The 52,403-nt window shown below is 43.8% G+C and overlaps 2 protein-coding genes across 3 annotated transcripts; both read left to right on the forward strand.

The window, feature by feature from the left end:
• Nucleotides 1–613: 613 nt before the first annotated feature.
• On the forward strand, nt 614–38,389 carry SMARCAL1 (SWI/SNF related, matrix associated, actin dependent regulator of chromatin, subfamily a like 1). Of its 2 annotated transcripts, none has more exons than XM_062004963.1 (17): nt 614–654; nt 1,645–2,596; nt 3,272–3,322; nt 5,973–6,233; nt 7,479–7,529; nt 11,597–11,777; nt 12,738–12,888; nt 15,577–15,735; nt 17,505–17,570; nt 25,054–25,194; nt 30,126–30,344; nt 31,136–31,206; nt 33,413–33,515; nt 34,574–34,756; nt 35,268–35,368; nt 36,858–36,954; nt 37,347–38,389. In XM_062004963.1, exons 2-17 carry the CDS (start codon nt 1,735–1,737, stop codon nt 37,557–37,559), a joined length of 2,910 nt encoding a protein of 969 aa, XP_061860947.1. In that variant the 5' UTR covers nt 614–654; nt 1,645–1,734; the 3' UTR covers nt 37,560–38,389. The 2 variants fall into 2 exon arrangements, with proteins under 2 accessions (XP_061860947.1, XP_061860946.1); XM_062004962.1 differs by having other exon boundaries at nt 618–654; nt 1,712–2,596.
• Nucleotides 38,390–42,662: 4,273 nt separating this feature from the next.
• RPL37A (ribosomal protein L37a) lies at nt 42,663–47,218 on the forward strand. Its single transcript, XM_062005171.1, has 4 exons — nt 42,663–42,731; nt 43,808–43,936; nt 45,798–45,880; nt 47,069–47,218. Exons 1-4 carry the CDS (start codon nt 42,729–42,731, stop codon nt 47,130–47,132), a joined length of 279 nt encoding a protein of 92 aa, XP_061861155.1. The 5' UTR covers nt 42,663–42,728; the 3' UTR covers nt 47,133–47,218.
• The last annotated feature ends 5,185 nt before the right edge of the window (nt 47,219–52,403 follow it).

A 52,403-nucleotide genomic window follows, 5' to 3' on the forward strand; every position in this document is an offset into this window, starting at 1 on the left:
CGTGAAATCTGTATGACTTGCCTTTGGGAAATCGGTGCTGGCTTTTCCCAATAACCCGTATGAGTTCCTAGAAAGATGTGCTCAGGGACTGGATTAAGACAATTGGGCCCGTGTTTCCTGGGTCCTCTTTTGGGCCCTTCTTGTAGATAACTCTGACATTTCCCCTCTTTCAGTCACTGGGGTCACCTTCTCGTCTCCACCACTTTTGAAAGACTGTGGCCTTGCACCCACATGAGTCTCTACACTCAACACCCTGTCACAGATTCCCCCCTCATTGCTCACAACGGCGCTTCCACACTCTCTCACACCTTTATCTCTCAATCCTTTATTCCCCACTCCCAGTCACACATTTAAAGCCACATGCTTTGGCGTGCCAGACTCTGGGCACAAAGGGCTGCCGGCGGGACGCTGGCGGAGGCGGCCACCAACCCCTCAAACGCCCGCAGATACCCCGCGCAGCCCCCGCGTCTCTAAGATGGCGCCGTGAGGGGAAGACGACATTTCCCATCGTGCCGAGCGCGCTGCGCGCCATTATGTAGTTCCCGGCATGGCGCGCGCTGGCCGGTGCTGTCTCGCGGGAGAGCGAGGGCTGCTGGGAGTTGTAGTTCGTGCGGCCGCGGGCCCTGTGACGGCGGACCTGGCGGCAGCCGGCCGGTGGGTGTGCGGGCCCGCGGACCCGCGGCGGAGGAAGCGACTGGGCCGGTGCTGGGCCCGGGGCGGGCTGCAGCGGAGCCCTTGCGAGCGGGAAGGGCCCGGGGCGGGCTGCGGCGTGGTCCCCGGGCCCCAGAGGGATGCGGTGGTGCTGGGCCCCTGTAGGGTGGGGGGTGGTCGCTGCGGACGGCAGGGCACTCTAACCTGGGGACGTGGAGAGGTCCCAGACCTCAGTAGTGTTTGGGACAGGGGAGCCTGGTGCCTGGGGCGGGAGCAGGGCAAGGACAGAGCCTCACTTCCTACAGGACAGTGAGCAAAGTAGATCTCGGGGTACTCCGCAAGGAGTAGATGGAGTGAGGCCGTCTCCTGGGAGATGTGGTAGGAGCCAGGTCCTCGGTTTTTATCAGAAAGCCATTGACCTGTAAGCGACCCTCTCTTAAAGCAGAAGCTGACTCTGCCCTTTGGGGTTCAGGATGTATCTGCTACGCACTGTGAGATGGCATGAACTGTAGGGTGTTCAGGAAATAACGGTGTCTCATCCCATCTTTGCTGTTAGGTACCAGACATATGAAACATTTCCACATACAACTGTGTAGAAATGTATTACTTTGCCTTCATTAGCCTTTGTAGGGCTGTCCCTGCCATGCAGGGTGTCTCAGTGCTTGTGTATTTTATCGGTTCTGCTGGGATTTGTAGGGAAGACTGCTTAAAACTGTAGTGGAATAGGAGTTTTCTCCTTTTTCCATATGTTTTATCTCCGTGGGACTGGCATGCAAAGCCCCAGCAGCAGTTGTCATCTGCTTGTTGATAGTACCTCAGCATTGGTCTAACAGCTTTGCTGTGCTACTAGGTTTTTGTGTAGCATCACTTACAGTAATAGTCACTAATTATACTGAGCTATAGGTATGCTAAACATTTTTGGAGGAAATGGTTGAAACTTTCTCTTTTTTGCTGTTGTATTGTTTCTCTTTTTTTGAGGGTTGTTTTTTGTAGGCTGGCCTCCTTTCCTATAAAGAAACAGGTGCTTCTGTGATTAATTCTCAATGTAGTTTCTATTCAGATTTATTGGTTGAATTGCTGAAGATGTCATCAGGTCTTACAGAGGAACAAAAGAGGAGAATTGAAGAGAACCGCCAGAAGGCTTTGGCTAGGAGAGCAGAGAGGCTAGCAGTCCAGAGAAGTGGGCAGGTGGGGATCACTGGACCTCAAGTGAAAGAACAGAGTCCAGGAAGTTGGGGAATCTTGAAAGAAGAAAACAATCATGTCAGGTTTGTTAGCCAGCACCAACAGAATCCAAACAGCCCTGTAGAGCAGAGGGGCTGTCTTCAGAAAGATAATCATTGCACTGCAAACCAACAGCTGGCTGGTTTGTGTGGAGAGCAACGAAAGAAGTGTTCAAAGGACTTGGAACATGCAAGTGGCATTAAGCAGTCCCCTGCAACCATCCCGAATTCTCTGAGTTATTCTCATAAACGTTGCCTGGATGCTGATGGTCAAGAACACGGTCAACAAACTTTAAATGATCTTGGAGTATCCCAGCAGCCCAAATGCTACCCAGCTTTCAAATACCCTTCAGAACTATCTCATCCTAGATTAACTGATAATGGGCACCCTGATGGTAGTAAAGATTTGCAAAACTGGGACAGGTCTGCCATAAAATGTGTTTCTGCACCAAGCAGTGCCAGCGACTTGGAAACACTGAGAAACACAAGCAGACCGTCAGAACGAGAGTGGGGATGTGGTGCCTCTCACGCCAGCGGTAGGATGCAAAAGCTGACCAGCTCTGCTGCTTCAGGCTCTACCTTTGAAGCTGCCCCTTGCAAGAAAGCCAATAATGTTACCAAAGGAAAATGTGTTAAATATGGGGAAGACCGATTCCAGGTCGACGTGGGATATAACACCGAACTCGTTGCTGTGTTTAAGAAGATACCAAGCAGAAGCTACGGTAAGAAGAAATTGTTTGCTTCCATCTTTGTTTTACGTTGGATAGAAGTTTCAGTGTGTGCTGGAACTGTAGTTGCTATATGCTCTTAGCAGTGCACCTGTTACTGGGGTGGAATATCTGGTGTTAATAGGGAATTGGACAAGTAAAGACAGCTGAAATTGGAAAGAAACTCTGGGCTTCAGCTTGGATTTAGCCAAGAAATCAGAAGTTCTGGGTTATGAACGGTGCTGTGAGAAGTTTAGTGTCAGCAGGTGGTCAGAGTGTTTTGGGAGTGAAAGAAGTGAAGTTATTCATAAATCAATATGGGAAAATGGGTCACTTCAGCTGTAGTTCAGAGTTGATGAGCTGATTCCATTAACTGGGTTACTGAGAGCACTGGAGTCTCCACCTTTTTGCTTGCTTCTGATCTTTTCTCTCTGCCTTTATTTGTTACAGTTTACTCTTGTTTCCCTCCCTGTTTTGCTACTCACTTTGAATGGCTGCTGCATTATTATCATCTGAGTACTGACATGTCCTGTGGCTATTTTGGCGTCACAGAGCTTGGACATACTCTGTTTTTCAGACCTGTGCCAAAAAGTTTGCATGAGTAGATTGAAGTCTCTCCTAGCTTGCATGAACATTTCATACCACCACTGTTTTTCTACCCCAAATGATTAATATTCCGCATGATTTTAGATCCTGCTATGAAAAAATGGAACTTCAGCCTGGAAGATTACAGCAGTTTCAGTAAGTAAATGGGTTGTTGAATGATAAAAAATACGAATCTTGACCTTCTTCCCTTGCTGTCCATAATTATTACTTAGCTTTGTTATGGTCTGGAGTGATAAAAGTAGTGGTGCTCAAACATAACACCCATCTTTTACAGATGTAGCTCATAATCTTTTTTTCTGACGCTTTGTAGTTGATCAGAAATAATTTTTCACGTAATCTAAGTATCAAGCATAAGTTTAACTTTTTCTGCTGTTGCTAAATTTTTCAGCAACCAAGAAGCCCGATCATAGTAAAAATACCTGCTGTGCAGGTACTTCATTTGAACTGAGTGTATTCCACTGGCTAATTCTTAATTTCTAGGTCTATTGAGATATTTTCTTTTTAAATTGATATTTTTGTTTTTTCCTAGCTTTTTTTTTCCTGTTAATTTTGTGTGCCAAAGGAAAAAAAGGTAATTCTCTAAGGCTTTGAGCAAGACTGAGAATGGATTTTTCCTTTTTTTTTTTTTTTTGGCATAACAAGAACAGTTCTATCTTTTTTTTTCCCCTCTCCTATCATTTTGTTCTGTAAAGATTGAGAGATGATAGAAGCAAACACTTCAGGTAAGCTTTTCAAAAGCACATTGTATTGAAGCAGGTGATAAATCACTATTGATTTCAGTGGGAACTGAATTAGGCTTGTGTTGAGCACTTTGAAAAACCCACAGCTGAGTGCTGGTATTTTAGCTTCCCATGTGGGTTGCCACACATTCATCATTTAAATGCTGCTGGTTTGCTTGAAATGTATCAAGTACAGATGAGTGTGGAGTCTCTGCACCAAGGAACTTGCAAATGAAGAGGATGGTTTATAGAAATGAGGCTTTTTTTCCTTAGAGCTATCAAATTAAGAGTTCTCTGTGGAAAGTTGCTGTTGACAAGTGAAGACAATATGTGATCAACATTGGGCAATGACAGCAGGGGAAAAAATACCCTGAGAAAAAGGAACTGACTTAAAAGGGCCTTGGTTTGAAGTTTTGGAAGTGTAAAAAAATTTAGTGTAAAACTTCTCACTGTTAATTTTGTTCTTCTGAATAACGTTGTCCTGTATTACATTTCTTTCTTTGTACTATAAATTAAACAGGCAATGAAGCCTAGAAACAGATGTTGAAATAAAAGAATAAAATATGGTGTTTTATCAGTTTCTCTCAGGAGAGTTGTAGGGGTGAGATCTATGCTATGCTGAAACAAGTAGCATCTCAGGTCTTTTGCGTGGCGCACTGGGAGGAGAAAGCCTAAATTGATGGTTTCCTAGACCTCTACTTGAGAAATTATTTTCACTTGATGCTCTTAAATGATTTCTTTTTTTTAACCTGAAATCTCAAACACTTGGATTAACTCTGGAAGTCACTTTATTTTGGATGAAATCCAGATGATTTCTTTAGCTAGGAAAAAAGAGTATGACTTTCTTTTTCCCTCTCTTCTTCCTTTTTCAAATCTTAACAACTGAACTTAAATTTTGTATGTTTTTATTGCATTATCAGTAAGCTAGACTATATAAAAAGAGCAGAGTTGATTATGATGTGCAATTCAATGCCGAAAGGACTGAATTCACTTAGATTTACTGTAAACAGCTATTGGATAGAAGAGCTTGCATCTCTACAAATGCACAAAGGCAGAATAAGCTTAGAGATCCCCTGCTTTCGAGTCTAATGGACTCTGGAGGTGTTCATGAATCTTTTTGTTACTGAGGTACCTGTGAGTTGGAGTCTCAGGGACAAACTTCACTTTACATGCTGTAAAAATACCAGAAAAAAAGTTATTCTTGTTCCTTAACCATCATACTTAAGCTAATAAAGACAACATATGGGTGTAGACTGGCAGAGAGACACAGGGAAAAGTGGAAAGTTTATTAGTGTGAATAGTTGTGATCTGAGGCTAACAGCTGTAAAATGCTGTGTCCCTTCTCTCCCCATGACCTGGCATCATGACAGAGTGCAGGTGGCTGTGGAGGAAATACAAGTCTAACTGTAAGATAAGGTTGATGGACTTAAGTTGTCACAAGGGGGATTTAAGGGTTTGAACTAGTTTCCTTCCTACAGTATTGGGTATCTACATCATTCCTCCTAGGTGAGATTGCATATCAGACTTTGATATGAGGCAGGAGGCAGATATTTTTATCTCTTTCTCCTTTGCTGTTTGCAGAAGCACTTTCCCATCTTTTCAGGCACATACTATTGATTACCATGCCCCTGTCCCTGCAGCTTTAAGTGAAAACACTGTATGGCTGTGTGCGATTTATTGCTGAATGTTATTCTGCACATTGTTTGCCCTGACCTAGTGAAACATGCTTTGAGATTGCTGACAGGGAGGGAGCCTAATGCAGTAAGAGTACTGGACAGGCCCTTATTCACATTCTGTCAGATGATTCTTCTGCCCCTGCTGTATTCTCTGTGGTAAATCCCACCAATTTGCTCATCCAGGCCATCGCTGTCTTTCCTATGTGTGAAAGCAGGGAGTCATCGTTGCTTTTAAACTTGAAGATGTATGATTTGTCATCCTCTTTTCCCTTCTCTTCCCAAAGTATCCTTTTATCTTTATATCCTTTATCTTTTACTTTGTGCATCTTTAGTATACCTGTGTTCTTTGATAGTCATTGTTTTCTCTGTATCTCATGATTTGCTCCCCAGTGGAAGCAGCAAATCAACTTTCGTCGGTAATTCTGGCACCATTGGAAGGAGAAAATGCAGTTGGTTTGGCATCAGGCTCTCGTTTTGTTGGCAGCACGGTTGATGTGAAGTCCCTCCTGATGATGTGTAAGAACTGGAAGAAGCCCTCTGCCCTTGTCAAAGGGAAGTGCGTGCTGATCTCTCGCTTGCGGTTTGAGGTGGATATTGGCTATTCTGCAGAAGTGATTGGAGTGTTCAGACAGATGGATTCCAGGAATTATGGTGAGTCTTTAGTTGTTTCTTCTTTATTCTTACAATGTTGTTGAGGCTGCTCTTAAAGTGCCATGAGTGCTTCAGAGGAGAGAGATTGTGACAGTACATCCCTCTGAAAGGCTATAAGAGGATGTGCTTTGGTGGAGATGTGGAGAGCTCCTGTAGTTCTGGCATAGTGCTGTGTCTGTGTTTGGCACTTCACACCATTCTAGAACATGTCCTCATCTGGGTCCATTAGCCAAGGTGTTATTTAAGGATTTGGCATGATTACATTTTACTGTTAAGGTGGGATGTGCTGATAATTTGCCAGCACTTAAGATGGCATTCAAATTTAAATGGTAAATATCAGTTTTCCCCACTTGTAATATGGAAAATGGGACACAGTGATGAGGTGACCTGCATGGTGTCACAGGTCAGTGACAGCATGGGGAAGAAATTTTGGAGCCCTTGTTCTTTGGTCAGGGCCCTACCTGGCTCACTGTGTCCTCAGCTGACTCTGAATTCACTCTACCTTCCCTGAAAGTTGTATAAGCATGTACTACCCAGGGATAAACCTGCCAGACAAGTCTAGCATTCCTACATTTTGATTATTGACAAATTGAGTTTCCTCTGTACCATTCTGAGCATATCATATGTAGAATACAGTTGTGGTAGTTTGACCCTGGCTGGATGCCAGGTGCCCACCACACCACTCTATCACCCACCTCCTCAGCAAGCCAGGGAAGGGGAGAAAATAAGATGAGAGTCTCGTGGGCTGAGATAAAAGCAGTTTAATGAAGAAGCAGCAAAGCCACGCACGCAGGAAGCGAAGCAAAAGCAGATAAAGCTGTTACTCTCTACTTCCCGTCAGCAGCGATGAACAGTGATGGTGTTACCGACTGAAGTCAGAGCTTCTTGGTTAAAAAGCAAGAACTTTCCTACATATTTTCATCAGTGCTTGCAGTGAAGAGAAAGTGGTTGCCAAAATCTTTGGGCAAGTGGGTTCATTAGGGGGGTTGACCTTGGTATGCTCTGGTGATAATGTCACTTTTAGTGTGCTCGTACTTTTAAGCCTTCTTCAAACCGTTTGCTTAACGTGAAAGCAAACAGAGGAAAATTGATTGCTGGACAAGGTAAGAATTCTCTTAAAGCAGTTCTGTCTGAAGTGCAGAGGATATGGATGGGTAGCTATGTTCTTGTATGGCTTACATGGTCAGGGAATTCATTCTTTTTAAGAAAGGGAACTTATGACAGTGTTTGTTATAACTATTGCAGATATGAACACCAGAAAGTGGAATTTCCTCCTGGGGGACTATCCCAAACTGAGTGAGTAACTGTTTTTCTGGCTGGGGTTATTTTCTGGGGAGGCAAATGAATTCTAACTTCATTTATTTGGCTGAACCTTTTCACTCTGAGGAGGTAAGTTGGTAATGAACCATGAAGCAGATGTTTTCCTGCCCTGTCAGATATTTGCACTCTTCCCAGGCCCCAAACTTGATAAATTTGTGTTATTCAAGGCAGCTCTTTAGACGATCTATCATGAGGATGGCTCAGGTTTGGGATTTTTTTTTTTTTAGTTTCTGCACTGAATTTCTGTACTGTTTCGTAGAGCACATGGATGTATTTACTATCACAAAGTTATTTTTATTGCTTACAAGTACAAATGCTCTACTTGAACTAAGGAGTTGGAGGAGAATGGATTCCGCTGTTCCCACTTGCCAAATTTGAAGAAGTTGGCATGGTGACTGCCAAGCCTTTCTGTCCTTACAGAAACTGTCTCACTGACTCTTTTTGACTGTTCTCCCCTTATCCTCAATGACAGCCCACTGTGGCACCTTTTGTATGTATATCAATTCATAAACTGGCACAGCCACTACTTGCTTAGAAAACAAACATATACCAGACTGTTTTACTCCCTTTTCTTTAAGTAGTGTTGTGCATTTCACACTCAGCAAATTTTGTTTTTCAGGTCAGGACACTGGGTTTTCAAGCTACCTGATGTTTTCTGTAACAACCAGTTTATCCACAGTTACAGTTTAGGTGCTGTCTGGATTATTTTGTTCAGCCTTATATGTTGCTACTGGTAATAATGGCTTTGCAGGCAGTGCACAACTGTTTTTTAATTGATATATGAGGCAGGTTAGAATTCAGGTTGCTTCCCTAGCTGAGTTAATTTTGAAGATAACAAGAAGAGGTGCTTGTTTCTTTTGCAGAAATGTGCATATCTGCTTGAAGCCAGAGGCATTCTTGAAGCAGAATTTCATACTCTACTGAAATGCTTCAGTGCTGGTTCATGGAAGCTTAAAAGAAAGCTTAGAACAAAAATCTTTCAAAGAGAGCATAAAATTTTCTCTTACAACTGGAATCTAAGCACAAAGTGTTGCTGTAATCATTTATTGGTAGAAGGTGACCAGTAGCCCCCTGCCTTTATACATCTGTGTAGTGCTGGAGAAGCTGTGACTCACTGAACTGAAATGTAGAGCTGTGGTTTGTTGTGTTTTGGGTGTTGTTTCTTTTTTTTTAAAGTGAGTACCACTTTGTAGAAGAATCCAGTCCCAGCAGCATCCTCCCAACACATCTGCTTTATAGGGTTTTATATTTAGTTAAGTTTTATAGAGTGCTTTGAGATGAACAGCATTACACAAGACCTGGGTATCACAATTTAACATCCCGGTTGGCCTGCTGTGTTTGCCTTGGTACTTCTATGAGGATATGTGGCTGTGGAATTTGATTGGGCTAAGCTTCAGACAGATACGCAGGTACTTTGCACTCAGAAAGCACGACTGAGTATTTGGAGATGTAATGCTGTTGCTCAGAGTAGTCTTTTATCAGTGTGATCTCCTGCTTCCATGGGATATCAAAACACATTTTATAATTGAGTATCTGCATGCTGCTAGGATGCATGTCTTATTAACAGTTGTAATGGTGAAAGCCATGTGGTGAGGCCTTGTAGGAATGCCGAATTTTGAAAATGAGTGTCTCTTGGTGGAAACTGTTATGAAACTCCAGGATTAGAGTGTTGACAGGCGTCGATTTCAGTGCAAGCTGATGAGCTGCTGGCAGTCTGTGGTGCAGATGTTGGCGTGAGGCAGGAGCAGGGAGCAGCAGGTCAGGGTAGTGTGTCCCAGTGCACCCAGAAAGCCTTAAAAAGAGCAGGAGAAGTAATTTGTTTCATAAGGGAGGTGGTGGACTCCCTATCCCTGGAGATCTTGAAAAGCTGGGTAGATGGGGTGCTGAGGGACATGGATTAGTGCTGGGCTTGGCAGTGTGAGGTGAGTTGTTGGACTCAGAGGTCTTTTCTGACCAAAATGATTCTGTGATCTCTCAACATTTGCTGAAAGGGCCTTTTGTATGTTTAAAGGTTCTGATTCTATAGCACCTGCCAGGCAGTCTGGGCAAACTCATCATCTCCCAGGCTGTCAGTCTCTCGACTGTGCTGTCTGGCAGTTGTATACCTTGCATGGAGTCTTCAGAAATCCCACAGATTTGAGGAAAGCAAATGAAACGTCCCTAAATCTTCTTGCAGGCTGTAATTTGTGAGGGCATTTAAGGCTTCTAGCACATGTCTTTTTGAGGAATAGCGTTTGCTTTGTGCCTCTTCATTTACCTACGTCAAAATCAAAAAAAGAAAAGAATTTTGAAAGGCTGGTTGCCATTTCAAGCAGAGATATCTGTTAGCTGGAAACTGTTTGTAGAGGTTAATGTCTCTTTGCCTAGTTGCTCAGTCATCTTTATATAAAGGTCACTTCAGTAAAAAATGTCTATTGGATGAATCATGCTAGTGGCAGATATATCTTAATCACTCTTCCAGCTCATGTACAGAACAATAGCAACAGAATTATCAGTGAGCAAATTGTAGCAATTATGCTAACACATAGCTCAGTCTCTGAGTGTAATAACAAGCTTGTGCTGTACTTAGGATGGAGAGGGTTCCTGCTACTGAAGGAGTATAAATTAAACTGGAGAGTTTAAAAAGTTTGGTCATTGCCCAACCACAAATGGAAATCTTTTCATATGTATATTTGTTGGAATTGCTTTCCCCCTTCATATGGCAGGAGTCCATCCTGCTGCTTTCCTCTTAGAGAGAACTGAAATAAAAATACCAAACTGAATTGTAGAGGTGCAGTCACTGCTGGTAGAGTGAGTTCTTAATTCAGTTATTTTTGCAGAGTTGTTTTGTGTCTTCCTGACTTCGTATACAAACAAACCCCTAAATAAATAAAAGAAGCTGCATCCTGCAATAAAGGATCTTTGCACATGCATTTGTGCTCCTAGTGTAGAGGTGTCTTTTGTTTCTCAGTGGTGTTTGCTTATTGAACATATTTTCCTGGTCTCAGCTCATTGCATGTTTTAAACTGGTATTTGTTTTCATAGAAATTTACTCTTGGATTAAAAATAAATGCTTTTCTCTTTTGGGGATGGGATAGACAGGCTGCTGCTGGGGACTTAAATAAGGTTGTCTGGGAAGAGAGTTGCCCTGATGCTTTGCTTCTGATGCATGGGTTGAAAAGTCCCAGAGGTCTTTCCATAATGGAGGCTGGGGATCCCTTTAGTTTGACTAGGAAGGTTTTACACTGCAGATAAAGTTGAGAAGCTTGATGATTGAAACAACAGTAGTGGTGAGGGACCCAAGTGGCCACCTCTGGGCTGGTTCTGTCCTGCAAGCTGCTTATGTCTAGGAGAACAGCTGTGGGCTCCAGCTGCGCAGAGAGTTCCTGTTGGTACTGTGTCTCTGAAGGATGTCTGTCAGAGTGCTACTGATGTTGGTGAAAGAGCAGTTTCTCTAAGTCTTGGTATCGTTCCTGTTTTCTCACCCAGACCTGGTAAATGAGGAGTGATGGAGACAGAGCCAAACCTGTGTGAATTTGGGGAATAAGGAGAAGAGAGCTTCCAAAGCTGAACATGTATGATATTCTTTGTGTGATGGTGTCTAAGGTCACTCCTCGTCACTTAGGGATGATGGAGACTTCAGCAGCATTTAATGCAGAATCCCAAAGTCAAGATAAAGATGCCTCTGAATTCTAGACTTCTGGAACTCTTCTGTTCAAATCCATACTTTTTTTTCTGAGTAAACTGTGCCCTAAGATGCCCTCAGTGTGAATAATCCAGCTCCAGCTGTATTAGTAACAATCATCTCTGAATGGTGGCATCAGACTTTCGTTTTTTTATAACCAAGTCTAAATTTGAGAGGAGGAGATGTGATTCATCATGTGGTTCTGAAATAGACTTCAGGGAATAGGCCAGGCCAACACCTGTGCATGATGCAGTGCTTTCTTGAGCTGTTTCGGGGTAGGAAATAATATTGTTGATGAGGTCAAGGGTTGTGCCCTGACATTCATAATTTAAGTTGTGTGTATGTTGCCCCTTTTAACAAACTGCTCTGTTCTTTGCAGTGGGAGTCTTGCAGGGCCTCGTGACAGTAGAAGTGGAGCCACTGCCAGAAGCAGTAATACAAACCTTTGCTGCTCAAATAAAGCGATCTACACCACAGACAGACGTTCCTGATGCTGACCTTTCAGTAGTGGACTCCAAAATTGTGACGAGCCTCATGCCCTTTCAGCGGGAAGGTGTGAAGTATGTTCTCTTTTTTTTTGCATGCTGTTAAAAGCTAGTCCTTGCCTAGAATTGTGTACTTCATGTTGATGTCCAGGCTGCATTCTCTTCCATGGAGAGCTTCATGTTTCTCCAGAGTCTTGAGCTGTTACACTCTGGCACTCTGTGCCTTTGGTTGTTTGGTATGGTTTGGTTTGTTTTATTGAGGTTCTTTTCAGTAGATTTTTTTTTTTAGTGACATATTTAGTTTGTTTCTAGCTAGAACTCTTCATCATGAGTCAGGAAGAAAGTAGCATTTTGCTAGTCTCAGAAAATTATTCAAATGATACATCTTTGATCTCCTTGTGATTCAGAATGTGCCTAATTGTCATATGATTTTTGTAAGGTCATCTTTCCCCCTCCAAGTGCATCTCTTTTGTTGTTGTTGTTTTAAATATTAAGTACATGTGGCAAAGTACCAAAAAATGAGACCCAGGCCCTGAAAGATTTTAAATTGATAGTTCTATGTAGAGATGAACTTATAAATATTCCTGTCCACATCATCTGTGGTCATTAGTTGTTGACTTCAAGGTGCAGTCCAGGAAAGTCTGTCCTTACTGGTGTTTAAAGTGGCAGTTATGAGTAATATTCTCTCAGCTCAACAGGGATGAACTTGGGGACAGAATGTGAGTAACGTCATGGAAAGAATAATGAAGTGCTTTAAGTGTTTTAAATAATTGTAAGATCTTTAGAGTACTTCTCATATGAAATCAAAGCCTCTAAGGACTTGGCTGAACCACTCCATTCAGGAGCTTCCAAGCTTTAAGAGATTTGTGAGAGTTGCTCACTAAGGGAGAAGACTCAGATTTACTGAAGAACCCAATTTGCTTCCAATTGATCCACGTTGTAGGCTTCGTGATGAGTCGTGCTCATCTCTGCTCCCAAGGCAGACAGTAACCTATTTCTTGCCTCCTCTTTATTTCCCTTCTCTATCTTCCCCAGTTTTGCAATTTTCAGAAATGGCCGTTTGCTTCTGGCGGATGACATGGGCTTGGGCAAGACCATCCAGGCCATCTGCATCGCTGCCTACTACCGGAAGGAATGGCCCTTGCTGGTGGTGACTCCGTCTTCTGTGAGGTTTACGTGGGCAGAGGTACTGTGAGCTTGGGTGTGTGCAGGTTGTCAGTTGAGGGCGTGTGTGTAATGGTTCTGCTGTGGTTCACTCTGCACAAGTTCAAATTTTTAAAATATGTATATTAAGGGAAAGGAAATAAAAATGGTACTCGTTTAGAAACTTGAGGGGGGAAATTACTTGGCAATGCTTGTATGGTATATGCCTGTATTCTTTTATTGGCCAGTTTCCTTTTTGTGGTCCAACCGATCTGTTGGAAAGAGGGAGATGTAGAGAAAGTATCTGCTCTGACCCTCTGTTAACTTTGTTCTTGCAAGTCAGCTGTCTCCAAGGGGGTGTTTTACTCATCAATGTCAAAGACAATAGTTGCATTCAAGCAATTATCTGTTGTATTCAAGCCCTTGGTAGCAGTACTTGCCAGTCCCTTGGCTGGAATAGAAGCCCAGATGCTGTGATTCTCCACTCTGTTCAAGAGGCCCCGTTATCGTCGTCATTATGTCTGTCATAATACATCTTTTGGCCTGTCCACTGTATGCTGCTGACTCGCCTGAGTTGTTTATTAATGTTGATCAGAAGCCCAAGAAAGCTTGTATAGTTGGGAAATGTATCTTCAAATGAGTCACTGTCTGTTGGGTTGCCATAGGCTAGAGAAATGTTCATTGTGGGAGAAAAAGGTGAGCCAAAGGTTTTAGGCCAGTGATTTCATGCCTGAGCAGGAGTGGGTGGGAGTTTATCTTTACCTGGAATGTTGCATTGATGAGAAGTGTATTAATTGGAATTTGCTGGTTTTGTGCTGTAACCAGGTTGTTAGAGCATCTTGATGCGACTTCACGTCTAGTAGTGCAACAAAATTGTTGGGTGACAAGAAAATTGTTTACTGAGCAAGGAAATGATGCTCTTTTTGTTTGATATTTCAAAGGCCTGTAGACCTCTGGGTCAACACCTAACCTGGATCCATTACTTCTCTGGGATGCCTACTGGGACCAATTGGGGGCCTGGTTTCCTGGGGTTTTGTTTTGTTCTGGGTTTTTGTTTTCTTTGTTTGATTTCTTCTTCCTTCTTCTAGGAAGGTTGTTGTGGGAGATGTTTTGTTAGGACATTTGCTTTAAAATTATCTGTTACTTAGTGGGTATGTGAAAGATGCAGGTCTAAGAAAAGTGTGTCACAGAAAATAGAAGAAGGGGGAGTTTATTTTTGTCTGTAATCTACTCAATTCATTCTTTCACAGATGTGTTTTACTGTAATGGTAGAAGCTTTTGTGATGTCTCTGGAGTTGAATTGCCAGAAATTATCTTCTCAGAGTTGTTGGTGCTTTATTTTGGCTTTCTGGGCTCAGGCCACTGAGTGCTTTTATGTTCAAGATGCCATAGGAAGCTAGCAGGAAGATGTGTGGTGCTCTTGGGTCAGAAATACTGCAGCCATGTGCATCTGGAGTTCAGCATTGAAACTTAAATAATTAATGGTCAGGGCAATTTTAAAGCATTTCTTGTGGAAAAAGTTCAGCATTAAGTGAGAAATAGAGGATTACTGTTACGGCATGAATTAGTCACATACTCTTTATAAAAGGAGAGGGCAGCATAGCTAGGAGCTTCCACATATTTTCTTGTTGTTGCCACCTTTGTCTAAGCTTTGGCTTAGTGTCAGCCACATATTTGTTTGGCATGTAATCTTGCCTGCATGTGGCCTGTTTTGGTTGTGTGTACAGTAACTGCTGAAGGATTGCTAATTTTTGGTTTCTCATGTACTGAGAAATGTGAGAAACTCTCATTTAACTCCTCTGGCTGCTGCAAGTGGTTGCTGAACAGAGGGCAGGAGTTGAGGGATTTCCACAAGTGAAGGGCCTAGACAGAGATGCCATTTCTCCTCACCGCTTAGATATGTTTGTGTAGGGACCAAATCCTGATTGCTAAAGCCCCAGCCAGCTCTCTGCAGAGCAGCATCAGCAGAACACAAATGTTGCAGAAGGGTTGGTGTCACTGGGGACACAATTACAAGGGAAATGGTGGGTGCTCAGGAGCTAACAGATGGGTTTGGGGGAGGATATCTTGCTCTGGTGTGTGGAGCATTTCAAGATGTTCACTTGAATGACTATTACCACATGTATTTCAGCTGCTGTCATAGAGCAGCTGGTGTGTTGTCAACTTGATCTTTTCATTTTGTTTGTTTGGGGTTTTTTTGGTAGACATTTAAGGAGAGCTAGTGGAAGAGTTTTTGTTGATCTGTATGAATTGTACTTCATCCTCACCGTGGAGTAAACACCGCTATAGTGAGAGATGTTTATGCTTGGGAGTCTATTTCATAACCTGAGGTTTCTTGTTGAGTGAGACAACTAAATTTCTCTATTGGCAGTGGTCACTGGCATTCTATGGCTCTGAGCTTAGGAGGTAACACCCTCAGGAGGTTATGCACATTTCTACTACAGATTTTTTTTTTTCAGTAAGTAGCAAGAATAGAGCATGTTTTGAGCCTGCCTAGCAGTGGAAGGTAGATGTGGCCTTATAACCTGAGTTCTGTTCTTGATCTTCCTATTACTAGGGTTGTTGCCTTGGGAAGGCTGCTTACCCTTGCTGTGTTCCCAGATGATGTCTAATGGTGGGTGGGGTGGCTCCATGTTCTAAGCATTTGTGAGGATGCTCTGTGAAGTGCTTTGGGATCCCAACAGAGGACATAACCACCATAACACAATTAGTTGCTTTTCTCTTCCTCCAGGCATTTCACAGGTGGCTTCCATCCTTGAGTCCAGGTAGCACCAATGTCATAGTGACTGGGAAGGACAGCATGACAGCAAGCTTGATCAACATCATCAGCTTTGACCTTCTTAGCAAGATGGACAAGCAACTCAAGAGCACTTTCCAAGTAGTTATTATTGTAAGTAGTACACTACAATTTTGAAGTTAATTGTATGCTGCCAATGGGGTAACCTTTGTGTTGTACACCAGAAAGTCATGAAGTAGGTTTTATTTAGGCCTGAAGCTATTTTGTAATTTTGGCAGTGATCACAGCTCTCTTCATGAGTAGAAGCATGAGGTTTCTCTGAAACATTTTGGGATAACTAGTAAGGTTTAATTCCTCTTTGATTCCTGAGGACCTGTGTTATCTTTTACTGGTTATGGTGCCTCTCTGATTACGTTGTGGTTGGGCATGTCCTCTGCTGGAGAGAAGAAAGGTGTTTAATGTGGTGTGTCTGTACAGTAGTCTTGGAATTGTATCTTTCTAATGGGATTGAATTCTGGGGTGGTGATAGTGTTTATCCAGTAAAACAGACAACCTTTCAGCATGAAGTGTGTGGATAAAGCATCAAAAAGTCTCCATTTGCTTGTGTTTCGCTGACAATCTGCATTAAGCCTTCTTTGATCACCTGTATCATTTCTTGTCAATTACTTTGAAATCCGTTTTTTAACCTTTTACAAAGCCATAGCAAAAAGGCATTTTTCTAGATTTTGAAACATCTAGTGTTTCAAATCCAGCTTGGATTAATAGATACCAAAAGTATATGTGTAGCTTACCATGAGTGTTTGATGTTCTCAGTCTAGTTTTCAGCACACACATGCACCTGTCACTAAGATCAGGACAATTGGAACGTAATGATCTGTTTGTTTCTCAGCATTGGATAGGAATATGGAAATAGATGGAGTTCTTTGGAGACCAAACTACACATAGGGGAATTGATTATTTTTTTTCATTTTTATTGTTTTTTTTCCCTGACCAATTTCTGTCAGGGTGGAAATGCAGATTGTTACTTTCATGTGCTGATGCTTGGAGTAAAGGGACATGGGTTCCAGTGCTACTGCCCTGGAACCTTTTACCAGCCCTGAGCTGGCAGATGTTCTTTCTGTGTCTTTATATATTAAAATCTGGGCCCTGCATATGTTTTTACGGATGAGAATAGTCCTGCTGAGTGCTGAGCTTCTCTGCTTGTCCTTCCAGTCTTCTTTCAATGGCTGGTAACATTAGTGTAGCTTATTTGTTAATCAGAAGGGAGAAGGCTGTGCCTGAGAGGCTAAGCAGTTGGATTGTCTGTGCATGCATGGTTGCTTGCTCATCCACACGTGGAAAGATGAGAATGTACCCTTGGAGAGCGACGATTACTTTTTCTGTCTTAAGTTCTACCTTGCTACAGCACTAGAAATGAAGCCTGTTTGGGAGTGATGTCTCAAGTAGGAGTCTATTATCCACCTGTTGAGCTCTATCAGCAGAACAGTTGGATCCTAATTAGATTTCTTTTTTCCGTATTGTTTTCATTAACCCCTTATTTAGGGAAGAGGCACGATATAGACCTCCTGTGTTTGCTGCATTTAAAGGACACAGAGACAAATGAATGGTGGTGGAAATAATGTTCCTCTTCACCTCTCCAGCTCCCTCTGCTCACTTGTTTGTGGTCATTTGAGATTTTATGGCTTTAAGGTTTGATTTGTGTTTGATTTGCTTGCAGTTGCAGGTTTGAATGTAGGTAGCCTGCTACTGTCCATGCTGTCTTTTAATTTAAAATTTGATGTGACTATCCCAGTGCTTGAAATATCCTCGGGGGTGATAGGCTTGTAATAGTAGGTAACTGAGAATAGTGGGAATTTGTTCTGTAGTCTGCAGTTGAACTGTGGATCAGAAGCATCTTCACTTTCATGCTTGTTTTGTTTCAGGATGAATCTCATTTCCTAAAGAACGTGAAAACTGCACGGTGCCGAGCTGCCATGCCTCTACTCAGGGTGGGTATGCTTTGTGCTGAACCTCCAGCAGGTAACATCAGACTCCCAAAACAGTGTTGCTCCATTTACCAGGTTTAGAAGCCAGCAGCTAAATTCTGTTGTGCCAACAAAGTCCAGGTCATGTTGTAGATCCAAGAGCAAAATCTATCTCTGACTTGGGCACTTGTTTCCATACAAATGTTATATGTTAAGACCCAACAAAAGTACTTCAGAAGCTCCCTTGATCTAAATGTGGTACTGCCACTGATGACTTTTATGGTGGGGAACAAGGCAATGTCAAAACTCAATGTATTCAGGGAGAGTAGAAAGAATACACTAGTGTAAACATATTTTCTTTAATGGAAATAATAATTGTCGGTTATTTCTTGGAACACAAATCACTGCTCTGTATCAAAATGACATTACCTAGGTCCTTTTCTTGGCTTAGGTTTTGGTCTCTACTCTGTTCCTGCAAGCTTCCAATGTATTTGTGCAGCTAGAGTTCAGCTCTCCTGCTGGGTAAACGTACAGAACTAGTAGGAAATGGCAGACTGTGAGGTTGGCAGGACAAGTGGCCCACAGAAGGGAAGTGATATTCAATTATGCGGTAACAAGAGAAATGTAGATTTTAATGCCTGTCTGTTTTCCTGAGATCAAAGAATCAAACTCTCCCTGGTAGCCTCTAGCAGATTAAAGTTATGAGTACCTTCTAGACACTGCAGAGTCTGTACATTAGAACAAGGTAAATGCAGTTGCTCTTCAGCAATTATCAGCAAGTGTGTATAAAGAGAAGATTTGATCTGTGATGGCTTTATAGCAACCAACTTTTGTATGCAGCATTCTTAATGGCAAGCCGAAGGTGGCTGTCCTTGAATAACTTCATTGTTCTCTTTAAAGGCCTGACTCTTGTCTTCTCCTGACTTTCAAATCACTTCAGGCTTTTAATGTTTGGAAACTAAGTAGGAGGTCCAGTTTTATGAGCAGTCTGAAGTACAATAATTAGGATGTATGTCTAAAAATTGTGGAAAATAACAAATTTACCTCATTGCAAAATGCTCAGAAAGCTATCTCTTCCTTTCCTACTTGTGGCTTTGTAAGGATCAGCTGGTTGAAATTACTTGCAGGCTGCAAGATACGAGAGTGAAAAAGATGGTAGCTGTTAAGCAGACGTTAATTGCCTGTATGCAATATACAGGTTTAAGCTGTCACGTCACTGGTCTTAGAGAAATGAAAATTGATGCTCCTGAAACAGAATTCCATTCTTCTGAAAGCATGAAGAACTTCATATTTATATCATACATTATCTCACCTGCAAATAGCTTACAGTACTGGATGTTTTGTGTTAGATATTTGGGTAAATTTTGTCCTTCTGCTTACTGACTATAACTTCCTAAATGAGTATTTGCTGTAATACCCGCTCTCCTGCCCTCCTTGCTTTCTAACATATGGGTTTTGCTCTAAAACTAGCCCTTCTGGCAGCTTTATCTTCAACTACTAGTAAGTGATGGCTATGTTCACTACTGGCACAGCACATCCCAGCAATGCTTTGCTATGTAAAAGAACTGCCAAAATGTGAGCGGTTTTCATCACTTGAATACTGGCTTAGACAACTATACTGGGTCATCTTTATAGTAAACAGTCAATGGGGTAAAAATGGGATTATTTTCATTTTTTTACATGATACTTTGAGATTACTGAATAAGAGACATTGATAAACATGCTGTCTTCGAAGCATTGCCACTTCTTACTGTTAGTATTATACTACTTTAAGCCTTTAGAAATTAAGAGAGAAAAAAAGCACTTAAAAATGTGAACCTTGGTCTATACATGTGACAGAGATTGAGTTCAAAATGACAGGGGACAGATCTATGTTACTTTTTACCTGAACCTGGAATATTTCTATCACTTCCATATGTACTTAGTGGCTTCTTTTTATCTTGATAAAGTCTGCTCCTGTGAATAATGAGTAAAATATAAAGTCTTGTGTACAGATAAAACTGAACAATAATCAGATGAAATCAAGACATTAAAAATAACGATGACTTACCTTGGATATTAATTATGATCTATTTTGTTAGACAGCCAAACTGAATCTCCACCTCTGGAATATTTAACCCATGGTTACAGCAATTAAAGCCTCATTTTAGTTTTAATATCTGGCATTGACTGGTTTTCAAAATGAAGTGGTATTTTTATCTACTCAGCAATAATTCATCCTTTCCTGCTCCTGTGTGTATCTTGCAGAACAAGTGTGATGTGGACTTATCAAGCAGAACCATGTATTAAACATGTCAGTTGGGAACTTCTAGACATTTTCTAACATTAAAAAAACCCCCACAAACTACGTGTGTGTGCAGTATTTTGGTGTGTGTAGTATTCAGTATTCATCTTTTGTGACATACTTATTTGCTACCCTGACAGATTTAGGAGAGTTTTTGCTTGGGACAGTGCTTAGTGTGATCAGAAAGACTCTTGAGTACACTTTTATAATGGCTGAATGTGTGCAATGACCATACTTGCACCAGGTAGCTTGCCCCAGGTTGTTACTAGCTTAGTGACATGTTGTGTCCTATTTATTGTTATTGGACAAAACTTTGAGAGAAGCTTATAATTAACACAAACAGTAAGATAAGGTGAGCTTAAATAGCAACAACAAAATGTTTAGGCCAGATTTCTCACTCCCTTCACATTCCCAGTTGGATGTGCAAAGTTGTGGGTGTGCAGACTTGTACATGGGAGGAATGCTTCATCCACCTACATGGAAGCAGGTGGCAGAGTTTGCAGGGCTACACACAGACTGTGTACAGAATTATGGAGGCGGATGGTTTGAAAGCCAAAATAAGAGACAATCCTTTGATGTTTTGGCATTTGGCAGAAGTCCTGCTTTCAAGCTCAGACAGCTTTCACACTGGCCAGTCTGTGGCAGCAGCTGTGTGAGATCTGTCCCCAGCTTCATCATCTTTCATGGTACTCAAGAGGGCTAGAAGTTCCTGTGTTCAAAGTGGCCCTTCAGTCTTGTTTTTGTTCATATCAAAGTGAGAAAAACCTCTTGGGCTTTGATTGAGTCACCAAAAGACCTGATCAGGCCTGGATTGTCCCTGCCCCTAACCTAGCGCTGTGGCAATCAGTAATAGGACCTACTGGTCACCTTGCTGTTTTCTTTATTCTCATGACTGGGACTAAGTTCTCCCGGGTCTTGCTGACAGTACTGGTTGTTCCCTTCGCTTCTGACCTGCATCTGCCTCCTTCTCAGAGACAGAAAGTGTCATGGTGGTGTGCATTTTGTAAGCATTTTGGTTTCACCTTCCAAGATTAGTCTGTCTCAGAGACATGAACATAGGAGAGGAAGCGTACATGGTACCAGTATCCATAAACAGCAAAGCCCTAGTCGTGTAGATGAAGAAATAGCAACAAAACACAAGTTTTTAACTCATTTGTGGTGATATCTCTTTGGTGAGAAGGTTTCTCCATGTTTGAACCAGCCAAGTGCAGCTTTGTCTTTCTGTGATTTTTTGTGGAGTACCACAAGGCAGCGGAAACTGGAGAAGGTCCCAAGGGACTATGGATGAGTTTTTTGGAAGCATGACAGTAAGTTTTCAGTGAAGAACTGGGTTAGAAACTGAGAAATAAAAGAAGATATCTAATCAAAGATTCCAGTGGTGTAAAATGGTCTTATTCCTGTGGTGTTCCCTGTGGGCTTTGTTCTACAGTGTTTGGGTAATATTAATAATGTGACTGTTCCTGTTGAGCTGCTGTTCAGGTTAATAGCATGGTGCACATTGTGATGTTTGTAGGGTTAAAGGTCTTTTGTTTCTATTATGGAAGTCCCAAATACATTGTGTGGCTGGAATCTAATACTCTTTGTGCTTGTTTTATTAAATAGATGCTTAAAAGTAATGGAGGGAAATAGGTCAATGCTGAGGGTAGAAGGTGAGGAGAAAACACAAAAATCTCCTTTTCCAATGGGAAATAAATAGCAGCTATCTTTGGGCATTACAAATCCATAGGGACTGGATAAATAAGCCGTTGCTTGTTGTCACCTGCTGAGAAGGAACTTAGTCTTGAAATTGGAGAAGCTGTGGGCCCACAAGGCTGCATCTTCAGATCCGCTCTTATCTTCCAGTTTCCCTTCCTTCTCAAAACTGGGAGGAAGTGTAATTTGCTTCTGTCACAGCTGATTGTTGTCATTTGATAGGCATTCTCCACCTAGATGTCACTTAAGAATAGGGAAAGGCATTTATAGCTTTTGTAATAACTCACTGTCTTGTGAGATGCAGAGCTCTTACCCTTGTACAGAAAGACTCCTCAAAGCAGCTGCAACCCTTTCGCTTTACCAAGTCTTTTATTTCATCACGTGATTATCTCTATTATATTATGGCCACGCTCAAATTTTTCATTTCACAGGATAAGGTATTCTTATGCTAAACAGCTCAAAATGAGAGTAAGCAAAAACTGGGGACAGGAGTAATTGTACAGCCAGAACCAGCTACCCTTACTTAAAGTACATAAGTCTGTTAGTGTATGGTAGAGCTTATGCTGTGAAATGCATTTAACACAAAGTCATTGTGTGTTAATGAGGCTATTCCCATATGCAGTTATTTGTTTGTGGCATAACCTCTCCTCACCTACTCCCCTTCAAATCAGCTTGCTGCTGGGTTTTCACCTCTAAGGTAGGTGCCATCAGGGGTTATTTCATAAATTATTCTTTGTCTTTCAAAAGTGACTTTTGTAAATGTGCTCACAGCTGCGGAATTAATTCTTGCTGGTGTTGTGTGAGTGCAAGTGTAATGCTACAGAGGCACAATTGCCTTATTTAATTACTTAGTAAATGAAGGCTACAGACCAGGTCTCCACTAGTCAAGTCACTGTCAGAATTCCCTCATAGCTACTTAAGAAATTGCTTAAGAGCAATCACCAGGACTCATGAGAGAGGAATGCTTCTGGGGAAGATTAACCTTCATGCGTAAATACTAATGAGCACCTAATATTAGTTCTCCTACATGGAAATACGTATCAATTTGTTACAGATCTGCTTTTGCTAGAAAGTCCTGCAGATCTGGTCCCTGCCATCTTGTTTTCTGTGCTGTTGTTCCACATTATTCTTACAGACCTCAGAAGAAAGAGGGTGAGTTCTCACTCTTGACAGCACAGAAGGTTCAACAGGAAACATGAATTAAGCAGTGATCAGCAGAGCCTCTCTGCAGGAGCAAATCTTTACTGGCATATATTCAAAATGAGTTGCCACTAGGAAAAAAAAAAGAACTGAATCAAAGCCACTTCTTTCATCCAGAATTTAAGCAAGCCTTCAACACTCGGAAACTTGTCTTCCTAGGATTTTTTTAATCTTCTCTTGGGCTCCTTCTGTCATGGATTTTAAAACTGAAAGCAACCCTTGAGATATAATAACTTAGACTACCTAGGTTCCACACAATTTTCTGGAACAAATTTCAAGTTTTTCACAGCTCTTGTAGAGCTATTGTCTTTTGTGGGATTTTTTGTGGCTTTTTCGGTTGTTTTTTGTTGTTACTGTGTTTTACTTCTTGATTTTTTTCAAATGGTTAATTATAGAAGATGTATCACAGCCCTTGGTAAGTATTTGTTGTGGTTAGATACCTTATCTTTTCAGAAGTAAATTGCTCACAGCAAGGCAGTAGCTGGACATGTTTAGAATTCAAATAACCTGTAACTTTATCATTCTCTGTGTTGATACCCCTTTAGGGATTGGGGAAGGAGCCTGACTAATTGTTCTGCCTACTGAGGAACTAGTGTTGCCACTTCATCTCTTGTAACTCCTGGGGAACACCCTCCAAAGAGGAGGAACCTTAACAATGGCATAAAACCTTGAGTTTGTGTTGCATTTAATATGTACCTGTTCTGAGTGAACTTTTATTGCTGTAGCTTGATCTAGAGTTACTTGATGAATTGTCTGTAATTGGATGACACTTTTTCCCTAGCAGTGGCCTTCTGTTAGTTCAGGAAGAGTTAATTTGGAGGCTTCTTGCACATGTGGGACTGCCTTGTCTTGTGTTTCAGTGGATTTCAGGATGCTATCAGGCTTCTGCAAAGCATCAGATAATGTCTGGGTTCAGTTGTCCTCTGCTGTTACCTTGATTGTAAAACCTGACCCAATTTCTGCTTTATCGCTTTGTTTCCTCATGGGATCTGATATCTCTGGTCTCTGTGACCTCTCCCTCTTCTGAGTGGCACAGACACCTCTTGTGTTGTGAGAACTAACTCATCCTTTCCCACATGTCCAAAGGCTTGACCTTTCCTGTTACTTAGTTCAGTAAATGTCTTGCTTTTTAAATGTTTATGAGAATTGTCTAATCTTGGTGGTGATCACGTTTCCTTCACATCTTTTTAATAGGGATGGAGGGAGAAGGCAAGTCCTGCCTAGATTAGAACCTATGTATAAGTATCTGATAAAGAAACCTGAATTTAATTTCCTGTAGCTGATCTGTGAACTCTTTTTTCACCAGATTTGTTTGGTGAGTGGATGAATCATCTGAATAGATTTGGGTGACTGGTAGATCTCAGTGAAATGATAAAAGAATTTCATTTTCTTTTTCATTTAAATGTGAATGAGCTGTTGGTACAGGTGTCACTCAAGAATCTCTTTGTTATTTTAATGAACTTGCATTAAACCATGCAGGAAATTACAGGGCATGTGTAATTCAACTACTATATGTGAATTTACAGCAGTAGAAATTCATAACTCTCATCTAATAAAAAAATTAGATAATAATGGAGGCATGAGGGTAGAAATGCATCTTGGAGTCTTTTATGTCTAGAGTGTAATTTTTCTTTCCCCACTTTTTGGGAACACCTACTTGAGATACATGTTTCCCACCTCCTTCCTGTCTACCCTACAGCACATGCTTTACGTGGTTTGAATTTATGAGCTCATGTTTTAGCATTCAGCCAGCTGTGCCTAGACTCACCAGGGCTGTCAGATGGGCATCTTCTGGTCCTGCTTCAGGCAGCTTTGCCTTTCTCTCTTGGATAAGAATTTAAAAAAAGACAAATGAACAAAAAGTAAGGGGAAAAAAAATCCTACTTCCCTGGATTTCTGCTTTTGTGAGGATGTCTGTTTATGGCTTGCTGTGGCAGGTTTATTACAGGAAAATGTTTTTGAGGTGAGGATGTACCTGAGAGGGTGTGTCATTTTTCTGTGAAATGCTGACATAAGATATTGGCTTTTCTAGTGGGTAAATGCCAATTCAGAAAGTAGTCATAAAAATTGGTGTCCCCTTCCCTTGCAGCATGTTTATGATGAATAAGAAACAATATGGCTTGTCCTGCTTCCTAGAAGTCCTAAAACACTGTCCTTGAGTGTCTTTGGGCAGTGAAGTCTGAAAATATCTGTGGAAGGTGAAGTACTCTTGCAGTTAGAGTGCTTGAGCAATGGCTCTGTGATTTTCTTTTGGGACTAGGGATGACCTCTTAGCAGGTTCTGCTTATATTGTCAGCTGTACGATAACAATGCTCTCTTTTGTTCTGCCAGGCTGCCAAGAGAGTGATATTGCTGTCGGGAACACCTGCCATGTCGCGGCCCGCAGAGCTGTACACGCAGATTGCGGCTGTGCAGCCAGCCTTCTTCCCACAGTTCCACTCCTTTGGGCTACGCTACTGTGATGCCAGGAAGGTACCTAAGGGGGAAAGTGGCAGCCTGGGACTCTATGAAATGCAGCTGATTTTGGTTTGTTCCCTAAATGTGGATGCTTTTCCTTTCCTTCCTTCTGTCTGATGTTGCATCTTTGTTTTTGAGAAGGTCTTGCTGCAGAGTAACATTTGAAAATCTCTCAACCTGAGAATCTCTAGGTGCTGCAGTGGTGGGCCTGAGACATGGGGACAGTGATGCTGCTTGTCAAAATCTGCCCTGAAAGCCAGGGAGGTAAAAAAAAACCCATAAAAATTAAAATTGGCCAAAGCTGGGGGAAGGAGCCTATTTCAATAAGAACTTACCCTTTAAAATGAGGAGAGTAACTATGAGGCCTTTAAGCAGCTCCACGTTTGGGCTAATTGATTGAAAAAAACAAAAAAAGCCCACCCAGTTGCACAAAGTATGGGCTCTGTTGCTTGAGATTTTGGATTTTATACCTCCAGGTAGGTAAATGATTAAGGCTTATAGTCCATCTTTATATTCTACCCTCTTCTAATTCAGGAAATAGATGTGATCCTCGGCATATCTTGAAAATGAATTAACTCTGCTTATCTCTGTCGGCTGCTCAGCAGTGATTTCAGCAGAGTCATTGAGACCAGCCACTGCAAGATCTTGGTTTTGCAGGAAGCCAGCATTTGCAGTTATGATGACAAGTGTATCTGCTTTGCTCTCAATGTATGGGCAACTCAGCTATGCTTGGATTTGCCTCCTCTAGGGCTGCAGTTTGTAATGGAACACACAGTGCTAAGAGAAGAGCTCCTGCTGCTGCCTGTTGAACAAGGAGGCTCTAAGATCTTCTGTCTTAGTGGCATAGACAAAAAGGGGAAACAAAAGTTCCTCTATGAACCACAGCTATAGAGCTTGAGTTCTGGGCTATGACAGCATTCGTGTTAGCAAAGCACTGCTTTCCTGGCAGTGGATCAACTTACTGTTTCTCCATCCATAGTAAGAATCATAGGAAAGGAGACAACCAAGTCTTCTGCTGAGCATCATTGTCTTTGTTGAAAGATTCTTGTCTAAGTAGTGTCCAGAATGCTTCCTAGAGTGAAGATGAAGAGATGCAGTTTAATCTTGTTGGAAAGTTGAATTGCAATGTGTGACTCTAAATAAGTTTGAAGTTTCCTAAACCCTTTGAAGGTAAAGTTCTGCATGGCTAGCTGTTGCATCAGTTTTGAGGCACGTGAACCTCAGGTAAGGTGTTAAATGGGGTGAAAGAAATAAAATCGTTTTACATGATCGAGGTTGGAACAGTGTATTCTGTTTAAATGAGTTTTCCACCTACAATGAAACTCAGCATGGTAGATCACAGTCTGTATCAGCTTCCCTTCAAAACCTCTGCAGTGTTGCTAAGTACAATTTTCTTTCTCTGTCTGACCTGCCCTTACTAGACATTTGAACATTTTTGGGACAGCCTGGGACATTTTTGCCACAGCTTATGTCAGTAAATGACAGTGAACCTAGAAAGAATTTGGTTATGTAGAGAAGTGGGGCTGCTGGAAATGTAAACATGTGGATAGTATTACTGGAAAAATATGGGACTACTGAATATTGGGTTCCCATTGATTCAATTAGCAAGTAAATTAAAAGGTGTTTACGTGATTGTAGTTGTTCCTTCATGACTGTAGTATGTCCTTCATGTTCCTTTTTGCAGCTCTAATGTAAGAGTTTTAAGAGTTACATCCTCTCTGAAGAACTGTTGTGGTACTTTTGCTGTCATTACTTAAGTACGTTCCTTGTGTCTGGAAAGTGGCGGCATTATGAGTGGGGATGGAATTGCCCAGAACCAGGGAGGATTTGTAAGGCTTTTGGAGACACGTCAGGGTGAAAGGTGCTATGTAAAAATGTTTTTAGTATTGCAAAGCAATCAGATTTATTATTAAGATTAGAGAAAAATTGTCAAACCTTAACTATTCAATTTAAAACAAAAACTTGATTAGTTTCTGTTTAAAGATGATAGATTTTTATGACACAAAATTTCAAATATCTGGCAGATGTGATTAGACAAGATGTAGAAGTTTATCGTTTTGTAATTCAACCTGCCAGCATCTGTACTTCTAAAATGCAGCAAGTGAAACGTCACCTGCTTATTTACAAAATATCTCAAGTCTGTTTCTCAAAATACATGCTGTGAATTCATTTTTCAAACTGGATGATGTTGGCAAATATTAAATAATTTCTATCTGAGCACATGCTTTGAATTTGTAAGAGTTTGGCAGCTTCTGCTAACACTGTAATAAGTTTACTGACTCATGTAAGATGCTGTAACACTTTGGTAAGAAAATCACAGTTGGAAGCATTTGTTCTGGAATGTTATGGATCAAAGCTAGATGTGTATTTTGGCAAAATAAATGTCCCTCTCTTTTTCTCTTCCGTTTCCACAATGGAATATACTAAACTCTGTTTGGTAATTCTAAAAATAATCCTCTTTTTTATCACTAGCTAGGTGCAGCACAGGATTAACATGTTTCCTTGTTTTCAAATTGTTCCAGCAACAGTCACCATAAAAGAAATAGAGTAATCTGAATGTACTGTAAGGATCCTGCCTGCATGTGCTTTTTAATGTGACAGTAGATAATATATTGGCTCTGTTTGTGCCTTTTCTTTCAGTTATGATGATGTTACTCTTCTGAAATGAATTGTTGCCTCCATGGACACAAAACATATGTATTACTTGCTTGTTATGGAAGTGGAAAGGGGAAAAACATGGGCTGCATGAGTACAATGAGGTAGCCTGAGGAGTGTCCAGGCCCCACAGCCAGTCTTATTCATTGGCTTAGTCAGTGTTAATGCCTCCTAGTTAGCTACCAGCACACTGAGCAGAGTGGGCAGAGGACTTAGGTGGCTGAATGCAGCACCAGGTGAGTCCTTGGTTTTGTATGTCTGCTCTACTGGGTCCACAGAACCTGAAGAAATGCAGAAAGCGGGGACAAAGAGTGTGGCTTAACACTGTCAGCTTTTTTCATGCAGCATGCCGAAAGCTAATAAACCCAGCTAGACTTGAGCCAGCTTTTCACAGGCATGAGAGAAATATCTGCATTGGAGTCCTGTTTTCAGGGAAGCAGAGCAGTAATACCCACATTGGCTTTTTGAGGGCTTGGCGTAGATCCATCTGGGCTTATTACCTCTAGCTGTGTACCACTGTGCTGTTGTCACAGCCAAAGTTTTAACTCTGCAGGATCCAAACTGACTGTGTGGCTGGGATTTGAATTGTTTCCTCCTTTAATGAACCAACTATAGATAGTCAGATGGTACCACAATTACATAGGAATAGATTAAGTCAAGTGAGTTTCAATGGTGGCCTCAAGTGCCAGAATCTGAAGTCAGTTAATGTTTCACATCAGTAAAACATAGCAATAATATTGCACATTGTCCTACTATATCTCAACCTGAAGTAGGAATGTTTGCTTCCAGATATCAGAGAGGTCTTAATTGCCTATAAGCTGCTTGATGCCTCCTCCTCCTTCTGTCTCATAGCATGTTCTCATCCCTGTTCCATCAAAGCACCATCCCTTAATACAGTCAGTAACATGACTAACCTTGTGACTAGTATGATTTGGTTTTTGTCTGATGTATTCTATGAAAGGCTGGAGAGTGCTGTGACTGCTTTGGAGTTTTTTCCCATTTCACTTTGTTTCTGTGTTACAGCAGATTTCTCTTGGGGAAGGCAAATGAAAGAGACAGGGATTTTTAAGGTTAAATATTAGCAATTAATGTAGCACAATGAGAGTTGAGCAGCAGAGGAAAGGGATTGGTGCTGAGGCTCCTCATGTCTCCATTACATGCATTTCAGGAGGATGTATGTATACATATGTAGGGAGTTACATTGGGTTGTTGCAAGACCAGAGGCTGTGTGTTTGGTATTTTTTTGGTGACACTGCTAGTAAGTCTTGGAGTTAAAGCTGTGAGGAAGATTTCACCTACTCTCTGCCTTGTTTTGCAGTATTACTGTAGCTGAATTTCACTTATTTGTGAAGCTTCAGCAGAAAGGCATCTCTTTATCCTTTGCTTCAGCATGAAAACCTTATTGTTCTCCTCTCCAAAAGAAAGTTGTTTAAAGATGTTTCTCTTGGGGAATGTACCGATTTTTATGCCACTGTTTGTCAGCTTAGTTGTTCTTTCCCAGAGGACAAATGATAGGCTGTGGGGGTACCAGTAGGAGAAGTGATGAGCTGAGATTAATTGAACAGGTAGATATTGTCTGCAGACAGGATCTTGGAGGATAGAGCAGGTTCAGAGGCGAGTGCGTCGAGGAGGAGTAAATGAAGGGTTTGTTCTGAAGAGCTTTGAAGTGATGATGCTTTGAAGAGGCAGTGCTTGGAGTGATGTATTTTGGGCCACAATGCTTGAGTCTGAGCCAAACATAATAATGGCAGAAACAGTATGTCAGGACAGGTCACAGTGGAAGCCAGACAATTTATACCTAGCATTTCCTAGACATGTCAGACAAGTGTAACATCTCTGTGAAGGCATTTTGGTTAAGGATGTTTGTCCTGTTGCTGTTAGTGAAGACTTTTTTGTGTGTCTCTGCTTAAGACTGAGATAAATATGTGTGCACAGAACTGCAGTGTGTTCTGTCAGCCTGCCCAAAGCTGAAGAAAAGCTTTGCTGTGTGAAGACGAGTACCATGGCACAGTACTGTAGTACAGATCCCTACCTTTCTGCATAGTCCTTTTCCTTGCACCTCCCTGAGCACTTGTTGATAGGAAAAAGGGGAGTTTATAAGTAACTTTCTCATGTTGCGTGGAGTAGTTTGTACACTCCCATCTTATTGACACTTTTTGGAAACCTTTCTTTCTCCTGACCATTAAGTTCTTGCCTTGTCTGGCTTCCCTGGAAGTTTATTTTGCACTTGGATCGCCTGCAGACCAGTCTCTTGTAAGCTTGACACTGATAACTGCTTTGGTCTTTCCCAGATGCCGTGGGGTTGGGACTACTCTGGGTCATCCAACTTAACTGAACTGAAAATTTTGCTGGAGGAGTCCATCATGATCCGACGCCTGAAATCAGATGTGCTTCTCCAGCTCCCAGCAAAGCAACGCAAAATGGTTGTGGTGGCTCCTGAGGGCATTAGTGCAAAGACCAAAGCTGCCTTGGCAGCTGAAACAAAGAAGATGGCCAAAGGATATGAGAGTGTAAGTCAGAAACTATTTTTGTGATGAGCCACTGGTGTTTCAGGTGCTTTTATTTAAAAACATCAGAGGAAAAACAGTACCCTGAGTTCCAAGGAAGGTCAGAGCCACACCTCATGTGAAGGTAAAGTGGAGAGCTGTTGAAGGCACAATTTTAAGTGAATGTACAATACAATCAAAACAGCTCAGCTTTTATTTTCCTTTTCATTTAAGTGATTCTTTGTCCCTTTGTGTGAAATAACATTTCCTTTCTCTTTAAACTGTCATTTGTACTTCCTGCGTGTCTACTTACTCTTCTATCTTGCCTTGTAGTCCCATTCGACCTACAAACACAGCCTTGTTGAAGCTGCATTGTGAACACCAGCAGTAGCCAAAAATGTGAAGAATGTCTTTTACTCTTTTTGTTTGTTTTTTCTTGTATAGATGGCAAATGCATCTTCTAGGCTCCTGGGTTGCTAATACAGCTCTGTAATGATTTAGGAGGTTTTTCCTTGCCATTTTAGTTGGAAAACGCTTTCTCAACCAAAACTATGTTTGTGATATGTGTGTCATTCAACTTGTAGGAGTTGAGTAGGAGGTAGGAAAGGAGGTGTCTGAAATAGGAGTGTGTGAGTATCTGCCATACCCAGTGGCAAGTAGGAGACTACTCCCTCCAGTCCCCTTTTGTTGTGCATTTTTAGGCTGATTTTTTCCTAGCAAAGTGTTTATTGGCAGCAGCAGACATCCCGAATCTGTAAATAAGAAGGAGAAAAGGCATTTCTGAGACTCATATTTCTTTATCTTTCCCTCTGCAGAAACAACAGCAGAAGGAAGCTCTTCTCCTCTTCTACAACAGAACAGCAGAAGCTAAAATCCACTCAGTCATGTAAGCTGCATGTCATTGCTTCATTCTTGCCTAGTAAAATGTGTTTTTCCACTGAGAACAGGAAAACAGTGCCTTAGAGATAACAGTGCAGGGACGTGAAGCATAGCCTCAAGCCAGCTTAGAAAAAAAAAGGTTTTAATTACAATACACTAAACATTTTCTTCTCTCAGAGTTCCTAGGATGAATATTTCTTCTGATTTCATTCCAGATATGGATCTAAACTGTCATTTGAACCATCTAAAATTACTTGGTGTATGGGACTTGGATAAAGTTCCCTGGTCCAGACCATATTTCAGTTTAAGGAGTGGGGGAGTAATAGAACTGGAAGTATCAACAGAGTTTGAGAAAACAAATGCTGCAGTCCTGCTGCAGCAGGAACCTTGAGCCGAAAAGCTTATGGGGTGGACTGAGCTTTAGTTGTAACATGCTGTAAGAATGTCACAGCGCCTACTGAAGTTCTTGGCTCTTCTGCAGGGTTCACATGGGACCTCAGCTGCAAAAGTTTTCTGTCACAGGTGTGTTTTTTAACTCCGTCTCCCGAGGAATCATTTCCTTCTGGTATTTTCCTTGCCCTTTTATCCTTAGCCTTTCTGCTGGGACTGAAAAGGAGCTGCTTTAGGTCACAGAGCCTCACTTATTAAAAAGTAGTATGCTAATAACATGAAAACAGTTTACTTCTCTGCAGCACTCTGAGTGTAAGGACCAGCTGATGAGCACTGTGTGATTTCACAGTCTCAGACCTTGCTGCAGAATTTGCCTGTTTGGCACAGAACTGCACTTCAGAGTCCCAGCGCTCATTTCTGTGGACGAGTTTCTTCCTTTAATGTTAGGGAACAGTTAAAAGACTTTCTTACTTTTATTTCAGTTGCAAGTGTGAACTGAATATTAAACCATAAGGTGCTGTTTACTTGATTCTCTGGTAGGAGCTAGCCCACTGTTTTTTCTGGGATCTAGTAGCATTTAAAATACCAGTTATTAAAAGCTGTGAAGGTACAGAACCATCTAGCTAATGGCACTGTCCTATGATCATTAGCACCTCCTGTGTCTTACCCCATTGGAATGACTAACCATTTGTTAAATGGAGTATGGGAATATGGGAATGAGAGAGAAAATAACTGTAATGTGTTGGCATCTGCTTTCTACACTGAACGTTTGCTTTGATATTAGTTTTAAAAAGCCATCAATCCCACATCTCTCATAGATTTTTTTGTTAAATGATATTGCCATGAAACTGGGATCTGAGCGTCACGAACCCTGGGAACTGTCTGCAGAGTGTTGATACATCTTAATGCAGTACTGGAAATCCCCAGTGGTGTTTTATGACAGTTGCTGCTGACCCAAGCTGTGTTGTAGTTAGCAAAAACTTAGTATTCCTGGTACTCACAACAACTGTGCTATTCCAAAGAGAAGATGATATTTGTATAATCTGTTAGGATAGCTGTTGCTACACTTGGTTATGGTTTTAGGCTCCAGCTGACCTGACTGTAACACAAGTTACTTCATACAAATGGCTACTGTAGCTCTGCTGTTTGTCCATGGCAAAGGCCAGATGTTTTCATTTGATTATCACGTTTCACCTGTGTTTAAAAGGAGCTTGTTAGCTTTTGTTGATAATTAGCCTGTGTATATCAGCTATTCTAGAATTACCAGTATGTATTTAGATTGTTAAACTGTAGTAAATTGTCTATGTGAATCCTTTCAAGACAAAATACTTACAGGATACTCCAGTCCATGTGTTTAGAGACCTTTTCTTCTAAAATAAAAATAATCCTAGGTAAACATGGGAGGGATAATGTTATGCAGATTACCTTAGTGTATTGTGGTTGTGCATAAGTTAGAAATGCAGGAGGGTAAATGAGATCGTCAAATAAATACAGAGGACTTCCAACTGATTGGTCTGGGTTGTTGTGTTTCAAGTAGGAGATAAGAAATTGATGCTCAGAGATACCCAAGTGTAAATGTAGGCAACTGTCCAGCTGTGGTAAAGGAACATGAGTGGATTTTTCTGCTATGTCTTTTTTAAACTCTAGGAGACTTGACCTAGTACTTGTGTTTACTGCAGCTTTTTAATGCTAGTCTATTTCCTAGTTTGTATGTAGAGATGAGGATCTCCAAGATTTGTTGTAAGCAAAGCTTGTATTGTCTCAGCAAATAATCTTATAGAGTTTTGGGGTTTGTGTGTTTTTTTTTCTTCTCTCTCATGTAGAGAATACATCCTGGAGTTGCTGGAAAGTGGGAATGACAAATTCCTGGTGTTTGCTCATCACAAGATAATGCTGGATGCAATAGTTGAAGAGCTGGAGAAGAAAGTAAGTAGTTGACTCAGTCATCTTAACTTTATCACTATTCCAACTTCAAAGCTGTTTAAGAGCTCCCCAGAGTTGTGGCCGGTCAGGTGGTTTATGAAAGTTAGTGGCAGAGATAACATTTACGTGCTGTGCTTATGAACTTGCCCTTCACTGAGGGAGCTGAGCTGTCAGGAAGAATGCCTCACAGGATGCACTTTGTATTAGCTGATGAGCATTTGTTTCATTTAATGTTCTTTAATGTCCATTTTCTGCCTTGGGGCTTGTGAATTCTTAGAGGAGTGTTACCTTATGTGGCCATCTCTGTTTTGTCCTCCAGGCTTTCCTCAGAGAGGGAGAATGCAAGAACCCAAGTCCAGCTATGGCTGCCTTTTATGTCTGTGGTGTTCTTAGACTTTTGAACTGGGATACTGCAGGGAGACTTGATAGACCTGCCAGTTATCTCTCTGAATCCAAAAGTGTTTAGTTAATTAGTCATGTGAGACTTACATAGGTGCCTCTCAAAGAGTTCTAGGTCACGCTGGGGCAGTGTGAAGGATGGTTTAAGTTAATATTCCAAGCTATAAAGCACAGTGGCAGTGGTGATTTTGCAGCCTCTGTGGTAGAATCTTCCAGGAGAGCAAGGAGGAAGGTTGGATGCTTGAAGGGCCCTGCATCACTTGTTTGTTGTGCCTGTCACAGCAACTGAGATGTGTAGGATCCCATCTCCTCCCATTGCAAACAAGGGAAAACTTAGTGACATCAGCACACAGTGTTCAGCTTTGTATTAAGCCAATTTTTCCACTATACTCGAGTTGCCAGCTTGCTGCCATCTTTCCTGTTGCTTAGGACTGGTGGGAGAGCAATGGACATAAGAGCAAGCCATGAGCTGTGAACAGAGGGGAGGTACTTTGTGCCTCTACATTAACGATGGGGAAAGGTCTTAAATAAAAAGACAACTGTTGCCTTTCCACTTTCCTGGTTCTGCCATGGGGAAGTGGGGCAGAATCTGCTACAACAGGAAGGAGGATAAGGGAAAGGGGACGCAAGGTCTCTAAAAAGTGTCTTTTGCCTTTCTACAGTGTGTTGGATACATTCGCATTGATGGCTCCACACCTTCAGCTGAGCGACAGTCTCTGTGCCAGAAGTTCCAGCTCTCAGAGAAGCAAACTGTGGCTGTTCTGTCCCTCACTGCTGCAAACATGGGCCTGACATTGTCAGCTGCGGACCTGGTGGTGTTTGCAGAGCTCTCCTGGAACCCAGGGGTATGTGTCCTGGAGAGGACAGGGGTTGGATGCTCCCTGGAGAGCAGAAATATTGGCCCTCAGGAGGAGGTGTAATAGGCAGGGGGCTTCCCCTTGTGTTTTTCTCCTGGCTTTCCCTGATGACTACTTGTCTGTGCACCACCAGGTACCTCAGCGTGAAGCAGTAAGGCTGGTTACACAGCCTGCTGGCTGGAGAAGGTGGTGCAAAAGAGAAACATACTCCTGCTTGTTAATTTGACAGAGCTCAGTCATTTAGCTAGCCAGGACCTGAAAGAGTCCGTCACCCATGCTGACCCACTGTTTGTGAAAATGCTCAGTTCCTTTTGGGAACGTGGTGCTCCAGATGACTACTTGGCTTAGTCTGTGTTTGAAGATGCAGGTGTTAATGGGATCCAGATGAGAAATAGTTGCTAAGCACAGAAACAAGATCTCCCTGCTCTCTTGGTGCTTATACTATTTCTTAGATGTTACAGTTCTCACTTCATTTTCTTTGTCCTGTTTATACTGAAAGATTTTGATCCAAGCAGAAGATCGGGCACATCGAATAGGGCAGACCAGCTCCGTTAACATTCACTACCTGGTGGCTAAAGGCACAGCAGATGACTACTTATGGTAAGAAGCGAGAAAGACACTTTGGTTCTGCCACCTGTTTTCACTCTTTGTCACATATGTGATGAAAGGTTCTTAATCTTAGTGCTTATTTTCACAGCCTGTGAAGGGAGGAGCAATAACTGCCTGCCAATGAGGGCTGCTGTGAGCTAGTGACATGGCCAGGCCACGGGGAATGTAACTAAGTGGATGACAAGCAGGAGGAATAAAAATAGTTATCTGACAAGGAAAGGACTGTTAAGAGCAATTCTGGGAGAGCTGGTGTATCTAAAATCTTCACAGCTCTTTGTATAAGGAGGAGGAGTTTTCTTAGAAACAGCCCAGAGCATTCATATGCTGAGGTGTACTGTAAAGTGATGAGTATTTGCAAGCAAAGCCAATAGGCATTGGAGATGGTTCAGTGTATTGTGGACCAAATCTGAGGAGCGGTCTGGCTTCTGAGTGGTTGGATAGGATGCTGTGGAGGACAACTGCACTGTTGCTTTCCTCTTGCTCTTCAGTGAGCCCTTTGAATGGAACAAAGAAGTTCTAGTGACCCACCTCTGCAGAGTTGTGTTCTGAGCCTCTTTTCAATGAGAGCTATCAGTGGACATGGGTCCTCAAGGATGGGGAAACTGATATCCTAGAGGAGGATCTGAGGAATCCTAAATGCTGCAAGGGAACTAACTGACCTGCAAATGATAAAAAGAAATTATCCACCAGCTGGTTCATTTAAAGTCCAAAATTACATCTCTGTTACCTTGTTTAAAGGAACAAATGAACTAAGTGAACTCGTGCGGTTCCCAGAATATCATGATGGCAAATAATTATAACCCTACAATGCAGGGATCTGGAAACTGGTGTGTCACCCACGTTTCATGGAAAGTTAATGACAGTAATTCTGCCTTTATTTGTGAAATGCTGTCTGTGCTGTCATTAATGCTTAATGGGAAGGAAATATGGTTCTTCAAAGAAGGACAGTGGCATGCTTTTGAAAGGCAAGAAAAAAGGCTGTTTGGTAAATGCGTTAATTGTGTTGTGGCCTTTTGTGTCCAATCTGCAGATGTGGCTGGGACCTCTCGGGCCCTGCCATACATTGGGAGATACTCAAGAAATACTGATGAGTATGTTGATTGGGATTGCCATTGCTCACCTTAGAGATGGAACACACAGGCTATGGGGACTCCCTTTAGCTGCATCTTCTTGTTCTGAGTTCATACCATCAGTGTTGCTTCAGTCAACTAGTTTGCCTATTGGATATGTGCGTTCTCCAAATATTCAGAGCCTAAAATCCTCTTCTTGTTACTTATTTCAACTGGATTGATTGATATCCCAAGACAGCATATACCTAAAAGTTGTAACAAGAGCAAGACAGGTTCCTACTAACAAGCTTTAGGAGAAATGCCATCTTTGTATCCATATTGTATCTTCTTTTCATCCACACATAGTAAATGACACAGTGTCCTTGCATGACACTTTCTTCCTTTCAATAATATTTGTTTGTCTCTCCTAGGCCAATGATTCAAGAGAAAATCAAAGTGTTGGGGGAGGCCGGTCTTTCAGAAACTACTTTCTCAGAAACAGCTGAATCCACTAATTACTGCCCTAAGGTAAGTGACCTGAGAGAATATTGCAGGTCCCTGGGAGAGGTGAATGGGTTTTGGCTTGTGTATATTGGCAGGTGGCTGGCAGGCTGACTTTACACCTGTGCTGCCTTTAATGTCACAGACCAGACTCTCCAGCTCCTCCCAGGATCCATGCCTTGACTTGGACTCTCCATAGAGAGTTCCCAAAGGTGCTGCATGCAGGGAGACATGAAAGCCTCCATAGCATATATATGTCTCTGAGATACATGCACACATATATATGTATGTATGAGATACATCAGTCATGTGGTATATACACACATGGGCACTATCTTGCAGGAGTGCCCTCTGACTGTCGCTTGCTTTGTTGTTACATGACAGTGCACATGCACATTCTGTCTATTCTAACTTCTCAGACTGATCCAAAGCAGAAGACGATCTACGACCTTTTCCAGAAGACCTTCTCTGAGAGCAGAGATGACACTGATGAAGTTTTGCTTTTGGAGGCAGCTGATGCTTGCTGTGAATTTGACTCTGGCAGTGCCTTGCAAGATACAGGAGGAGAGACGTGTTCAGTGAGTCCCCCCAAAAAGCAGTGTATTGAGGAGTTTTTTAAAGTGCAGCAGTGACAATAAAAGACAGTGACGAAGATTTTTTTTTTAATTAAAAAAACCCACAATCAAGTATTAAAGTATTTTATTTTCGAAAAGTCAAAAAAGAGTAAGTTTTCTGTATCTCCAGTGTGTTTCATCTCAAAGAACACAAAGGCCGTCTGGCAGTGTGACAGATGAGCAGCATGCATCTGGCAGCCTGCAGGTTTTGGAGACCTGACGTTGCTGGTGACTCAGTGGCCATGGGCAAGTAAGCATGCTGCTTTGTTTCAGCAAGTCAGCTTCCAGAGTTGTTTTGTTTAAAAAGCAGATAAAGGTAGTCTGTCCTTAAGGCAAAACTGTTTTGAAAAACTAACTTCTGAACAGGCTGCAGAGTGCTTTTAACGATCAGCCTTCTGGCTCCCCAGAATGTCAGTCTGTGTTAATAGGAGTCAGTTCACTAGCAAAATTTGTCCCTTACTTTGGTCACTCACAAACTGGCTCTCTGCTATTAAACTTGACAGTGAGGAGAAAAGATGTTTTGTGGAAGGAGGGGAGAAGGAGAGCTGCAGATTTTTGTCTGTTCAGAGCAGTCAGTACCTTGAAACTAAGCAGTATAGCTGTCTTGCCCGGAGGTGTATATTGCCTGTTAGGCACATCTGCTGAGCACACTGTCTCTGGCCTCATCAGTGAAATCTTAGGACCTGCTCCGTGGCACATGCTTCTTGTATCAGTGGAGAGTGTGTGTGTTGGTTGAGACTGAAGACTGATTTCTACAGATGAGTGAAGGGAGGAGGATACGTGCAGAGTTTTGCTCTTGTTTTGTAAGAAACTGGTTCTGGACTGAGCTATTTAAATAAAAAGTTACTTTAAGTTCCTAGGACTTTGGGTTTTTTTTTCTATTTTAGAATGTCATCTCTTATCTGAACCTTAAGCTTAAAAAAAAAAGTGTAAATATTAGCTTTTTGAAAAAAAACATTTATAATGGCTGAAAGATCAGCCTTTTTGAGGACACTTCCTTTTGTGCTTTCTAAAATGCATCAACTTTCACAAGGAAACTCCCATGATACTTTGCTTATAGATAAATCAACAGCCACTTCCATAAGACAGTTAGGCTGGTACCCTCAGACCGGTTGTTTGCTCCCATTACAGCTCTATGCAGGTTACACTAAGAATGCTAAAAGCAGCAGTGATGCTTGATGCAGTGATTAAAATGCCTGGTTTAGATTTGTGGTAGTCTCTTATAATGCTCTCAGCCCTCTGAACAGGGAGACCTGAACTCCTAGCCTTGCTGCTACCTGAGCAAACCTGCTCTTTGATTCTTTTCAGAAGCTTGTGGCACAGTTGCCATCCCCTGGGCATGGCCTGACTCCGCTTCACAGCAGTGGTGCCTCTACAAAAGCTCTTGAGGCCACTTTTGATGTGGGCTCACTGTAAAGGTAAATTGCTTTGTTCATCAAGACTGATCTTTTCAGGCATTTCTGCATGGTCATCTTATAATTTTTTTGTGTGTTATGGCCAGTGCAGTGTAGCATAATCCCAAGCAGAAATATTTCAAGCTTCTGGTCTTGATGCTTAAAAATAATTTGAAATGGGGTAGTGTTAAGCAAATGTGACCAGGGAGTACAGGAGAAGATATAATTTCACAGAGATACTAGTTGGGTATCTTTACAGCCATAATCTATAGAGAAGGGTGGGGAGAAAAGCAAACCAAAGGTTTGCATTTAAGTTCTGGAGGCTGGGAGCCAACATGCTGTGCAGCCAACATGGCTGTTTGCAGATCCCAGACATGGACAAATGACCTTTCTCTTATGGTCAAGGAAGAAAAAGTTCATGCTACAAGCAACTTGATAATAACTGGGATATTTTTTCCTGCATCAAAGGGTTTGATTATCCCATTTTCAGTGAGTGTCATCATGAAAATGCTCTACAGGCTGTGTGTGCAGTTGTGCTGGGTAAGGACTTGCCTTTTGTTCATGGCTGCAGAAGATGCTTTGGTGTGTGTGCAAATGGAGCAGGGGTAAGGATCGTGTGACCGGCCAACAGGAGGAAATGCTTCATCTCTATATTTGAAGCCAAGCAGTAAATGTCATTTCTCTTGCTCAAACAGCTGGCCAGCAGATAAATACAGACTTTTTGCCATTTTAAAACAGCTGTTTTCTTGAAGACAAGAGTATTCAACCTGTTTCTAAGACATGTGATCTTTCTCCTTGCAAAGAGGCTTGTTTTGAGTAAGGAGTGAGAAATGTTGCTATCTATTGAAAAGAATAAATATGGAAGACATTATTTGTATATATTGTCATCTCCCATAGGAGTAATTTTCTTCCTCCGTGTAAAGCTACAGCTACTTCAAAACAGTATTTTTCTGAAATCTGCTGAAAGTGCCCTTGGTGGATTCTGCTTCTCATAAATTCAATTTCTCTTATCCATATATTGATAAATCCCAGCCCTGCTACAGGAATGCTAGATGTTCTCTTCCTTTGTGTTAGGACCCATAAAATCTCAGCTGATTTGTTTGCAGAGTTACAAAAGCTCTTTGAGTGTACTTGAGGATCTCTTAATCCTTACTAGATGAAAAAGGGGAGAAGAACCTTATAGGAAAGTGCTTTTAGACATTACAGCAAGGGATTGGAAAGACTGTGCAGGCCTTGGCCCATTTACAGTGTTACTCTGTTGTTCATATAGGAGGGGCAGTAGCTGGGAAGCTGCCAGCAGGCTCAGACGGGATCTCCAAGGCTTGCAGATGAGAGTTTGTACAAGGTAGTGTGCAGGTGGCCAATGAGACCCACAGGCAGGCTCAGGAATTTGCAGTGGCTGCTCCTGGGGACTCTTGCACCTGCCCATTGAAGATGGTATAGCTGCAACTTTTTTGGCTTTACCTGAATCCTAGCAGAATAAAAGGAAGTGATCTTTCTAGATCTTGGAGCATCTTACTGTGCCTGGATGCCTGCTTGTAAACTTGTCTGTGCTGTCACCCATATTCAGGGAAAGGTATATTCTCAGGAAGGATTCCAAACCAGGAACAACAGCTACAAACACTCAAACAATGAAATGGAGCAGTCTGAACTCCAGCACACAAAGCTGGCCAGCCTGAGGATGGGCTGCTGAGGCACAGGTGGTTGGAGCTGTGCTGGCCTGTCTGCATCCACCCATCTTCCTGGTCATTTGAAACATATGCTGCATCTGGCAGTGCTGGGACAGCTGTCCTCAGAGGGGGCTGGGTTGGGTTGTTGGTGTCATACTGGTAGATGAAGGATGTGACCATGTGCTGTACTGTCACTGTAGGGGCAGCCTGGACAATAGCAGTAGATCTGCTGAGGATGCAGTTGGCTGGCAATTTTTATTATTTCTCTTTTTAACAATTTAAATAGTCACAAAGCAGCCAAAGGAACTTGCTATTTTCTTCATTTCTCTTTATTCTTCTTTTAATTCATTGGTATCAAAGATGTATCCTGGGAGTCATCATTGTGATGAGGATATGAAAAGTACAAATATATTCCTAGGACATATCAAATATGTCCTAGATATAAATACAACTGCCTAAAGCCCTGCTGAACATTCATCTCACAAAGGCCTCCGGCCCACCATCTCCCTGGAGGGTCGGAGCTTGCAGGGATGATGAGGGAACAACCAGAGGGAATTTAAAATGTGAATCTTCAGACCCTGAAAGCAAGAGCCAAGAGGGGATGCAGTGCCTGATCATGAGCATCTCAAAAGTATTGACCTCGGCCAGGGGAAGACAAAGGTAGAAGCAGGGGATGCTCTAACCATTAACTCCCTATTAATTAAACAGACTGTACATGCAGAGAGCTGTCATGGGTTGAGGCAGCTGGAGTGGGGTATGAGGTTGTAAAAAATACCCTGGGATGGTTTCTCCAGGGGAAGGGGATTAGCTGCAGCTGACTCTGTGCATTAAAAGGCTCTTGGGCTGAGCAGCTGACATTTCTTAATGGAGGTTAATGGTTTGTTAATCCCCTTATGACCACTGCACCTCAGCACTGCAGTTTAGCAGCGTGGTCACAGGAACAGTGGAGGGTCTGAGAGGTGCAGGAGCCCTCCCTGTGTTCCAGCCTCGTGCTTTGGTGCTGATGGCAGAGGTGCCTTGGGTGCCCTGGGCGTCTGGGGTGACTGGGTGCCAGGAGCCCACCTCCGTGGCGGCACTCTGAGGCTGTTCTGGCTGGCTGTCTCAAGGCTGGGTGGCTTCATGGAGATGGGGTAAATGCTGTGGTTGCACCTCATCGGGTCATCCTGAAACCTCTGGGTTTAGCGTTTGTATGTCTTAAGATTAGAATTCACCCTCATTGATTTAGAGGTAGGTATTTATTACCCTTTCTGCAACTCCAGTCTGGTTTGCTGCTCCTTTTTCAATCCTGACATCTGCCTATTACTGCCTCCCTTTAAAAAGCGAACGGACCTCTGCCCCATCGCTCCTCATCATGGGACCTCCCTGGGTGGAAACCCAGGCATCTGAGCTCACAGAACCACCTGGGCTGGGAAAAACCCCTATGGTTATCGAATCCAACTGTCAACACCGGCAACCTCACACTGAACGCTGTCCCTCAGGGCCACATCCTCCAGAGCTGCCGGGGCTGAAGCCCCGCTCGGGTATCACAGTGCTGCGCGGCGCTTCCTGAGGGGTGCGTGTGCCAGGCCGCGCTGTGACCCCGCTGCGTGAGGGGAACGCACGGAACGCAGCACGGCCGCTGCACCCCGAGCTGCGTTGAGACCACCGACCCCGCACGGCCGCGGCACCCCGAGCTGCGCTGAGACCACCGACCCCGCACGGCCGCTGCACCCCGAGCTGCGCTGAGACCACCGACCCCGCACGGCCGCTGCACCCCGAGCTGCGCTGAGACCACCGACCCCGCACGGCCGCTGCACCCCGAGCTGCGCTGAGACCACCGACCCCGCACGGCCGCTGCACCCCGAGCTGCGCTGAGACCACCGACCCCGCACGGCCGCGGCACCCCGAGCTGCGCTGAGACCACCGACCCCGCACGGCCGCGGCACCCCGAGCTGCGCTGAGACCACCGACCCCGCACGGCCGCGGCACCCCGAGCTGCGCTGAGACCACCGACCCCGCACGGCCGCGCCGCCGCCGGGACCCGCCCGCGCTGTGCCCGTCTGTCCCCTCGCTTCCGGCCGCGCCGCCTCATCCCGCGCCTGCGCAGCAGCCGCTTCCTCTCCCCGTCGGCGCCGAGCAGGAAGATGGTGAGTGCAGCTGAGGCGGCGCGGCCCATCCGCCGCCATCTGCCCCGGGGCAGCCGTGCTGAGGCCGCGGGCCACAATGGGGGGCAGCGGGGGGCCCGTGGGACTGAGGGGCTGTCGGACCGAGCGGGCGATGGGGATGCACTGGGAGGCCAAAGGGCCGGCAGGAGGCCGGGCCTGGGCTCCCAATGGGCTGCACCGTGAGCGGCGGCGGGGCTGGGGGCGGCTCTGCCGGCCCCGCGTCCCTTGCGAGCGCCTGCTGGCCCGCAGGAGCTGGCCCGCAGGAGGGACGCAGCTTTGCCCGGTTCCGGCTGCCGGGCTGCGGCCCGCGGCGCACCGGAGGCCTTCCCCTAAACCAGCCCAGAGGAAACTTTCCGACACTGAGTCTGGTATTAGAAAGCAGCGTTAGTTTATTCGGCGCCGGCTGCACGAGAGATCGCTCCTCCTGAGGCATGTACCCCGAGAAACAAAGAACTGTCCCTACAGACAGCACAGAGAAGTGAAGCAACTGACTTATTTTGAACACCGTGGCCCCCCTGAAACTGTTTTGAAGTTGTTTTTCTGCTCAGTCTCACAGTAGAGTCACAGGATGGTAGGGGTTGGAAGGGACCACTAGAAGTCATCCAAGCTAACCCCCCTGCTAAAGCTGCTTCCCCTCAGTCGGGTCACACAGGAATTTATGGCAAAACCAGAACGGCTGCTATTGTCAGGCTGCTTCTCAGGTTGATTTTGAAGGCCTCTCACTCACAGGTGTCTGCAGGCACTAGTGCTTTTAAGCACTTTAAACCCTTTGCTTCCAATTCTCTCATCAATTAACTCAAACCTCAAATCATGCTTGTGTAAAACAGCAAGTAAAGATGGGTATTTGGGTCTGTAGGTGAGAAATCTCTGGTGTCTGGTATCAGCAGGAGCTGGGAGGCTGCAGCAGCGTGAGCCTCTTGCTCTTTCTCACCTGATGGTGTGCTTACAAGGACAGGGAGTGGCCTTGGTGCTGTGGGGGTGCCGAGCATGTTGCTGCTGTGTTGGGGAGGTGGTCATCTGGGGGAAGCTGAAGCTCACTCTGGTTTGTCTCCCAACAGGCCAAGCGCACCAAGAAGGTCGGGATTGTGGGTAAATATGGTACCCGTTACGGTGCATCCCTTAGGAAAATGGTGAAGAAGATTGAAATTAGCCAGCATGCCAAGTATACCTGCTCCTTCTGTGGAAAGGTGAGAGACTTCCTTCCCTGAAAAAAGTAGTCTTTAAAATAACTTGGTGATAAAAATGCAATTTGGTGCTTTAGTAGTTCTACTGAAGAGATGACTAGTTTTGAGACAGTGATTAGTGTGAGCTTTAGGTTACTGTTGGAATGGTTGATAATAAACTGAATATGAGCCAGCAATGTGCCTTTGTGGGCAGGAAGGCCAATGATATCCTGGGATGCATCAAGAAGAGTGTGGCCAGCAGGTCGAGGGAGGTTCTTCTCCCCCTCTACTCTGCCCTGGTGAGGTCTCATCTGGAGTCCTGTGTCCAATTCTGGGCTCCTCAGCTCAAGAGGGACAGGGAAGTGCTGGAGAGAGGCCAGTGCAGGGACACCAAGATGATCAGGGGACTGGACTGTCTTTCATATGAGGAAAGGCTGCGGGAACTGGGGCTGTTTAGTCTGGAGAAGAGGAGAATGAGGGGAGATCTCATTAACATTTACAAATATCTAAATGGTGGGTGTCAGGAGGTTGGGACATACCTCTTTTCTATAATAGATAGCAACAGAACAAGGGGTAATGGGATGAAGCTGGAACACAGAAAGTTACATTTAAATATAAGAAAAAACTCTTTCACTGTTCAGGTGAGGGAGCCCTGGCACAGGCTGCCCAGGGAGGGTGTGGAGGCTCCTTCCTTGGAGGTCTTCAAGACCCACCTGGACATGTTCCTATGTGACCTGATCTAGGTGAACCTGCTTCTGCAGGGGAGTTGGACTGGATGATCTCTAAGGTCCCTTCCAACCCCTACCGTTCTATGATTCCATGATTCTGTGACTCCCTTATAAAACAAAAAGCTAATAGGCAGTTTGTGGGCACGTTTGGTTGTAGTTAAATGAAAACAAACCTATTTCATTACATAAAATGGTGAGACATGTTGCCTTGTGACACATTCTAGGTATCTAGCAAAAAGACTCAGAATTAAAACAGTGCACTTGTTCTCTTGGTAATTAAGGTGTGGTTTTTAGGCTTAGTGTTTTTTCTTCAGTAACTTTACAGCTTACCTGGAGGAGGAGAAGAGCTGACTTCCCACTGAAAGCTTTTGATTGCAGTTACTTACTTGGATTTGTGTGTAACTCTGGATGGGGAAGAATTTCTGATGAGAAATAATCTTACCTGCTCATGTACATAATCAGAATTCAGTCTTAAATCCCTTCTTGACTGTTGGAGAGGCCCCATTAGCTTGTGTTTTGCTCAGATCTGTTAATGTCTGTAAGGTAGGATTTACAATATCTTTGAAGTTACAGGAATTAAATTATTTTTAAGTGGTTGGAAATTTAAAAATCCTTCGATTAAAAAAAATCTTTAATGTCTTTCTCATTTGGAGGATGTTGATAACTCCACTTGCAGAGCTGCCTAAATCCAATATAGGAGTAGGCAAACCCATTGTTGTCTTTGCAAAGTGCTGGAGACTTGCCCAGGTGCAAGGAATTCAGTACCCACTGCTCTGGAGATGCCCTTCAAAGGCACTCTGGGCTGGAGCAGTCTGAAGGTGTCCAGGGAGCACTGATAATAGTGGTGTTAAATTGGTCATCAAAGCAGGTGAGAGCATCAGTTACTGAGGACCAGTGTCACTCCTTCCCATTTTTCTCCCTTCAGAAAGAGATGAATTTTTGATGATATGCTTAAACAGTGACCCACTTGGAATGAAAAAGTGTTTCAGGACTTTCCCTGGTCTGAAGAACTTGAATAAAAACATTCCCCAGTACTTCGGTCTTAACCAGGCTTATTGGTGATGCTGTGCTGTGAAGTCCTTACCCCAAGGTCATGGTTTGACTTGTTCATTTGATGGAGACTGTATTCCTTTGGTTTTATTTTGCCTTTTTAACAGACCAAAATGAAGAGGAAGGCTGTGGGTATCTGGCACTGCGGATCCTGCATGAAGACAGTTGCTGGTGGTGCCTGGACTTACAAGTAAGGGAATGAAGAGGCTCCTATCACCATTTATAGCTGGGATATAGTACAGCTTTTCATTTGAATTTTCATGTTAAATCTGCTAACCATGAAGTAGATCTGTCTCAAGTTAGTGATATGTGAGGGTGTTTTTTTCCTGCAGTGCCAAAATGTGATTGGGAAGGAATGTGTGGGGTTTGATTGCGGTTCTTTCCAGTGTCTGTTTGTGCAGCTTCTGAGAGTGTTGCATTTTAGCCATCATATTAGTGCTGCTGGTTTTGGTGGGCCCCTCCAAACTGTCTTTGTCTCCCTGGGCTTTTATCAAAGCAATTGCTTTGTTCTTCAGAAGTGTAAGCCTCCCAAACTTCAACTGAATTGAAACATCTGCAAAGGATGAAACAAGTATTTCCATTTAAGTAGTCTCTCCTGTGCCTTGGCTGCAGCAGTGTTTCTTAGTGGAGATGTGAACTACCATTGTTGCCTGTACAAAGTGTTCTGTTTGGCCCAGTTTTTTTGGTGATGTTGGAAGAAAAGGAGCAGAGAGAATGGCTGGTTCATTCAGCCATCACAGGGTGGAATCTTCTGTGTGGATGACACTTGGCAGATCTCCTTCTGACCTAATCTAAAAAGAGCTCCGACAGCTTCTACTAAATTAGGCCTCTAACCCAGGGGTCGTTTTTCTTCCTTGATTCTTCTCAATGTATAAAAATGTAATTGTGTGAGGGAGCTCCTGCCTCTCCCTTCAAAGTGGAGGCGATGGTTTTTTGTGGTACTGCCTCAGCCTTTTCAGTTCAGAGGCACAGCTGCAGTAGGTGAAACCAGGTTAAATGCAGCTTCCCCCCAGACTCCACGTTTTGCTTTTATTTTAAAAGTACTGAATCAGTATCATCCTCACTGTGACGGTGCCCTCGCTTACTCCCTTTCTTCACTCCTCACCTGCCATCCTGACAGCATTGCCCCACACACAGCAGTTGCTGTGGGGCTGAGCCCCTGTGCCTGTGTGTGGCTGTGTGACTGGGGTTGCAATGCAGCTTGTGCAGTTGGGTTGGGGGGTGTGTACGTGTGTGTGTGTGCTGTGTTGTTGTGGAAATCAGAAGTGGAATTAGCCCCCTATTAACAGTGCAGTCAGACAGGGATGATTTGAAATGATTAGTGCTTTCTCAGTAAAACCCACCACTGGCACGTACAAATGACTGCTTCTTCTTCCAGTACCACCTCTGCAGTGACAGTCAAATCTGCCATCAGAAGACTGAAGGAGTTGAAAGACCAGTAGAAGCTGCTTCCTGCTCTCCTGGTGACACAGCCTTTGTTTCCCCACTGTCAAGATCTGTCCTTTAACAATAAAAAGGTGATAATGGAGTGGAATTGCGTTCATCTCTGCAGAAAGTTGTGTCTGTCTTGCTCTATGTGCTGGGTTGACCTTGGCTGGATGCCCCGTGTCCACCAGAGCTGCTCTATCACTCCTTCTCACACTTGTCCCCTGCATGAGCTGTGCTGTGAGTCCTTCCTGTGGGCTGCAGTTCCTCATGAACTGCTCCAGCGTGGGTCCCCCACAGGGCTACAAGTCCTGACAGCAAACCTGCTCCAGCAGGGGCTCCTCTCTCCACAGATCCTGCCAGGAGTGTGCTCCAGCATTTTCCCAGGATCACCCTCCTTCAGGCATCCCCCCACTCTGGTGTGGGGTCCTCCCCAGGCTGCAGGTGGATCTCTGCTCTCCCTGTGGCCTCTATGGCTGCAGGGAAAACTGCTCTGGGCCCACAGCACCTCCTCCCCTCCTTTACTTGACCTTGGTGTCTGCAGAGCTGTTGCTCTCACATATTCTCATTACTCTCCATCTACACTTGAGCACTTGAAGTTGAGTGGCTCTTGTTACTGGTGAAGCCATTAAAAAGCACTGTTCCAGTTAATTGCAACTTTGTTGTTTGAATGTGCTGAGGTGAACCTGAAGCTTAACTAGCTTGAAGAAACTTTGCTAGTGGTGATGTGTCCTTTGTGTCTGTACCTCGAGGAACAGTGTAGAGCTCCTTGAGTAGAGGACTGGAGAGGGGGAAGTGGGAACATGTAAACATCACTGGCCTCACCATGGAGGGCTGAGCAGAGTAGGCTGTGAGGGGCATGAGCTGCAAGAGGGAGAGGAAAAGAGTCAGGCCTGGCTTGGGCACAGAGATTGGAGTGCTATAGAGCAGCCTCTGTTCCTGCCTGATGATGCTGATTTTCCAGTGCCAGCTGCAGACTATTCCTGAGCACAGCCTGTAATGTGTTCTGCTCTGCAGATCTCAAGCTGTATCCACCTGGGCACTATGGCTTGTGCTTCCCTGGCCCACTCACAGGCTCCTCTGTCTTTGAGTTGCCTAATCCATATGGAGTTGCAACAATACATTTTCATATTGAGACAACCTTTGGGACATTCATTCTTGGAGGAAAAGCTACTGTTTGGGTTAATAGTTGCCTCCAAATCATCCCTTTGGACTGCCAAGATGCTGGAGGATTTTTTGTGGTCTGTTTGTCGGGAGAGTTTCAATTTGGTTTGAGGTTTGGTTTTGTCTGGGTTTTTTTTTTTTGGTGACTACAGCATCTCCTGTCCTTAACAACACAGGTCAGAAAACATGAGTCTTAATAATCTTGATAGCTGCTGGAGGAAAAATAGTGAGCAGGTAGGATAGTAGTTGCTCTTGCTCTAACTTAAGCTCTGGAATGGATTTGGGTGGTGATGAGCTACAGCAATAACGTCATTAACCAGACTGATGTCTTCAAAAGATAGATCCAGAACTGGGCCTAAGTGGGAGCCCTTCCCCAAGCTGCAAAGAGTCTGACTGCAGTCAAACTTCAGACACGTGCAGTGTCCCTGAACTTGTTCCCTAAGCTTTTATTTTAAATTCCATGCTCTAAACTGCCCTTAATAAGGAAATGAATGTATTCAGGGTACACACTGTGACTCAGCCCAGCCTGCACGGCCTTCACATCACCTCCCAACAGGGACGAGGGTCAGTCCCTGGGACTCGGACAATCTGCTTTTTGGGAGAGAGAGCACTGCACATTTCTGCACTGACACACCTTGTTCTGCCTGTGGTGTGAAAGTGTGTGACAGGCTTGAGGTGGAGGTGGCAGTAGGTGCCTCTCCTTAGAAGCAGCAGCTCATTTTGCTGTATGTAGATGAACACTATCATGGCTTTTTGAAGGTGCATCTTCTCTTACAGAAGGGTTATGAAGGAAACCTGTGGGTTCAAGAAACCCAGCTCAACACTCATTTTTGCCACTGCTTTTCTTACGTGAAAAGTGGCTGCTGACCAGTGCATTTATCAGAGGGTGCTGTCCCTGGCTTTGGCTTCCCTTCCTACATAGGTTTGTGAAGTGCTGTGTTCCAGGATCTGCTTTGCAGTTATCTGAGCTGTCTTTTAGGGAAACCTCAGTGAGAAGGAAGGGTTGGGGAGCTGGTGTAGAGTGGATGTGCAGAAACAGCTCTGTGTCCTTCTTGGACCTCCAGGAAAAGGGGTGAAGTGGGGAGTGAGCTGCCCTCATGTGAAGATGAGTGAGCTCAGGACGTGTTGGCCATGTGTCTGTGTGTTACCTCAGCAGGGTGCTTTCCAGAAGGTTTCTGAGCAACACCACCACTTCATAAACTACATCAAAGGAAAGACAACTTCCATTATGCTAAAGGTGTTCATGTGAGCCCTTTTGTTGGGAAACCATGATGAAACCATGTGAGCACTGATTGCTTGCTACTTCATTGTGCAAAAGCCCTTGTTGATGAAACACTAGATGTGCTTGGAAGGAGATTCCTCTGGTGATGTGGCCATATAGCTCTACCTCTGAGGGGCTTTGATTGCTCTGTGAGGGTCCATATTCCTACAAGGAGGCATCATGCAGCCGGTTGAGGCAGGGGAGGCCTGACAGCTTGGAAGCTTATTAAGTGGTAATTGCTGTTCTGTGTGAAGCTGCTGAAGAGGTCCGAAATTCCATCACCACCTGCATGGAGCAAAACTTGTTCAGCAGTGATCAGGGGCCATGGATGTGGCTCATCTGCCATGGGAAAGGCAGTGCCTCAGTGACCACCACAGAAAAGTACTGCTCAGGCCTTGGAACAGCTGTGGGTGTCCCCTGGTTAAATACATCCTTCTCTTTCATGGAGTTTTTGAGCTGCTAAAACCAGCTGTAAGGGGGGAGCTGGTGGGTGTGCTCATGGCAAATTTGGATTTACCTGTTGCCTTGAAGACTTGTAGCTGTCTGTGACAGCCACAGTGTGGAGGAATGTGTCACTGGCTCATGCTGCCTTTACAGACAGGATAGTGTTCTGCATACTGCCTTTTATCCTTGCCTCAGTGTGCTTGGGTCACAGCCCTGCACACCTCTGTGCTTTCTTCATTAACATAGAGGTCATAATTAAAGGACAAGTTGCTGATTAAAGCCCACCCAGCTGCTCTAAAGCAGCCATTCGTTAACAGGTGCAGAGGGTATGTTTCATTACGGTGCTATCTCAGGGCGATTGCACAGGTCTCAGGTGGTTTCTGTTCCTACTGCAGAAGTTATTAATTACCTTTGGGACTGGTATTTGCAGAGGGTGGAAGCTGTTCAGGGTGGCAATAGGGGGAAGAGGACATGAGATGTTTTTTTGATGTGGACTGGGGTAGTCCCACCTGCTTCCCTGCATGGGCTGTGCCCGCAGATCTCCTGCACTTGTCCAGCTCTCCTGGGAGCGCCGTTGCACCGCGCCTGCTCCTCAGCAGAAGCGCTTTGTGCCGGCGAGCCCTCACGGCTGCCAATTCCCCACGTCGTACAAAGCGGAGAGCGTGGAGGGAAGCGGGACAGGAACGGTGTTGCGGCGCGGGCGCTGCCGGGCGGCAATGCTGCGAGCGGCCAGCGGGCGACACTGCCGCACCGCACCGCAAGGCTTCGCACCGCACCGCACCGCAAAGCTCCGCACCGCACCACACCGCATCGCATCGCACCGCAAAGCTCCGCGTGGCACTGCGCCGCAACACACCGCAAAGCAGTGCACCACAAAGCTCTGCACCACACTGCATCGCCCTGCGCCGTGTCTCACTGCATCTCATCACGCAGCCCTAAAGCAGGCCACAGCAGTCTGTGCCAAAAGAGGTAGAAATGGGAATGTGGAGGCCCGAGACGGGAGTTTTGTGGTCACTTGTCACTGCTCCCTAGCTCAAGAGAGACAGGGAACTTCTTGAAAGACCTTAAAAAGATGATCAGGGGACTGGAACATCTTTCTTGTGAGGAAACACTACAGAGACCTGGGGCTGTTTAGCCTGGAGAAGAGTGGGGTGGGGGAATCTTATCAACATTTACAAGTGTGGATGTCAAAGGTGTGGGATGCCTTTTTTTTCCTATTGTCTCCGTGACAAGCGGTAATGGACAAATGCTGGAACACAAAAAGTTTCACTTACACACAAGGGAAAACTTCTTTCCTGTTCAAGTGAGGGAGCTCTGGTACAGGCTGCCCAGGGATGGTGTGGAGTCTCCTCTGAAAGTTACCAAACCCACCTGGACATGATGCTGTGTGACCTGATGTAGGTGAACCTGCTTTAGCAGGGGAGTTGGACTGGATGATCTCTAGAGGTCCCTTCCAATCCTGATCATTCTGTGATTCTGTGAATGCATGTTGTTGCTCTGTCCAAACCCTGTCTATGTCCTAGGAGAATTTGTTGTATCAACAATTATGTGACTTGGTCAGGTGATCCTCAAAATTTGTTGTTTCCTCTGGGAATCTAGGGTGAAACCAGGAATTCTTAGCAACTCTATACTCGTTGTTGAACCTGAGTCAGGAGCTTGGCTAGAGTTGTCTTAGATGATGTAGAAGGAAAGAGCAAAGTGCTGGCAGGTGTCTTGGAAGGTGTGACCTTACAGCAGTGTCTGACCCATCACTACAGCTGTATTGCTACAGCTACAGGAACTGGAGGAGAGTTTGGTGGAAAAAGAGACTTTGAATCTGACTGAATGTTCTGTAGATGTGGCTGAGCAGGTTGGTTGATCTTGACTGCTTTGAGAAGGGGTCCTCTTAGCAATCTGTCAGTCCCATGGGAATTTTTTTCAGGATGGAGGATATAGCCCAAGGGGATGGTGGCTGTAATCAAAATGGCATTTCAGCTGCCCAAAGAAACTTGGAAATTGAAAACTGAAAGAGAATAGGGCAGCTATCCTCATTCTCATTTCTCCGTTAAGCATTTGTTTCCAACAGAAAAGAATTCATTTGGCTTTACCTCATTTGTGGTATCAGCTTCCTGTTCCCTCCTGCTCATTGACAGCCTGTTTGGTCCATAGGGGATCACTGGTGCCGTGGGGACACCGTTTGTGGTGTGCCAATATTATGTTGGGGCTTAGGGCTCACAGAGACGAAAAACCTCAGTCACAGGCACTGGTTGTCCATTCGATGTGTCCTGACTTAAAGGTGATGTGAACTCAGCCCATGTGCACATACTCCCTTTTGGCTTTGTGTCTTTTTTAGGGGGTTGACTGTAATGCAGCCTGACAATGGGTACCATTGTGTGACTTCAGACTTCCATGAACAGCCATTGTCTTGGCTTTGCAGTGC

This window comes from Colius striatus, chromosome 11, assembly GCF_028858725.1.
Source record: "Colius striatus isolate bColStr4 chromosome 11, bColStr4.1.hap1, whole genome shotgun sequence".
NCBI lineage: Eukaryota > Metazoa > Chordata > Aves > Coliiformes > Coliidae > Colius > Colius striatus.

Bases quoted from the DNA above. Each gene is read 5' to 3' on its own strand.
- SMARCAL1 (XM_062004963.1), top strand. From the start codon at position 1,735: ATGTCATCAGGTCTTACAGAGGAACAAAAGAGGAGAATTGAAGAGAAC. The intron at 6,234-7,478 runs GTGAGTCTTTAG...TAACTATTGCAG, and splicing joins GATGGATTCCAGGAATTATG to ATATGAACACCAGAAAGTGG. The intron at 15,736-17,504 runs GTAAGTAGTACA...GTTTTGTTTCAG, and splicing joins CTTTCCAAGTAGTTATTATT to GATGAATCTCATTTCCTAAA.
- RPL37A (XM_062005171.1), top strand. The intron at 43,937-45,797 runs GTGAGAGACTTC...CCTTTTTAACAG, and splicing joins CCTGCTCCTTCTGTGGAAAG to ACCAAAATGAAGAGGAAGGC. The intron at 45,881-47,068 runs GTAAGGGAATGA...TTCTTCTTCCAG, and splicing joins GGTGGTGCCTGGACTTACAA to TACCACCTCTGCAGTGACAG.